Source organism: Musa acuminata, unplaced genomic scaffold (genome assembly GCF_036884655.1).
Source record: "Musa acuminata AAA Group cultivar baxijiao unplaced genomic scaffold, Cavendish_Baxijiao_AAA HiC_scaffold_1138, whole genome shotgun sequence".
In the NCBI taxonomy this organism is placed as follows: domain Eukaryota; kingdom Viridiplantae; phylum Streptophyta; class Magnoliopsida; order Zingiberales; family Musaceae; genus Musa; species Musa acuminata.
In genome coordinates, this window is record NW_027021350.1 from 2,084,599 (window position 1) to 2,156,687 (window position 72,089).

Consider the following 72,089-nt stretch of genomic DNA (forward strand, 5'->3'; position numbering starts at 1 on the left):
TTGGGCAATGATTCGAGGAGCGTCTTCACAACCCTACCGTATGGATTATTGCTGGAGAGGAGGGCGCTTGACCTCCTTCATCCTCTCCCACAGATTTGTAGGAATTCAGGGATATACGATCTCCCTAAGTAACACAATTATCTTACGTACAATTTTCAGTTCTGCGAGTTTTTGCATACCAATCTTCGTACAACGATGAAACATTTTTGTGAAAATCTGGAATTCTTTATTTATGTTCTTTCGCTATGCATGTGATATCACCCCTAGATTTCCCTACAATGGTATCAAAGCTAGATTATTCATGCGAAAGATTGGTTTTGAATTACATGTGTTGTGTTTTAGAAAAGCTTTTGATGTCAAAATTATTGACGGCAAAGGCGAGAGAGGGCAGCAATAGTTGTTGGACTTGTAGGTTGGCCAAAGGCTGCTTGTAGGTTGGCCAAAGGTTGCTTGCAGCCTTGGCCGAGAGCTTCCAAGGGAGCTCTTGACCTGGTCACTTGCGTGCAGGGGCCGCAGGCAGCCGGTGGGCACAACGCCCGCAGCAGCACTCGCTCGCAAAGGTGCGACACCGCTCGCACGGGCACTCTTGCTGGCACTATGCCTGCGAGCAAGGGCGACGACCACCCCCGTAGAGGCGACCGTCGGCGGGTGGCGGTGGCCGCAATGCAACAAGCATGGGGACAAGGGTTAGGGTTTTTTGGGTAAAAGAATAATTTAGGCCCTTGAAATTTTAGAAATTTTTAGGTTCGACCTTTCTATCCAAATTATCGAAATACCCTACATGTCTCAAATTTCAAAGTTCTCCAATGAGCACCTGCACTATATCGCTATCTGACAATAATGAATCATCTACCATCTAGCATTACGTGAGCGGATCAATCGGTGAACTCATTCTCCAATGAGCACATGCACTATATCCCTAGTGTTCATACACGAGCAGCTATGAGATAAGTTGTCTCCATCATATGGACGAATATATAGTACACCAGTCTGTCCGATTATCTCGATGTTCCTCTCGAGTAACCTATGATTGGGATTATTTAGGATATGCGTTTAAAGGTGAATCAGTCTTATTATCATGATCTCATCACGATCCGATTCTCATTACACAGATCCATGGACATCACAATATATATATTCATGCAACTAGTAATATAAAATGATAAAATATAAAATATAATAATAAGCAAAAAGATCGTGTGTCATATCGCATGTGTCATCACTCATATAATTGGCTTGCAGGGTACTTATGACTAGCAGATTACAAGTTATAGGTGCCCTACAAGGCAATCACATGAGTGATGGCACGTGTGACATGACATGCACTCTTTTTGCTTATCATTATTATGGTAATTTCTCTCTTTATGTTGTTTGTTGTATAAATATATTGTGAGTACTCCACTCTTTGATACCAAACTTATAGGTTTGAAATTTTTAGATCTAGCACAACCGGTCATCGGAAGTGGCAGCCAACCTTACGAGGGCTATTGAGTGTCGATAGAGGATCATCCACTTTCGGTATAATGAGAGGAATATCCAATGTCTTCTTGCTTAGACAAATCTTTAGCCAAGGTTATTCAAATTGAGAGAGAAATAGTTCTCCGGGAGAATCCAATTAGAGCGAGACTCGAGCAAAAATCGTATGGGCTTGATAGCACCGTGCTCGGTATACGATCTTTGGGATATTAGATAGATGAGGGACTATAGGAACACGATAACTAAGGACAGATAGGTCCAAAGGATTGGATACAAATGTATCATTTAGGGACTACGGCGTAGTATCCTAGTATGTCCATAGTCAATGAGTCGAGTGAATTATTATGAAAATAATAATTCATTGAGCCAGAAGGAGTTTTGATAAGTATGACTCACGGCCAGCTCGATATTGGGCCTAAAGGGTCACACATATATAGTAGGTACTGCGATGAGTAGAGGTTCGAATATGAGATATCTACTGGAGCCCCTATCTTATTGGATATCTATTAAGCTCGTGAATTATTAGATCGAGATATAATAAGAGCTAATAAGAGATTATTGAGTAGAGACCCACTAATTTAAGAGCTTGGGTAATTAGATAGAGATCCAATACCCAATATGGTAGGAGCCATAGGGTTAAGTTGATAGGAGGTCTCTATAAATATGAGAGAACCAAAGGGTCATAGGTTGGGTCTTCTTGGCTGCCACCTCCTATTCTCCTCTCCCCTTTTCCTCCTCAGCCAGTAGTGTGGAGATTTAGGCAATGATTTGAGGAGCATCTTCATAACCCATACCGTGTGGATCATTGCTAGAGAGGAGGGCTCTTGACCTCCTTCATACTATCCCACAGATCTATAGGAATTCAGAGATATACGATCTCCCTATGTAGCATAATTATCTTACATATAATTTTCAGTTTCGTGGGTTTTTGCATACCAATCTTCACACAACGATGAAATATTTTTGTGAAAATCTAAAAATTTTTTATTTTTGTTCTTTTTCTACGCATGTGATGTCACCCCTAGATTTCCCTATAGTGGTATCAAAGCTTGATTGTTCGTGTGAAAAATTGGTTTTGAATTGCGTGTGTTGTGTTTTAGAAAAGCTTTTGATGTCAAAATCATTGACGCCAACCATAAGAGAAGGCAGCAATAGTTGCTGGACTTGTAGGTTGGTCAAAGGCTGCTTACAAGTTGGCCAAAGGTTGCTTGCAGCCTTGGTTGAGAGCTCCCAAGGGAGCTCTTGACCTGGCCACTTACGTGCAAGGGTCGTAGGCAGTCGGTAGGCACAGTGCCCGCAACGGCACTCGCTCGCAAAGGTGCAACACCGCTCGTACTAGCACTCTTGCCCCTCGAAATTTTAGAAATTTCACGTTAGGGTTTTCTGGGCAAAAGGATAATTTTGCCTCTCGAAATTTTAGAAATGTCAAGGTTTGAGCTTTCTATCCAAATTACCTAAATACCCCTCATAATTTAGAAAATTGCTTACTTGTCTCGAATTTAAAAAAATAATTAATCAAAAAGTTTAATTAACTATTATTATTTATTTAGTAGTCCTATATAATGATATGTACATGTGTGATGTATGATGTGGATGGATGATCATAAACCGTGTGATGTGATATATGTGTGTGATGTGATCATTATTACTATTATTATTGAGGCCTATGAGTCTCTATTTTTCTTATTTATTATTAGGTCTGCATGCCTGTGATTCTGTTGTGATTACACGAGAAAGTACAACGGGAGCGTGGAAGCGAAAGTGGAACCCACGAGGTTGAGACAGATAATCACGATGCATGAAGATGCATTGAGATACCAACGAAACTGACGACGATGAGATGGACGATCGCAAGGCATAGAGATACGTTGCTACACAAATAGATCTTGATGTAAGTGATTAAGCCCACTAGCTCGGGCTTGATCACATTAGGATGTGGTTCATAATCATTTGGTGTGATTGCTCATATGATGTGCGATTACTAATACACCTACCAGATGATCACGAATCACATCCTAATGTGATCATGATCCTCTCTCAAGGTAAAATCTTGTGTTAGCCATTTATTTTTTTCTTATTTGAAGAGAAGAGAAAGTAATTGTGAGTGACTTATGGATAACTTAAATACATAATTATGTTATTGTAAAGATTTTAATGAGTGTGAATAACTTAATGATGTATGGCATTATCATCCATTCAACTATGTCTATTAATGCATAACATGAAACTTGTTGAAAAATAAATGAGGACATAAGCAACAAATTTTCTAGAACTAATTTGGTTCAAAAACTAATGCAAAAAAATATGAGCTTCGATATCTTTTATGTCTTTTCATACCTTTTGAAAAGAATTTTACGCTTTTCAACCTCATTATCAATTTATAATCAATAGTTACCCCCACAATCATCCAACATTCTTTGTCCACTATTATGAGTCCTTCGTTTTAGAATCTTTTATTAGATTAAAATTTTAGTAACTAAGCATATTACTAAAAAAATAATGATACTATTCTTTATTTTGAAGACACCAAAAGAGTAATTCAAGAAAAAAAATGAAAATTCATAACATAAGCCAAGTTGTACCTAGCAAAAATTACATTTACTATCCTATTGACAAACTAAGAATTAGTAACCAATATTTATATGTTCTTCAAAATAAGAAATAAATATTTTTGAAAAAATATTTATACTCTGCAACATCATTGCCCGCTTATAATCGGTAGTCGCTCCACAATCATCCAACAATCTTCTCTGTCTATTCTTTTAAATCTTTCCTCTTAAAATCTTTAGTTAAATTAAAATTTTATCAACTAAACATATTACTAAAAAAATAATTATACTGTTCCATATTTTTAAGACACTAAAATGATAATACAACATTAAATTATAAAAAAACAAAAAACACTTCATCTGACGTTAATAGTTAACTGAAACTAAAACTAAACACGAGAGCCATGTTGGGTCTATTAGAAGGCACAAGCAACGTCAAAACACATAATCTAATTGCTCTTAATGTGTGAGTCTGGATATGTTATTTCCAGAACAAATATGTTATTTCCTTGGAAGTATGTTCCGTCCAAGCGACTCTTCCATAATTCTTTGAGATGTCTACCCCTTAAAAGTAAGGTGTGTCCTCATTAAATTAGATCTCAATCATCTAAATAAGACAGCACAGTTAACAATATGCCTTCACACCAATTAACATGATCGAGGGCAAGTGGACACTGATCGATCGGTTGGCAGAATTAGCCAAATATGGTAGAAACAGAACACAAAAAGCTTGATAATTTGGTTACCTTTCCAAAGTAATCGACTTCCCCAACTCCTATTTCTGAGACATCAGCATAAAAGAATCAGTACCTTTTGTTGCAGAAAAAACAAAAAGAAGAAGAATCACCAAATCAACATGGAAGTCATACACCAAGAAACTCTTGGAGAATTTAAATTGTCACAAATGTAAAATGATTAATTTGCAGTCAGCACTTGCAATCCTAGTTTTCGGCAACAACATGGTTCTTTCCCTGCACAGCAACAACATAGGAATCATATTGAGCAATAAATTTCTCCGTGCGGAGCAGGAAAAGGAATTTCTTTCTGAACTTCTCTTCGGTTGGCAACATGACAGATAGCAGGTTATGTTCTCTATCCAGCAATTTATTCTGATTAAGAAACTTCAGAACGTCATATCGAGGTCTCAACCTCTTCTCCAAGCTATACTTCAGAAGCATGGGATAGCGACTGATACATGTCAGCTCACAACCAGCTTCCTTCGTCAGGAATGTCATCTTGTCACATATGTTCTTCTTTGAGAGTGTCCAAATTTTTGGGCACTTCCTGAATAAAGCATTGATGTCAGGCTGGGACCACCCAAAGCTCATCAGAGTTACCGACATAGCATCAAACTTGGACCTGCTCACATTAACGACCACATGAAGTGCATAAGTGTATACTCCAGAATCACGTGGGACACCCAATTCCTCAATATATTTGATAACTTCCTTTAATTTGTCTATTCTACCAAAATAGCCCGGCATAGTCACCACCATATGCGCGATGCGCTCGTCACTGATGCCATGTTCCCTCAAGAGAGATATACTGGGTTCTATATTCCGAGCCAAGCTAGAAGTAAGAATAAACAAGTTCCTCTTACAGGCTTTCAGAAACCTCTCATTAGAACCAAGAAGTGACCTCCAGAAGTTGATCGTTGGTTGGATATCACGGAAACAGAGCAGAGTCGGACATGATGAAACCAGCTGAAATATTTCAGTGTCAGAAAATCCCATGTCCTGCAAAGATCTCATCCTGGGCTTCAGGACAGTCTCTACGTTAGCAAATATCAACTTGGGTTGCCTCCGGGTAAGCTTCATGACTTGTGCATCACTCCAACCGCTCTGCTTAAAGAACTCGATGGAAGGACTTGAACTTGGAAGTTTTTTTTCACAGATGCGATCCTTGGCCATTTTCGCAGCCTCTTTTGAGGAAAGTTCACATAACTGAAGGGGGTCGACCAACATAAATTTGGATCTATGATTTGAACTGTGGTCTTCGGCAGTGGAAAAGCTAAACAGACTGCAGAGTTGATATGAGGAAAGATGGATGGTGGACTTGTTACATGAGAGAAGGCAAAAGAGCCTCTTCTGCACCAAAAACATTGTCTTTTGAGGCAGTATCCCGTACTGTTTGCAGAAAAATACAAGAAAAGTAGTCTTATTTCTGCCCTCTCCAATCCAAATTCCTCCTCTGCCTCAAATCAAGGATGGTGAAAACTTTCAACTAATCATCTGTCTCGGACAACATTCCTCTACCACTCATGTTAATCCACATGCATTCAATTCCAATCAGCCATTTCTTTCAGAGATAAGTCTCTAACTGGTGTTTGCGAGTTGATAAAGAGTACCTATGATTAGTTACTCATTCTCATGCTCGCATCCGAGCAATTCTCCACCACTGAAATAATGGCTTCAAATAACACCTGCACACTGACACTAAATTCCATTTATTTTTTTATTGTAGTTGGTGGGTTTAGAAACTACCAAGCGTCCTATATCCCAGTAGCAATTGAAAAACCATATCAAATGTATTTTCATCAAATATTCTGCATAAGAGTATACTCATGTTTATACTAATAGGTTGAACATCAATGACTTGCAAAGGGTACCACAGAATTCAGAATAACTGGAAGATGAATAATGTTTTCTCTAACATCAGATTCACTAATGTCCTACAACTAAAACCTGGAACATTTCAAATCAGCACTTCCAGAGTAACTGATCCATTTAATCAAGAATGCCCAAGAGATGATCTAGATTGACTAATGTCCTACAACTAAAACCTGAAACATTTCAAATCAGCACTTCCAGAGTAATTGATCCATTTCATCAAGAATGCCAAGATTTGATCTAGTTATAAGTCTAGCAAAACCGGTAAGTAGAAAAGACACATTTTAATTAATCAATAACAGTAATTTGTGAGGTTCAACATTCTAAAAAAGGCATTGCTGATGAAGATGTGCAACTTGACAAAAGAAAACAACATAGCTGGAAGACCAGAGAAAGGCAATAAATTTTCTGAAAAATGAATAAAGAGATAACAAAACTGCCTCAATCAAGAAATGCTACAGTTTATTTGGCTCTATGCTGACAAAGGAACTTAATTTATGAGAAAGATGCTCATGTAAACAACTTCAACTGCAGTAAAAAACATTATATGTAGCCTCAGCTACATATCATTAATGAAGAAAAAAAGCCTAGATCAGTGAGTTGCCAATAAAACCAGCAAGTGCAAACAACCACAATAATAACAAAAGCCATGATGTCCAAACTATTCACGATCAGCCATATGGATCTTTTGCATCATTGAACTCTGTGTAAGAAAATATCTGTAGTTAAATTAAGAGCATTCAAATCTCTTTCTATTGTTACCAGTAAAGTCCACTTCAAATCACCAACTAAACCTGCAAATACAAGATTTGACAATTCAAATGTAAGCAGGCCTCTGTGTTTTGAGGCACGAACAAGCCTCAAGTAGTGAAGATAGTTGCTTTCAGCACGACAGCAGAGAACACACTATGTTGACATAAAGGTGTAAGGTTATACCTAACCAAATACATTGAGATTTTGGGTCTATTTTGGGGTTTGGAGATCACATCAAAGTCTAGTTGTTTACTCAACTTGTACCTTAGTGTGAGTCAGGTCCTTTGGATCATTTCGGGTTTTGTGTTGAAATTGTCCGGTGTGGACTGTAAAAACAATGTAGTAGACATTATAAGAAAACTAAGAGGTTTGATGAACCAAACACTTCATCAAAACAAGCAGTTGCTGTTGAGAGAGCTTCTTTTGGGAAAACTGGTCAGATTAGTACTACTAAGATATATTTTGAATTATAATGCTTCACATGAGGAATAGTCAGACTAGTGCATGATTCTATTAACAAATAATTATAGTTTTCTTTGGCCAGTGACCCAATTATTGCCTCTGCTATCTCTTGTTCTATCTTTTCCATGCGTTTTATTTTTTTAAGACTTCCCCAGTTCTCTTTGCTCTATCTAAAAGCAGCACTTTTGCTGTCTAGCTTAACAACAGTATTTAACTTGCATTCTGCAACTTCTTATTTCTTTGAAGTAAATGCGCATATATGATATGCATGCATTTTTGCATCATTGAACATTTGAGATTGATAAAATTTACATTATTAGGTCAGTTCTAAACCAACTCATATCCGAGAGCTGGAAATTAATTGTCACTTGCCACTAAATACACTCATTGGAAATGTCGTAATATAACAAAAATTAGAATACCGAGTGTTGGTGTGAACAACTTTTGAGCCGTGGCCTCGGGGCCGTCGCAGCTCGATTCAGGTCCGAATGGCAGGGATCTTGCTCGGAGTCCCTCGGGGGTTGTCGATGCGGCCGGTTGCAAGGATCGACTTACATAGGAGCTCGTGGGGGCGTCCTGCGGGGAAGGGTTCCACTCTGCGGCGTTGGGATGAAACAGCTCTGTCTTCGTACCTACACACAGGTCGGGTCGGAAGCTCGACCCGACCCCTCCGACGATCAAGTCAATGATGTGGGGTGGTGCGGTGTTTTCCTCTGTGTCTCCCCTCTCCTTTAGAACGCGAGGGTATTTATAGGGAAGTTTAGTGTTACCTGATGTGCCTGCCCGCAGGGAGCAGGATCGTACCTCTAATGGCGTCTGACATCGCTGTTGGCGTGGCATGAGGGATCGAGCCTGAGCGATCGTTAATGGGCCTCGGCCTGTGTTCTGGTTCGTTTGACCAGGTCTAACCGGGTTGATCGAGGCGTGAGCTTCGTCTGGGTCAGCTGACGTCAGCCCGAGTCAGTCCGATGGGGAAGCGGCGCGGGCCCTTGAGGCCTTGATGTGGCCGCACGACCTGGACTCCACCGTGAGCGGGTCATCGCTGAGGGGACTCCGGGAACGCTATAGTATCCCGGAGGACTATATCCTCAACGCCCCTGAACCGGGACAACGGGCCTACGACCAGGTTCCGAAGGGTTTTGCGTTAACCCTAGACGCCCTGGAGGCGGGTCTGCGCTTTCCCCTTCACCGCCTCATTGTCTCTTGTATCTCTCTCTGGCGGATCTCGCCATCCCAGGTGGCGCCAAACTCTTGGCGTTCCTAGGGGAATGCCACTACGCCAACATCACCCCCACACTCAATCTGTTTCTGTCCTGCTACCGTCTTTCCAAAGGGCTAGGGGGTTACTTTCTGTCTGCCCGAGCGGGCTTTCGAGTCGGGGGGGCCCCTTCCAACAACAAAGGATGGAAGGGGAGGTTTTTCTATGTTAGTTGTGCAAGGGATTAGGGTTTTGGGGTCCGGTGGTCCGCGAGGGTGATTGATAACACCGGCCCGAGCCTGAGCGACGAAGAACGCCGGGATCTGGGGAGGCTCAGGGAGGTTCTCCCCAGGTCCCAGGCCATCTGGAATATAACCGAGCGGTGGCTGGTCTCAGTCCGACGCCTCGGGGTATGTTAATAGCGCCCTGTCCGGGTATTCCGTGGCTCGCCCCTAGTTCTAACTTTTGACCTACTTTTTGCAGAAATGGTGAATCTCCGATCCCTTCTGGGAGGTCGGGCGTCGCTCGCTTCTTCTCCACGTCCATCAGCCGACCCGAAGCCCGACTCGAAGGACGCCCCGTTTGAGGTCGAGCGTCCTCGAAAGAAGGCCAAGCTCTCTGTCTCTAGGGGAGCTAAGGCGGGTCCTCATCGAGGCGCGGCGGGACCCAGTCGGGAGGCGACAGGGAAGGACCCGCGCCCTCCCTCCGTGCGCGATCTATGTCGACTACCTACGAGCAACGACAAGCCATTTCTATCGCGGTTGGTGGGCGAGATCCCGACGGGGGAGGCAAGTGACCCCCTGGTCGCCCGCTAGGGGGGCCTGTCCCGGGGGGACAAGGTGTGGGCCGGAGGGGATTCCTCTGCGGCCTTCCTCCGGGGTGCGCTTCATCCCAACATGGCTCGGGACATATATACCCTGCCCTCGGAGGCTTTGCTTGGCAAGTCGGCCAAGTCCCTGACATTGGTAAGTATTGCGCCTGCTATTTCTAGCTATACATCCGACGGTGTCTCTCCTGACCTGTCCTCCTCGTTGCAGGGCCTTCACTACGCGACGGCCCTGATGGATCGAGTGCGTGACGCTGGCCGGATCATCGGGGGCCTAATCGGTCGCAATGCTGAATTGCGCTGCCAGGTGAAGGAGGTCTGTGCCGGGGCGAGCCCGGAAGCCGTGGCGACCGCTGAGAAGCGAGCGGCGGATTCGGAGGCAGAGGTTGCTCGCCTCAAGTCGGAGCTCCAAGCCTCCGAAACTTCGAATAAGGAGCCCCAGAAAACTGTAAGGGTAGAGCAGACCAAGCTCCGTCTGTTAAAGACGGAGGCGAGCACCCTCAGCAAGAAGTTGGAGGAGGCGAAGGCGGAGGCGAGAGCGGCTTCTGAAGCGCTTGCCGAGGAGGCTCGCCTCCGACCCGACAAGGACAAAGAGCTGATCGTGACGTACAAGAAGTCCGAGGGGTTCGAACTCGGGCTGACGCGGACGGGGCAAGTTTCCTTCGAATACGGATACCGGATCGCCACATCCCACTTCCGTGCGCCCACCCAGGCCTCGAGGTAGAGGAGGATCCCTTCACTCCCCACCCCGAAGATCTAGAGGTGGACATGCCCGAGGACGTCCCTTTTGACGATCGCCTGGAGGTCCCAAAGGAATAAGAGGGCCCTGTAATTTTGCAGTTTTTTATTTCTAAGGTGTCGGTCTGTCTGTAAGTCGGTGTCGAGTCCTGTAGTCCTGGTTTTCCTTAAATGAAAGAAAATTTTTTCTCTTGTATATTGCAAATCCTTCATTTTCTCACACGAAAAACTTTTTAAGGTTTTGGACGTTCCATGTCCTTGGCAAAGAATAGCCAGCCAATGTCGCGAGCCGATACGTACCCGGTCGGACAATCTCGACGACCCGATAAGGTCCTTCCCATTTGGGAGTGAGCTTACCGTGCGCTCGGGTCGGGTCGCTTACCTCGGCCCTGCGCAGCACTAGGTCGTCCAGCCTGATGGGCCGGGGGCGGACCCTTCTGTTGTAAATCCTGGCGACGGCTCTTTTGTACAAGAGGGCCTTTAGGTGCGCGTCGGCTCGCCTCTCCTCAAGCAGGTCCAATCCGGCTCGGGATCCTTCGACCGATATCCCTTCGTCGTAGGATTCCGTTCGTGGGGTGGAAATTTCCACCTCAACGGGGAGAACGGCCTCGGTACCGAACGCTAGGCTGTAGGGGGATTCCCACGTCGCGGTTTTGGGCGTGGTCCGCAAGGACCATAAGACGCTTGGGAGTTCGTCAACCCAAGCGGTTCGAGCCATGAGCGTCCTTCTTCGAAGTCCGCCCAGGATGGCTCGGTTGGTCACCTCAGCCAACCCGTTCGTTTGGGGATGTGCGACCGAGCTGAACCTCAGCTGGATGCCATGGGATGCGCAGAACTCTTTGAACCGAGCACTGGCAAATTGCGCCCCATTGTCAGTGATGATGACTCTGGGCAGACCAAACCAGGTAACAATGTTCCTCCACACGAATCTCTCCACCTGACGCTCCGTGATCGCTGCCAGCGGTTCGACCTCGACCCATTTGGTGAAGTAGTCTATCCCGACAATAATACATCTTCGTTGCCCCGAAGCAGGGGGGAAAGGGCCGAGAAGGTCCATTCCCCACTACGCCAAAGGCCACGCGCAATCCACGGGCGTCAGCGGTACCGTCGGTTGTCGAGGCGTCGGTGCGTGACACTGGCAGGCATCGCATCTTTGCACATATGCCCTCGCGTCTCGACACATAGTGGGCCAGTAGTACCCTTGACGAAGCGTCTTGAATGCCAGGGTACGCCCACCTATGTGCTCACCGCAAATCCCGTCGTGGACCTCGGCAAGAACTGACTGAGCCTCTTCGGGCTCCAGGCAGCGCAGGAGGGGGCGTGAATACGATCTCCTATATAACCGTCCGTCGATTTCTCGGTACCAGGCTTGGTTTCGACGCAGGCGCCGAGCCGCGGCTTCGTCGTCAGGAAGCGTCCTATGACGTTTGAAGTCTAACATCTCCTACACCCATGTCGTTGGGGAGCGAGCAGCGGCCACCGCTGCGACCGCGATGGCTCGGGTGGGGAGTTCCTCCACGTCGAGCTCACTCTCGGGACCTGACCTCGAGGCCAGCTTGGCCAGCGTGTCCGCCCGTTCGTTTTGGCGCCTCGGCACCCTAGACAATATGAAGCGGGAGAAATGGGCGGCAAGAGCCTTTACCTCCACCAGATACTTCGACATGGTTGGGTCCCGTGCCTCATACCCTCCGATGAGCTGTTCGGCAACCAGCTGCGAGTCGGTGAGGACGTGTATGTCACCCACCTGCATTTCCACGGCTAGTCTGAGCCCCGCCAGCAACGCTTCGTACTCCGCTTCGTTGTTGGTGGCCTTGAATCCGAAGCGGAGGGAGCGCTCGAACAAGCGCCCATCGGGGGCTTCTAACACCAGCCCGGCCCCCGCGCCTTTTCGGCCGGATGATCCGTCCACGCGGCGGAGCCATTCCGTCTTCACACGTCCTAGCTCCTCGCCCTCGGGCTGGGTTAGTTCTGAGATGAAGTCAGCCAACACCTGCGCCTTGATGGCGGTCCTCGGGACGTACCGAATATCGAACTCACCGAGCTCCACTGACCACTTGAGGAGGCAACCTGCTAGGTCAAATTTAGACAAAACCTGACGGAGCGGCTGGTCGGTGATTACCTCGATCGGATGAGCTTGGAAGTAGGGGCGCAGCTTCCGGGCGGTCAGTATGAGCGCCAACGCCAGCTTCTCGATCAGGGGGTATCGTTCCTCGGGCCCACTAAGGACATGGCTGGTATAGTAAACCGGTCGCTATTCTCTAGAGGCCTCCTTGACTAGGACAGAACTTACTGCATGTTGAGAGGCGGCCAGGTAGACACCCAGCTTTTCCTAAGGGGACACCGAAGCGAGGCGAGGAAGGGAGACCAGATGCTCCTTTACGAGGGCGAGACCCTTCTCGCATTCCGCCGTCCACGCAAAGTCCTTGGGATCCTTCAGAGCCCGGAAGAAGGGGAGCATCGGTCGCCCAATCGGGAAAGGAACCTTAACATGGCAGCGAGCCTTCCGTTCAGGCGCTGCACTTCCTTGATTGTCCGAGGGGCCTGCATGTCGATAATCGCCTGTATCTTTTCGGGGTTCACATCGATTCCCCTTTCATGTATGATGAACCCGAGGAACTTGCCCGAGTTAACACCGAAGGCGCACTTGGCGGGGTTGAGTCGCATGTTGTACCTTCGCAGTGTGTTGAAAGTCTCGGCCAAGTCGGACAAGTGAGTCGTCGCCGCGCGACTTTTTACAATCATATCGTCGACGTAAACCTCCATGTTTCCCCCTATCTGGTGAGCAAACATTTTGTTCACAGTCCTTTGATACGTAGCCCCGGCGTTCTTCAACCAGAATGGCATAACCTTGTATAAGTATACCCCTCGGTCGGTGAGGAAGGCGGTGTGCTGCTGGTCTTCGGGCGCCATCCTGATCTGGTTGTAGCCGGAGAAGGCGTCCATGAATGAAAGGCGGGCGTGACCGACTGTTGCGTCGACTAGCTGGTCGATCCGCGGGAGGAGGTAGCAATCCTTCGGACACGCACGATTAAGATCGGTGTAGTCAACACACATTCTCCAGCTTCCATTAGGTTTCTTCACGAGGACTACATTGGACAACCAGCGTGGGTATTTGGCTTCTTCAATGAAGTCTGCCACCAGAAGTCGTTCCACCTCTTCTCGGACGACCTGCTGGCGTTCGGGGGCGAGGCGCCGGGGCTTCTGCTTTACTGGTCGCACGTCGGGGGAGACGCACAAGCGGTGCTAAGATACCTCAAGGTCGACACCTGGCATGTCAGTGGGTGACCAGGCGAAGATATCGACATTCTCTTAGAGGAGATTGATAAGCTGGTCTCATTCCTGCTCGGGAAGCTCTTACCCGAGCTTGATCGTCCGATCGGGACGTCCCTCCAGTATTGGCACATCCACCGTAGGCTCCATCGGCTCGGGGTGCTGAGCCGGCTTTTTCGCTTCTCGGGGGTCTTTGAGGGGCAGTTCGACCGTCCTTTTGTACAGGGAGACCACGGTCAAGTAACACCTCCTTGACTCGCGAGGGCTCCCCCGGGCCACTCCAACCCTTGCTCGGGTCAGGAACTTCAAGGTTCGGTGGTAGGTGGAGATAACCGTCCTGAATTTGTTAAGGGTGGGGCGCCCCAGAATCACGTTGTAAGCGGTAGGGTGGTTGACCTCCAAGAAAGTTGCCATCACCGTCTTCGTCCTCGGCACTTCCTCGAGGGTTAAGGGTAAGGTGATCGCGCCCAGCGATGAAATTGATTCACCGGTGAACCCGGTGAGCGCTGAGTTCATAGGCTTCCGGGCGTCGTAGGAGAGCCCGAGTTTCTGGAAGGCGTCCAGATAAAGGATGTCGACCGAACTTCCAGTGTCGACCATGATCCTCCTTACTTGGGCGTTGGCGATTCTGGCGGCCACCACCAACGCGTCATCGTGCTCGAGCCGCATGTCCCTCTCGGGGGGGAAACGTGACCTCGGGCTCGGACCCGCGCCCAAGGTCTTCGGTTGCGACAACGCGGGCATATGCTTTTCGCCCGGACATGCTACTTCCCCCAGATGTCGGGCCGCCCATGATCACGTCAATCTGCCTTTCGACGGGGCCCTCGGGCCGGGGGGAATACTCTTTACCCTGTCGTAGATAGCGGCCGAGGTGACCTCTCCGAATCATCTCATCGATCTGTCGCTTCAGCTCGCGGCACTCTTCCGTGTCATGCCCGTTTTGCCGGTGAAAGCGGCAATACCGCGTCTTGTCCGCGAGCTCCCGTGGGCTCCTCATCGGACTGGGGGTCTGGAGCAGCCCCTTCTCCTTTATCTGGAGGAATATCTGCGTTCGGGACGCTCCCATAGTGGGGAGTGGCGACCTCGACGCTGAGGGGTCGAACCGGTCCGACCTTCGCCTCGACGGGCCGGGCAGCTACCCTCGCAGTGGCTCCGTCCAAGGCCTTTTATGTTCCTCGCGTCTCCCCAACATCCAGGCTTCCGCCGCGACATAGTGGTTGACTCGCTGGAGCATTTCTGAAACTGGTGGTGGGGGGTCGCTCCACGAGGGACCAGAAAAACCTGGACGGACGGAGACCCGCCATGAATGCCTGCATCAACAAAGAGGGGTGAGCTTCTGACAAGCCCCTGATTTCTGTGGCGAATCGGCTCACAAAACGAGAGAGGGGTTCGTCCTCCTTTTGGTTCAGTCCAAGGAGGAGGGCGACGGACAGCTTCGATCGGGCCACAGCCAGGAAGTTGAGTTCGAACTCCTTAGCGAGTTGGTCGAAGGAAGCGATTTCGCCAGTCTTCAAGCCGTTGTACCACGTGCGTGCTGGCCCCCTTAGGGTTGTGGGAAACGCCCTGCACATCAAAGCGTCAGCAGTTCCGTATAGCGCCATCTGAGCCCGAAAGGCGGCCACGTGGTCCGCGGGGTCGGTGGTGCCATCGTAGGCGTCCAGGGAGGGGAGTCGAAAGCTCGGGGGCACCGGTTGGTCGCGTATCTCAGCAGCGAACGGCGACCCCCGGTGTGCATCATCCCCTGGCTCTCCCTTTGAGGCATGGACCTCCTTCCGCACTTCTTTGAGTCGTTGACTGAGAAGGCGCAGCTGGGCCCGGAAGGAGTCCGCTGAGTCGGGAGATATCGCCTCATGCTCGGGTCGACCGGTTGGGTTTCCCCCTGCTTGATCTCCAAGGAGAAACACCCGGGTCTGAGGTGAAGCAGGGAGTATCGAGGTGGTCGCGTGAACCGGTGCAGAGGACTCCACTCGACGCGTAGGGCGGGCCGTAGACGTGTTCATTGATTGAGAAATGAGCGGGACGACGGTCTGCACCATTCCCGCCAAGGTTCGGACCTGGAGGGCAAGGTCCTGAAAGGCTTCGGATGACACGGGTGACGGCACGCTCGGAGCGACCTCGGGCGGAAGCAAACCAGGGTCATTGAACAAACGCCAGTAGCGTTCCGAGGTCGTGACGAGGTCCTCGGCCCATGGCCCGTCACGCGAGGGGCGCCCGACCTGCGCCCTTGTTAAGAACGATCCCTCGACGGGGAGTTCGTCGGGGTCTGTCTGAGGATCCCGCGGCATTCGGCCATCCTTCTAGGGCCAAACTGTTGGTGTGAACAACTTTTGAGCCGTGGCCTCGGGGCCGTCGCAGCTCGGTTCAAGTCCGAATGGCGGGGATCTTGCTCGGAGTCCCTCGAGGGTTGCCGATGCGGCCGGTTGCAGGAATCGACTTACATAGGAGCTCGTGGGGGCGTCCTGCGGGGAAGGGTTCCACTCTGTGGCATTGGGAAGAAACAGCACCGTCTTCGTACCTGCACACAGGTCGGGTCAGAAACTCGGCCCGACCCCTTCGACGATCAAGTCAATGATGTGGGGTGGTGCGGTGTTTTCCTCTGTGTCTCCCCTCTCCTTTAGAACGCGAGGGTATTTATAGGGAAGTTTAGTGTTACCTGATGTGCCTGCCCACAGGGAGCAGGATCGTACCTCTGATGGCGTCTGACATCGCTGTTGGCATGGCGTGAGGGATCGAGCCTGAGCGATCGTTACTGGGCCTCGGCCTGTGTTCTGGTTCGTTTGACCAGGTCCAGCCGGGTTGATCGAGGCGTGAGCTTCGTCTGGGTCAGCTGACGTCAGCCCGAGTCATGTCGTCATTTATTACCCTCATCACTGAGCACCATGTTTGACCACAGTATCTAGACTACGATCATGTTTGACCACAGTATACACTATATACATCCCAGATTTTACACCTATGCCTATTACAGATTTCGATTTGTAATTTTATGATTTATATTTTTATCTTATGTAAATTAGTCAGGCATTGTTATGTATAAGGATTTACTAAAAATAAATGGGAAAGAAATGTTGGAAACAGTTATGGAAACTACTTGCAATTTAAAAACTCATTTAATGTGCTGTAATGGTTCAAAAAGTCATAACTCTTTAGGATAACTGAAAGGATGTTTTAGCATCCTTTCAATGTCTAAATAAACTTCGCTATATTGAAGAGTAAAGCAATAAGAAAATTCTAGTGCAAACAAAGTACTGAATTCTGTCTTTCTCTTTATTTTCTAGTTGATTTTTTATTCTTCAAGTAATCAAGAAGTGCAATCTTGATTATTTCAGGTAATAGGCATTGTATCCTTAGAGATAGAATTTCTGTGAAGCCATCTGCATTGTAGTGGGAAAATTATCTTATCTTGAAGATAGTTTCCTAGAAATGCCTTGCCTAATTTTGTTTTGTTCAAGTTTTACTCAGATCTGTATTTCTACTACAACAACTGTACCAATGTTCAAGAACAAAAGAAGATAATTGATGTCATAGGGAATTTGAAATGTCAGATAAAATTATTTTGAATACCAAAATGACTAATGTTTCAACAATGTAAAAATGAAACCACAGTTTATTATGACTGCCAAGGCACATATCTACCATCTCATTGCAAAGAAATGAAAATGAGAAAAAATGGAAATAAAAATATAAGCACAGCAAAATATAAAATCACATCTATGGATGAAGAAATCCACAGCCATGCGCAACAAAAAAGAACTAAGAGCTTCGATGTAATGAGCAGAGCATGAAGATACAGTGACAGCTCCTAATAGCTTCTAGTACCAAAGTGCCCTCTCCAAATCCCATTAATGATGGCACCCCTTAGCCTCAAAATTGAATATATAATGCATTCTCTATGTGTAATTAGTAAATACGTGTGAAAAGAGGTCCAACGTTTCATTACTGTGGTTCAAAGCAAGACACCAGAACCAGCATGCATGTGATGAAGTTATCCCAAGGGCAAAAAATAGACAAGAAACATGAGCTACGCCCCCATGTGTGGTTCCATCTGATGACTAAAGTATGCATATTATTATGTCTAAGCAACAAATAGGTATCAATTCATATTACAATATGTATAGGCACGGCCAGATAATATGCATTAGGGACTCATTACAGATTAACCCATGTAGTTAGCTACCTTTAGCATCTCTGTCCCTACACTTTAAAATATAACATTTACGTCCTTATAATTACGAAAGTGAAACATTTAGACCAATTTACCATGATGAGGTCAGTTTTACTAACGGAAATACGAAAACAAAGGGAAAAAATATTATTTTAATGTTCCAGTTTGTGATGACGAACAGCGTTGGTGGTGCTAGACGACAACGCAGCTGGGTGTCACGGGTGATTGTTATGGATGAGGAGAATAGTAACGAGAGGTGAGGGCCGCTCTGCATCTGCATTTGCGTCGATGTAGTGTCGAGCGACGAGATGGCCACTGATGCAAATGTTGAGCGGCACCGCTCAGCATCAACATCAACGCAGTTGCCGAGAGGCACCCTTCGACATTTATATCGACAATCCTTTCATCGCTAGACAACTGCATCGACGTCGATATAGATACAAAGCGGCTTTCACCTCTCATTATCGCTCTCCTTATCCACAACAATCACCCACAGCCCTCGGTGACGCCGTCGTCCACAACCACCGACGTCATCCGCCACCACTAACTGAAATATTTAAATTACCTTTTAACCTTTTATTTTTGTATTTTCGTTGGTAAAACTGACAACGTTAGAGTAAATAAACATAGATATTATACTTTTGTAATTATAGGGATGGCAATGTAATTTTTTAAAATGTAAGGATCGAGATGCTAAACCTAGACATTGCACTTACACGCAATAGGGAGTAGGAATTGAGGTTGCCTAGGACTCTCCAATAGGAGGGGAAGAAACATTCCAAGGGAGATGAGTCACACGAGGGTGGGGATCAAATTGCTTGTCTTAATGGACCCAACGGAGGTTCAATTTAGGTGCAACACCACTCGAGCGTGCGACTAGACCGCCCAATGCCCAGTCGGTGCTCGCCTAAGCATCGCATGAGTGAAAACGCCTGCGTGATGTTCATGGCAAGGCACTCAGGCCTCGCCTCGTGTGATTAGGCGATCACCAAGCACCCAATGTTTAGGTTAGATAGAACTAAGATGATCTAACTTGAATCTCATGACGTTTAAAAAATAGATATACAACCAATGTAGCTCAAATTCAATAATCTTTCTGGACCTATGATGAATTTGGTTCAAATCAGTGAGAATATGCCAATAAAACCAACAAGTGCAAACGACAACAATAATAACAAAAGCCATGATGCCCAAACTATTTATCATCATCCATATGGATCTTTTGTATCTTTGAACTCTGTGTAAGAAAATATCTGTAGTTAAATTAAGAGCATTAAAATATCTCTGCATTGTTACCAGTAAAATCTACTTCAATCACCAACAAAACCACCAAATACAAGATTTGACAATCCAAATATAAGCAGGCCTGTGTGTTTTGAGGTATGAGCAAGCCTCAAGTAGCGAAGATAGTTGCTTTCAGCACTTGGCAGAGAACATACTATGCTGACATAAAAGTGTAAGTTTATACCTAACCAAATACATTGAGATTTTGGGTCTATTTTGGGGTTTGGAAATCAAGTCAAATTCTAGTTGTTTACTCAACTTGTACTTTAGGGTGAGTCGAGTCCTTTGTATCATTTGGGGTTTTGTGTTGTTCTGGTGTGCTGGAAAAGGAAACTACAATGCAGTAAACATAATAAGAAAACTAAGAGGTTTGATGAACCAAACACTTCATCAAAATAAATAGTTGCTGTTGAGATAGTTTCTTTTGGGAAACCTAGTTAGATTAGTATTATCTTAGGTATATTTTTAATTAAAATGCTTCACATGAGGAATAGTCAGACTTGTGCACGATTCTATTGACAAATGATTATGATTTTCTTTGCACAGTGACCCGATTATCGTCTCTGCTATCTCTTTTTCTAACTTTTCCATGCTTTTTTGTCTCTAAGACTTCCCCGATCCTCTTTGCTCTCTCCGAAAGCATCACTTCTCCTGCTGTCTATCTTAACAACAGTATTTAACTTGCATACAGTGACATGCTATTTCTTTAAAGTAAATGCTCATGACATGCTGCAGACTGCTTGTTGGGAGGGGTAGCGGGTAACTATCAGGGAGTAGGAAAGGGAAGGGGAAGATGTAAAGAGAGGGTGAAGAGAAGGAGAAGGGATTGTGCGACGGCGAAGGAGGAGTAAGAGAGAGATACCGGACGCCGTACCGTTCGCTGGCGGAGAGGAAGCCGCAGCATCCACCGTTCTCCGAGGAAAAAGCCGCAGCGATGAGAGCTCGACGGAGGAAGATGCCGCCGCCTTTCGCCAAGGAAAACGCCGCAGTCGCAGTAAGAGAAGGGAGACAGTTTCACCGCTTCATTTAGGGCATTTGAGGATGCCGTTCTCATCTGGTTCAATCGAAACGAAGATCCAAATTGACTTGACTCGGGCTCGACCCTGCCTGAATCAGGCGGCCGGCTGGGCTGCAGCCGGTTGAACACGCTCGCCCGGCCCACTTATCGGGCGCCCGCTGACATCAATGGCTTCAGCTTCGGCTACCTATCACTGATGAAGAAAATTTATTTTTATTTTTATTTTTTTTATTCAGAATCTTCACCGGAATAATCTAAATCAGCGAGAATTTACTAATAAAGCCAACAAGTGCAAACAATCGCAATAATAACAAAAGCCAAAAAAAATATCCCAACTATTTACGATGTGTGTAAGAAAACATATGTAGTCAATTCTCCTTCGATTCACAAACTAAACCAGCAAATATAAGATTTGATGATTTAAATATAAGTAGGGCAATGTGTTTTGAGTTATGATCGAGCCTCAAATTATCATTATCTAGAGAGTGGCTTTCATCTCCGTAAAGTTATATTTAAGCCTTAATCACCATTTCTGAATCATTGATTTCAAAAATTGTCAATTCAAAATTTGGAATCAAAATTCGAATTGGCAAGAATTGGTTTCGGTTTATTGTAGTTTGAACCGATAATTTTTCATTATTTTATTTAAAAATAATTTATAATCTAAATTTTTTTAATTTTATTTTTAATTTTTGGAGACAATGAATGTAGGACTATAATGAGTATGAGTGTAAATATGTAATGATATAATAAAATATTTGATATAAAATTATGTAAAAATTTATAAATATTTAATGTTTTCTGATGTTAGTTGTCCCGATCGTTCCTTCAATTAATATATTAAATAGGAGATCGTTATCCTCGTAGATGATCTCTAAGTTCTATTTCGTCGTCTTTGTCTATCAACTAATTCGAGGGTCATGCTCAATCTTACTTTCATCTAGGATCCATTCTCTTGTGTTGAAGTCTTGATCCATAGCTATCATCGATACTAAGATTGTTAGTATTAATCATCATCATTTAAAATATTATTGTATATCATATCCATCGTTCTAGAGTAAGAAACTCTATACCTATCGTACTATCACCAAACTGAAAAGAAGTTGTTAGATACATATTAAGTTTGAGCTTAATGATCGATTTGATTTTTTAACCTTTGTAATAATAGTTTTTCTCCCTTACAAATTTTATTATCTCTAATAACTTGATGGAGAAGTTTGAAAGAAACTATGTTTTCTACTATAATTAGCACTATAATAGTTATATAAGTTAATAATTAATTTTTTAATATCTCTAATTTTATGACCAATATCATTGACTCCTAAATTTTCATAATAAGTGGTTAAATAATTGAATAATTACTAAAGTCACTTAATCTAGAGCTAAAAACATATGTGATTAAATAAATTGAAAGAATTAAAAAAATTATATTTTTTTAATTTTATAGTCATTATTGTCATATTTAAATTGTTATCATATTGATATTCTTATAATTCACCAAGCATATTAATACAAACAACCAAAAAAAAATTATGCATAGTAAATGTATATATTACATTATTAAAAATTTTTAAAATTCTTTCGCATACATTCCAATGTTGTGAATATAAGCAAACTTTCATAATATTATTTGTAATAAAAATATATAATAATTTTTTATATTCATAATATTTTTTAAATAATTTATATATTGAATTCCATTAGGTAGAAATATCTTTAGGAAATCTTTTGATCCTTTTATTATTTAATTTATAAAATCTGATTTATTTTTTTCATTACTACTTATGGATGACTTCACATGAATGAAATAGCTTGCTTAATAGGAGAGATAAAAGTTTGACCATAAATTCAAAACATGACGAGCATATCTAACATGAAAAAAAAAAACCATCGATGTTTCGTATATTTTTGAAGTATAATTTAAATATGTCTAACTTGAGTTTAGTTATCATATCAATTTCTTTGACATCCATGCTAATGTGTTGGCTTTATTGAAATACCAATATCGGGTTTTCAAAAACCTCATTGGTGGTGAAGTTATAGCTTCTACTTATTATCATATTAAAAAAAAGAGAGAGCATTCAAACTTCAATTAGTGCTTAATCAATGATGTGATAGAAAATTAGAGATTCTAAGAGTATTTATAGGGTTTATTTTTATTTTTATTTTTAAATATCTCCAAAACTAACTATTATTTGGTTGTTGAAAGGATACATTTATTTTTTAAATTTTAATTATAAAATAATTAAAATACCCTTAAATATAGTCATTTATATCACTATCTAAAGGGGCAAACTAATCATTTTCCCCTCCTTCAATTGTTGGGCCAAGTAAGGACTATTGGGCTCGATCATTTGAGCCCAATAGTAAATAAATAACCTATTTGATCGAGGTTTTTAATATAAAAATGATCAAATTAACGATTCGAACTAGAATAGTAGATTTCAAGATCAAATTAAAATTTTAATTATAAAATAACTAAAATATCCTTAAATATAGTCATTTATATCACGGGTAAACTAATCATTTTTCCCTCCTTTGATTGTTGGGTCAAGTAAGGACTATTAGGCTCGATCATTTGAGCCCAATAGTCCATCGATAACCTATTTGATGGAGGGTTTTTTTATATAAAAATGATCAAATTAACGATTCGAACTAGAATCAGAAACGTAGATTTCGAGATTCGATGAGCCAAACACGTAGATTTCATGATTCGAGATTCGATGAGCCAAACACTTCATCAAAATAGAAATGATCAAATTTTATCAGTTATATGTTTACTTGTTGACGTTTTATACTTGTTGACGTTTTATCCTTTCGAAGCACGTAATCTCCAAAAAGCATCTTTAAGGGTAAGAGAAATCCCGCGGACTTATGAACCTTTGATTCTCATACTCCTCAACAAATGTGGAATTAAATGGACTTATTAGAATTGAACTCATTCGTCCAACTCACTTATATGTGATTTTGTTCGTCTTAATAAAAAAATTTATATGTAGCTTTAGCTATACACATATATATATATATATATATATATATATATATATATATATATATATATATATATATATCTTTTAATTAAGATGCTTCACTGTCATAATATTGATCAAGAATTTGTTGATGAAACCTGCAAGTGCAAACAATCATAATAATAACAAAAGTGATAGTTATGACTAGTAAATTAAAAGCATTAAAATCTCTTTGTATTGTGACTAATAAATTCTTCTTCTAATAACCAACTAAATCATCAGATACAAGATTTGATAATTAAAATATAAGCAATGCAACGTGTTTTAAGATACGAATAAGCCTTAAGGCATCAAGATGCCTCAAGGTATCAAGATAAAGGTATCAAGATAAGGTGTGTTTAAGGTTATGCTTAACCAAATGCATTAAGATTTTAGATTTATTTTTGAGATTAGAAATAAGTCACGTTATAGTTTTATTCAGCACCTTTGGATCGTTTAATATTTTGATGATTGTTAAAATTTTTGAAATTTTCTAGTGTGCTTGAACAGGATATTATAAAGCAATACACAAAATAAGGAAATGCTAACTTATTTTTTTATTTAATTTTTAAGTAGATTGTTTGAGATTATGTGGTAAGGATAGTCATTCACGAGCATACAGGTCAGGTCGCATCAATGACCTACCGACCAAATGATCCTTTATAACCCTTAAACTCTAATTTCTTTATATATATATATATATATATATATATATATATATATATATATATATATATATATATATATATATATATATATAAAAGAATCAGTATTATTTTTCTTGTAGAAAAAATAAATAGAATAAAAATCCTAAAATCAACATGGAAGTTCTACTCCAATAAACTCTTGGAGAATTTAAATTGTCACAAATGTTATAGGTTTACACTAGCAATCCAAGTTTTCGGCAACAACATGGTGCTTTCCCTGCACAGCAACAACATAGGAATCATATTGAGCAATAAATTTCTCCTTGCGGAGCAGAAAAAGGAATTTCTTTCTGAACTTCTCTTCGTTTGGCATCATGACAGATGGCAGGTTATGTTCTCTATCCAGCAATTTATTCTGATTAAGAAACTTCAGAACTTCATATCGAGGTCTCAACCTCTTCTCCAAGCTAAACTTAAGAAGTATGGGATGGCTACTGATACATGTCAGCTCACAACCAGCTTCCTTCATCAGGAATATCATCTTGTCACAAATCTTCTTCTTTGAGAGTGTCCAAATAGTTGGGCACTTCCTGAATAAAGCAATGATGTCAGGCTGGGACCACCCAAAGCTCATCAGAGTTACCGACGTAGCATCAAACTTGGACCTGCTCACAATAATGAGCACATTAAGTGCATAAGTGTATACTCTAGAATCACGTGGGACACCCAATTCCTCAATATATTTGATAACTTCCTTTAATTTGTCTATTCTACCAAAATAGCCACGCATTGTCACCACCATATGCGTGATGCGCTCGTCACTGATGCCATGTTCCCTCAAGAGAGATATACTGGGTTCAATATTCTGAGCCAAGCTAGAAGTAAGAATAAACATGTTCCTCTTGCAGGCTTTCAGAAACCTCTCATTAGAACCAAGAAGTGACCTCCAGAAGTTGATCCTTGGTAGGATATCATGGAAACTGAGCAGAGCCGGACAAGATGAAACCAGCTGAAATATTTCAGTGTTAGAAAATCCCATGTCCTGCAAAGATCTCATCCTGGGCTTCAGGACAGTCTCTACGTTAGCAAATATCAACTTGGGTTGCCTCTGGGTAAGCTTCATGACTTGTGCATCACTCCAACCGCTCTGCTTAAAGAACTCAATGGAAGGACTTGAACTTTGAAGTTTTTTTTCACAGATGCGTTCCTTGGCCATTTTCGCAGCCTCTTTTGAGGAAAGTTCACATGACTGAACGGGGTCGACCAACATAAATTTGGATCTATGATTTGAACTGTGGTCTTCGGCAGTGGAAAAGCTAAACAGACTGCAGAGTTGATATGAGGAAAGATGGACGGTGGACTTGTTACATGAGAGAAGGCAAAATAGCCTCTTCTGCACCAAAAACATTGTCTTTTGAGGCAGTATCACGTACTGTTTGCAGAAAAATACAAGAAAAGTAGTCTTATTTCTGCCCTCTCCAATCCAAATTCCTCCTCTGCCTCAAATCAAGGATGGTGAAAACTTTCAACTAATCATCTGTCTCAGACAACATTCCTCTGCCACTCATGTTAATCCACATGCATTCAATTCCAATCAGCCATTTCTTTCAGAGATAAGTCTCTAACTGGTGTTTGCGAGTTGATAAAGAGTACCAATGATTAGTTACTCATTCTCATGCTCACATCCAAGCAATTCTCCACCACTGAAATAATGGCTTCAAATAACACCTGCACACTGACACTAAATTCCATTTATTTTTTTATTGTAGTTGGTGGGTTTAGACACTACCAAGCGTCCTATATCCCAGTAGCAATTGAAAAACCATATCAAATGTATTTTCATCAAATATGCTGCATAAGAGTATACTCATGTTTATACTAATAGGTTGAACATCAATGACTTGCAAAGGGTACCACAGAATTCAGAATAACCGGAAGATGAATAATGTTTTCTCTAACATCAGATTCACTAATGTCCTACAACTAAAACCTGGAACATTTCAAATCAGCACTTCCATCGTAATTGATCCATTTAATCAAGAATGCCAAGAGATGATCTAGATTCACTAATGTCCTACAACTGAAACCTGAAACATTTCAAATCAGCACTTCCAGAGTAATTGATCCATTCCATCAAGAATGCCAAGAGATGATCTAGTTATAAGTCTAGCAAAACCGGTAAGTAGAAAAGACACTGTTTAATTAATCAATAACAGTAATTTGGGAGGTTCAACATGCTAAAAAAGGCATTGCTGATGAAGATGTGCAACTTGACAAAAGAAAACAACATAGCTGGAAGACCAGAGAAAGGTAATAAATTTTCTGAAAAATGAATAAAGAGCTAAGAAAACTGCCTCAATCAAGAAATGCTACAGTTTATTTGGCTCTATGCTGATAAAGGAACTTAATTTATGAGAAAGATGCTCATGTAAACAACTCCAACTACAGTAAAAACTTTATATGTAGCCTCAGCTACATATCATTAATGAAGAAAAAAAGCCTAGATCAGTGAGTTGCCAATAAAACCAGCAAGTGCAAACAACCACAATAATAACAAAAGCCATGATGTCCAAACTATTCACGATCAGCCATATGGATCTTTTGCATCATTGAACTCTGTGTAAGAAAATATCTGTAGTTAAATTAAGAGCATTCAAATCTCTTTCTATTGTTACCAGTAAAGTCCACTTCAAATCACCAACTAAACCAGCAAATACAAGATTTGACAATTCAAATGTAAGCAGGCCTCTGTGTTTTGAGGCACGAACAAGCCTCAAGTAGTGAAGATAGTTGCTTTCAGCACTACAGCAGAGAACACGCTATGTTGGCATAAAGGTGTAAGGTTATACCTAACCAAATACATTGAGATTTTGGGTCTATTTTGGGGTTTGGAGATCACATCAAATTCTAGTTGTTTACTCAACTTGTACCTTAGTGTGAGTCAGGTCCTTTGGATCATTTCGGGTTTTGTGTTGAAATTTTCCGGTGTGGGCTGTAAAGACAATGCAGTCGACATTATAAGAAAACTAAGAGGTTTGATGAACCAAACACTTCATCAAAATAAGCAGTTGCTGTTGAGAGAGCTTCTTTTGGGAAACCTGGTCAGATTAGTACTACTTAGATATATTTTGAATTATAATGCTTCACATGAGGAATAGTCAGACTAGTGCATGATTCTATTAACAAATAATTATAGTTTTCTTTGGCCAGTGACCCAATTATTGCCTCTGCTATCTCTTGTTCTATCTTTTCCATGCGTTTTATTTTTTTAAGACTTCCCCAGTTCTCTTTGCTCTATCTAAAAGTAGCACTTTTGCTGTCTAGCTTAACAACAGTATTTAACTTGCATTCTGCAACTTCTTATTTCTTTAAAGTAAATGCGCATACATGATATGCATGCATTTTTGCATCATTGAACATTTGAGATTGATAAAATTTACATTATTAGGTAAGTTCTAAACCAACTCATATCCGAGAGCTGGAAATTAATTGTCACTTGCCACTAAATACACTCATTGGAAATGTCATAATATAACAAAATTTAGAATACTGAGCACCATATTTGACCACAGTATCTAGACTACGATCAAGTTAAGCAAATTTAGATAAATATTAGTCAAGATTATTTTTTATGACCTCCAGTACAAGTTACTATGATTGTGGACACTCTTAATAAGTCTAACTTTGCCAATAGAGAAGTAAGAGGCTGCTTCTCACGGATCAGACCAGTAAGATCCTACAAGTACTGGGTAAGTCAGGATTCAGTGCAAAGTCCGAAAAAGGTTTGCCAAATTTAGAATTCAAAACTCGTATATTTTGTGAATATGGTTCCTTATATTTAGTCCAAAGTTTAAGGTTAGTCCACTTATGGATATACACTATATACATCCCAGATTTTACACTTATGCCTATTACAGATTTTGATTTGTAATTTTATGATTTATATTTTTCTCATATGTAAATTAGTCAGGGATTGTTATGTATAAGGATTTACTAAAAACAAATGGGAAAGAAATGTCGGGAACAGTTATGGAAACTACTTGCAGTTTAAAAACTCATTTAATGTGCTGTAATGGTTCAAAAAGTCATAACTCTTTAGGATAACTGAAAGGATGTTTTAGCATCCTTTCAATGTCTAAATAAACTCCGCTATATGGAAGAGTAAAGCAATAAGAAAATTCTATTGCAAACAAAGTACTGAATTCTGTCTTTCTCTTTATTTTCTAGTTGATTTTTTATTCTTCAAGTAATCAAGAAGTGCAATCTTGATTATTTCAGGTAATAGGCATTGTATCCTTAGAGATAGAATTTCTGTGAAGCCATCTGCATTGTAGTGGGAAAATTATCTATCTTGAAGATAGTTTCCTAGAAATGCCTTGCCTAATTTTGTTTTGTTCAAGTTTTACTCAGATCTGTATTTCTACTACAACAAATGTACCAATGTTCAAGAACAAAAGAAGATAATTGATGTCATAGGGAATTTGATTTGAAATGTCAGATAAAATTATTTTGAATACCAAAATGACTAATGTTTCAACAATGTAAAAATGAAACCACAGTTTATTATGACTGCCAAGGCACATATCTACCATCTCATTGCAAAGAAATGAAAATGAGAATAAATGGAAATAAAAATATAAGCACAGCAAAATATAAAATCACATCTATGGATGAAGAAATCCAGAGCCATGCGCAACAAAAAATAACTAAGAGCTTCGATGTAATAAGCAGAGCATGAAGATAGAGTGACAGCTCCTAATAGCTTCTAGTACCAAAGTGCCCTCTCCAAATCCCATTAATGATGGCACCCCTTAGCCTCAAAATTGAATATATACATGCATTCTCTATGTGTAATTAGTAAATACGTGTGAAAAGTGGTCCAACATTTCATTACTGTGGTTCAAAGAAAGACACCAGAACCAGCATGCATGTGATGAAGTTATCCCAAGGGCAAAAAATAGACAAGAAACATGAGCTACGCTCCCATGTGTGGTTCCATCTGATGACTAAAGTATGCATATTATTATGTCTAAGCAACAAATAGGTATCAATTCACATTACAAAATTATTTGATGTTCATAACCATTTGAGAACCGAATTATGCGGCAAGCAACAAGAAATTAATAAAGGATCAAAAGATTAAATAAAATAGCATGTATTCCAATATGTATAGGCACGGCCAGATATTATGCATTAGGGACTCATTACATATTAACCCATGCAGTTAGCTACCTTTAGCATCTCTGTCCCTACACTTTAAAAGATTATATTTGCATCCTTATAATTACGAAAGTGAAACATCTAGACCCATTTACCATGATAACGTCAGTTTTACTAACAGAAATACCTAAACAAAGGGAAAAAAGATTATTTTAACGTTCCAACTTGTGATAACTAACAGCGTTGGTGGTCCTAACCGACAACACAGTTGGGTGTCACGGGTGATTGTTATGGATGAGGAGAGTAGTAACGAGAGGTGAGGGCCGCTCTGCATCTGCATTTGCGTCGATATAGTGTCGAGCAACTAGAGGACCACTGATGCAAATGCTGAGCGGCAGCATCAACGCAGTTGCCGAGAGGCACCCTTCGATATTTATATCGACAGTCCTTTCATCGCTCGGCAACTACATCGATGTCGATATAGATACAAAGCGACTATCACCTCTCGTCGCCGCTCTCCTTATCCACAACAGTCAGCCACAGCCCTCAGTGACGCTGTCTTCCAGAACTACCGACGTCATCCGTCACCACTAACTGAAATATTAAAATTACCTTTTATTTTTATATTTTTGTTTGTAAAACCGATAACGTTAGAGTAAATAAAATTAGGTATCATACTTTTGTAACTATAGGGATGGCAATGTAATTTTTTAAAATGTAAGGATCGAGATGCTAAACCTAGACATTGCACTTACACGCAATAGGGAGTAGGAATTGAGGTTGCCTAGGGCTCTCCAATAGGAGGAGAAGAAACATTCCAAGGGAGGTGAGTCACACGAGGGTGGGGATCAAATTGCTTGTCTTAATGGACCCAACTGAGGTTCAATTTAGGTGCAACACCACTCGATCGTGTGACTAGACCGCCCAATGCCTAGTCGGTGCTCGCCTAAGCATCGCATGAGTGAAAACGCCTGCGTGATGTGCACGGAAAGGCGCTCAGGCCTCGTCTCGAGTGATTAGGCGAGCACCAAGCACCCAATGTTTAGGTTAGATAGAACTAAGATGATCTAACTTGAATCTCATGACATTTAAAAAATAGATATACAACCAATGTAGCTCAAATTCAATAATCTTTCTGGACCTATGATGAATTTGGTTCAAATCAGTGAGAATATGCCAATAAAACCAACAAGTGCAAACGACAACAATAATAACAAAAGCCATGATGTCCAAACTATTTATCATCATCCAGATGGATCTTTTGTATCTTTGAACTCTGTGTAAGAAAATATCTGTTGTGAAATTAAGAGCATTATAATATCTCTCTATTGATACCAGTAAAATCTCCTTCAATCACCAACAAAACCACCAAATACAATATTTGACAATCCAAATATAAGCAGGCCTGTGTGTTTTGAGGTATGAGCAAGCCTCAAGTAGCAAAGATAGTTGCTTTCAGCACTTCGGCAGAGAACATACTATGCTGACATAAAAGTGTAAGTTTATACCTAACCAAATACATTGAGATTTTGGGTCTATTTTGGGGTTTGGAAATCAAGTCAAATTCTAGTTGTTTACTCAACTTGTACTTTAGGGTGAGTCGAGTCCTTTGTATCATTTGGGGTTTTGTGTTGTTCTGGTGTGCTGGAAAAGGAAACTACAATGCAGTAAACATAATAAGAAAACTAAGAGGTTTGATGAATCAAACACTTCATCAAAATAAATAGTTGCTGTTGAGATAGTTTCTTTTGGGAAACCTAGTTAGATTAGTATTATCTTAGGTATATTTTTAATTAAAATGCTTCACATGAGGAATAGTCAGACTTGTGCATGATTCTATTGACAAATGATTATGATTTTCTTTGCACAGTGACCGGATTATTGTCTCTGCTATCTCTTTTTCTAACTTTTCCATGTTTTTTTGTCTCTAAGACTTCCCCGATCCTCTTTGCTCTCTCCGAAAGCATCACTTCTCCTGCTGTCTATCTTAACAACAGTATTTAACTTGCATACAGTGACATGCTATTTCTTTAAAGTAAATGCTCATGACATGCTGCAGACTGCTTGTTGGGAGGGGTAGCGGGTAACTATCAGGGAGTAGGAAAGGGAAAGGGAAGATGTAAAGAGAGGGTGAAGAGAAGGAGAAGGGATTGTGCGACGGCGAAGGAGGAGTAAGAGAGAGATACCGGACGCTGTACCGTTCGCTGGCGGAGAGGAAGCCGCAGCATCCACCGTTCTCCGAGGAAAAAGCCGCAGCGATGAGAGCTCGACGGAGGAAGATGCCGCCGCCTTTCGCCAAGGAAAACGCCGCAGTCGCAGTAAGAGAAGGGAGACAGTTTCACCGCTTCATTTAGGGCATTTGAGGATGCCGTTCTCATCTGGTTCAATCGAAACGAAGATCCAAATTGACTTGACTCGGGCTCGACCCTGCCTGAATCAGGCGGCCGGCTGGGCTGCACCCGGTTGAACACGCTCGCCCGGCCCACTTATCGGGCGCCCGCCGACATCAATGGCTTCAGCTTCGGCTACCTATCGTTGATGAAGAAAAATTATTTTTATTTTTATTTTTTTTTTATTGAGAATCTTCACTGGCATAATCTAAATCAGCGAGAATTTGCTAATAAAGCCAACAAGTGCAAACAATCACAATAATAACAAAAGCCAAAAAAAATATCCCAACTATTTACGATGTGTGTAAGAAAACATATGTAGTCAATTCTCCTTCGATTCACAAACTAAACCAGCAAATATAAGATTTGATGATTTAAATATAAGTAGGGCAATGTGATTTAAATATAAGTTATATTTTTTAAGCCTTAATCACCATTTCAGAATCATTGATTTCAAAAATTATCAATTCAAAATTTGGAATCAACATCGAATTGGCAAAAATTGGTTTCGGTTTATTCTAGTTTGAACCGATAATTTTTCATTATTTCATTTAAAAATAATTTATAATCTAAAAAAAATTATTTTTAATTTTTGGAGACAATGAATGTAGGATTATAATGAGTATGAGTGTAAATATGTAATGATATAATAAAATATTTGATATAAAATTATGTAAAAATTATAAATATTTAATCTTTTCTGATGTTATGTGTCCCGATCGTTCCTTCAATTGATATATTAAATAGTAGATCATTATCCTCATGTAATTTTGTCAGCAAAATCTCACCATATTCTTTGCTATAACACCATAAAAGCATCCTCAATATCAAGATAAGAAGACAACATTACAAAGTCTCGGATAACTTAATCAACTAAAAAAGGCTCAAATACATAAATTCCCAACACATCATATCATGTGTGTGTATATATATATACCTATGGTCAGTTCGAGAGTAGAATTACTATCCCAATATCCTTTGTTCGAAACAATGGTTTAGCACTTCGATATCTAAGTTCTATTTCATCATCTTTGTCTAATTAACTAATTCGAGGATCGTATTCAATCTACTTTTATCTAGAATTTGTTCTCTTAAGTTGTTATCATAAAATATGTAATCATGCTATCTGTAATGCGAAAAAACTTTTATACTAAGATTAAAATCAAATAAATTGGATCTAACAATATTACAATACGTACCTTTCTTGTTGTTCAAACGAATAAACCTTATCTGATCTACAAGCGATCCATCTTCGGATTTGAAATATCAATATGCAAGGATCTGAAAAAAGAACTAGATCATTCTCCTATCTTCCTATCTTTTCATAGGAGATTGAGAGATGCTACTCAGATGCACTCTGATACACATTGATGCACTCAGATACACACAGATAATACCCTTAGTCCCTAAAGGTCCTATCTATTTATAGACGAGAGCAGAGGGCTTAGGATAAGTTATTAGGATAGTTCCTCCCATCAAGGTTATCTCCTAAGGAATCCTACATTAATATGGACTTCTTTTCTATTGGCAAATAACCATAATCAGAATCCAATAATATCTATAATATATCTTACCTAATTAAATAGGGCCACATAATCTAACATTCTCCTACTTAGCCCAATAATTGGTAAGATACAAAAAAAACTTAAAAATTAAAAATAAATAAATAAAATTTATTTAAAAATAATTTAACTCAATTAGATTCTGAAATTTTTGAAAAAACTATATACATGCACGTGAATTTTAGAAAATAGGTCAATAAGTCCAATAATAATAATAATAATATATTAAGTTTGACTAACAATATGAGTTATAACGGTTGTATGCCATCAGTGTTACACTTCCTTCTTTGTACCACAATACTGTTAGCCTGTTCACAATTATGTACATACATAATTGTGAACAGGATAGCAGAAACAAATAACTTCAAGTACGTAAGCAATAATGTGAATTATAGTGTCCGCTCAAACATGCATCACCATATCCTTTATGGGTTGCTCACAAACCCAATCATAAGAACATATTTTTTCAAAATACTTTAGGCTGCAAGTCCTAAGTGAATGGATCAGCAATCAATATAGTGGAACTCAAGTAATTAATTGACATTAGATGTTTCTGGACTCATCTTCTCTAACCATCAAGTACTTTATACCATAATACATATAGATGCAATAATACTTGTCATTCTTAGAGAAGAAAACTACTACAATGTTATAAGATATCTTCAACAACTTGGTAATTGAGTCTGATTATACCAAGTCCTAAGATAAAAATTTTGCAGTAAAAAATTTGATTGGTGGCGTCCAAGCATGCCACAAAATCAACTTCTAATATTAATAATAATAAATTACCCCTCTAATTACATAGATATTAACCGTAAGGTGGACTTCCTATTATCGAGGTAATTTATATGATTAGCATTTGAAAAATACTATTATTTCAAGCTGATATAATTTCATACATGTGAGCATATAATCCTTTGTCCCTTCCGGATATCTTATTACTTTCTTTGTAGTCCTTTAGTGTTTTTACTTCTGAGTAACTCCAATATATACCCAATATTTTAATTATAAAAACTGATATCTTTTTCTAACAAAGACTTAAGCATAGACTTCCAATTGCACATATACAAAAAATATATTCTTTATCTGATTCTTTTCAAGTCATTTTCAAGCATTTACTATTGACTAAAATTTTGTTTTTATGATTTACTGAACAAAACTGTATATTAAAATCATTTCAAGACTCGGTTGATATATCATTTCTAAGACAATCTTCATAATCATTGAAGTCTATCCTTGAATTACTTAATGTTAATAATATAAGATGTCTCATTCATATCAACCATATTAAAACTTTTAGTGATAAATTCTTAATTTAGTATAATAAATCAAGATCATTATTGGTAAAGTAAAATATTATCCATATATAAGACCAATATAATAAACTTGCTCCCACTGATATAAATACTGATTAATAGTATTTACCTTAAATCTGAAATAATGATATCAAGAACCTTTATATATCATTACCTTGAAGCTTGTTTAAGGTCATAAATGAATTCCTGAATTTGCATACCAAACTTTATATTTCTTTCATTTTCTTTGTAAATCATTTAGAGTAACCCATATAAAGCTAGATCTTTTAAAAATATTTTTGTATCATTATGATATAACTTAAACTCATAATGAATCACTAATGTAATGATGATTCTTAACGAGTTCATTAAAAATCTCGTTATGGTCGATACATTCCTTATGAGTAAAACTTTTAACCACAAGTCTGGCCATTATTTCGTTCAATATTATCCTTTGAGCCACATTTATATAATAGACTCTTTTACAATTATTGGACAATTCGATAAATTTATCAAACACCATTCTGGTTATTGATTTTAACTCTTCTTTTATTGCATCATATTATTTTTCAGAATCATTACTTTTCATGACCCGTGACAAAAATAAGGGATCCATTCTGATTCCTATATCATAATATAGTTCTTGTAGATATACAAGATAATAACCATAAATGACATGATTCCTTCCCCTTTGAGATATTATCAAAGTTATCAATTATGGTTGTTCTACAAGACCATTAATAATGATATCAATATAATATGGGAGTTTAGTAATGTTATTTTGTTGTTTACTTTCATCAAATCATTTAATGATTTGAGTAATAACAATCTCTCGAATAATAAAGGAGTATTAACTTATATCTCCTATATATCAAAATTAAATTTCGAGATTTTCACTCCCACTTATTTGCTATTTTATAGGAATCTTATGTTACCAGATTAATTGTCCTCGTACTATGATTAGAGTAATAAAATATGTTCCCCTTTAAATTTTTCTGAATAGATAATAAAATATTCAAAAATAATTATTAAATCTAATTTTCTTTTATGTGAGTTGAAGATCCTTATCTCCATAAGACAATGTCAAATATATAAATATCTTAAGTTAGGTTTCCTATCATTTCATAACTTACAAGAAGTCATGTAATTTACTTACTAGGAACACCATTCAAGATATACATAGTTGTCCTTGGAGCTTCTTTTTACATTGATTTGGGTACAAAAGAATAATATATCATGCTCTTAACCATATCTATAAGGTACAATGATATCTTTCAGCAATCATATTCTACTGTAACACATCTGGTAAATCATATACCTTATTTTTCTAAGAATCTAGCAAAAGAATTATAATTGGATTCATCATAAATACCATAAAATTTATTACCCTTGTCATGATCTTGGCTTTTCTATCTAATTGTCTATCAACTTCATTTATATACACTTCAAAAGCATAAACAATCATAGACTTTATATGGATTAGATATATATAATCATATCTCAACAGATTATTTATATGATGATAAAATATCTCTCTTTAATGAGACAAAAACATAGAGTGATAAACATAACTCAAGGAGTTTATAAAACTATATTTCACTTCAATATTTAATTATAGGATCATTGTAAACTTATAATTCATATTAATTCTGCATAGACTATTATACAGAATTCAAAGGTTAATTTTATTGAATTACAGTAAGTTTACAACCGCCAAACGGGAAATAATATTTTAATAATTTTAGGTAAAGAACTCAAATTCCCAGAATTATAAGAACATAATATGGATTCTCAAGATTTATCAATTTAAATCATCTTTAGATATAAGCGATAAATACAAACTAATATCGCTTTCACTTTAAGATAATTCCCTACACTGATAAATATCTCATTCTCTTTTGGTTTTATCCCTCTTCATTTTTTCTTTTTATTTTAATGAATATCTATTATTGGTAACATATGATGAAACATCAAATTAATCCATCAATAATATCTGTAATATTTAATTTGAACCGTATAAATGTTATAATTATACCTTTTTTATTTCAAACCAAATCTTATAGTATATTTCATCTTCACATAACTTTATTTGCTACAAAAGTAACATTTTATTGTGAAGATATTCTTTTATGTGTTTATATAGTAATTATAAACTCAGGTGGAATTACGCTTTATCCTTATTTTAGTTTTATCTACTCCTTGAGTAGTACTCAAAATATTATGAGTCTTGAGCTTATAGCTTTATCATTTATTTTGATGATATAATTTTAAATTCATAGTAAGGTGTCAACTAATAGACTTATCAGATAATTTAAATTAATCCTTATATATTCTCATGCGCTAGTTGTAAACTGTACTGAAGTCTATGTATCATAAAATTAAGTCTTTCATACCTTTCTTAATCAGTCACCTCAATTATTTATTTCACAGAACTTTCAGTAATTAAGATTATGTTCTGTTCAATTAATATGATTAAGGTCTCACTCACTCATTACAACTTGTATATGCTCAAGCCATTTATTTCAGAAAGTATAGGGACATTTATAGAAATATAATAAAGGAAGTAACATTATAATAATATAACATTAATGCTTTGAGTTTCCTGAACTATTGATATCATCTATATTTCACCTTTGGGTGAAATATTAACATATCTAGTGTTCACTCAATATCACTTTATGGAGGACTAATACCATCCTTGTGGAATAGTGTTGTTACATTTGGATATACAACCCTAAACTACAAGAATATCCGAAATAGTATCATCCTACCCCATCATATAATTATTTAAAATAGATTCTCCTTTGGGACTATCTAAATCTCATAATTATATGTGCTATCGTGAATATTATTGTATTTAATATTATTTAGGATAATTCCATAATGTATTTTATAGATTATTGGTCCAGGTCACTTTGGTGGCTATAAGACTAATACAAAAAGCTAAAATACAATCTAAAATATCCCATGAATGACATGAACTTTATTGTAATTTATATCTGATAAGCTTATCATCCTAGGCTACCGGTCAGATAAAACTTAGGAAGATAAATTACAAATAATATTTACTAAATTTCTTTATCCTGATTCATGCTGCCATTATGAATATTATTTTATTTAATATCATTTAGGACTAAATTCATAATGTATTTTATAAATTATCGATCCAAGTCACTTTGGTGGCTACAAGACGAATACAAAAATATAAAATACAATCCAAAATGTCCTATAAATGATAAGACCTTTATTGTAATTCATATCACAAATGTTTATCATCCAAGGTCACTTTGCTAGTTACAAGTCAGATAAAACTTAAGGAGATGAATTACAAATAATATTTATCAAATTTCTTTAATTTATGCTAAATAGTTAAATAATAGAATAACAATCATAATAATTATTGAATATTAATACTAAATAATTTCAATAATAAAATAATCATAATAATTATTGAACATTAATGCTAAGCAGTTCAATAATAGAATAACCATAATAATTATTGAACATTAATGCTAAGCAATTCAATAATAGAATAATCATAATAATTATTGAACATTAATACTAAATAATTAAATAATAAATAACCATAATAATTATTGAACTTTAATCAACAAAAGAAAACTCATATGATAATCATGATAACATATAAATCATGCCTTCATGTGAAAAATAAATATTATTTCACAATTTCAATATATACATGTGAATAACTAAATAAATATCTAAGAATAATAATTGGATTTTATTTACCACATGTATAATCAATAATTCATATGAGAAAACTATAAAGTAAACCATAATTTATAGTTTATTAAATCAAAAATTAAATCCAATCAAATAATCAAAAATATAATTATGATTAAATTCAATCATAATTATAATAAATCATATTTATCAATTTTATAATTGAGAATATAAACCAATTTTCTCAATTTCATAATGATAAAACTGTAAATATTTGATAGGATATAAACTAAAATTAAGAAATTCACAAAGGGCAGAACTGTAATTTGGCAAAATAGACTCGAGGGTAAAACTGTAAATATGTTGATAGAACCTAAATTGGAATTATGAAATTTGCAAAGGTCAGAACTGTAATTTTACAAAACCCAATCCTCGAGGTCAAAATCATAATTATGCCAAAATCCTAATCTGCATTGCACGCGGCCGTTGCGACGCTACGTGCAGCGCTGAAGGGCTGGCCACGGTTGTTGCTAGCCCGCGTCCGCTGCGGCGGCACTTGCCCGTGTGCGACCGCTGCCGTTGCGGGGGCTGCCTCTGCCCACGAGCGGCTGCTGCGGCGGTTCCTGCCCACGCATGGCCACTGCCTGTACATGGCCTGCCCACGCACGACCGCTGCCACTATCTACTTTGATCCCAACAGTTATCATTTGAGCCCAACAGTCATCATTTGAGCCCAACAGTCCATATTTGATCGAGATTTTTTTATATAAAAATAATCAAATTAACGATTCGAACCAATAGTAGATTTCGGGATCAATATTTTCAAATTTCCAAATCCAAGAACTAAAATCAATTGTCCATGGTCAATTCTGATTCAATTTGTAAATTAATAGATTGTCGATTTGATTTAGTTATGATTGGAATCGAACTTAGATAAGAACTAGTTATACCTAACTAAATGCATTTAGATATTGGGTCTATTTTCGGGTTTGGAAATAAATTATGTTATAGTTGTTCAGCATATTTGGATCATTTGGGGTTTTGTTGATTATTGAAATTTTCTGATATGTTTGAAAAGAAAATTGTAGAAAGGTAGACAAGATAAGAAAACTAAGAGATTTGATGAACCAAAAACTTATATGTAGCTTTAGCTATACACATCATTGGTGAAAAAAAAAAATCTTTTAATTAAGATGCATAATATAGATCCAGAATTTGTTAATGAAACTAGTCACTATTCGTGAGCTATGCATCACTTGACTCTATATACGAAAACATATGTAGTCAAATTAAAAGTATAACATATGTAGTCAAATTAAAGTTATAACATATGTAGTCAAATTAAAAGTATTAAAATCTCTTTGTATTGTGACTAGTAAATTCTTCTTCAAATAACCAACTAAACCATCAAATACAAGATTTGATAATTAAAATATAAGCAGTGCAACGTGTTTTAAGATACGAATAAACCTCAAGGTATCAAGATAATGGCTTACAGTTCTGTAATAGATAAAGGTGTGTTCAAGGTTATACTTAACCAAATACATTAAGATTTTAGATTTATTTCTGAGTTTGGAAATAAGTCACGTTATAGTTTTATTCAACACCTTTGGATCAATTAATATTTTGATGATTGTTGAAATTTTCTATTGTGCTTGAACAGGATATTATAATAAAGCAATACACAAAATAAGGAAATACTAACTTATTTTCTTTTATTTAATTTTTAAATAGATTGTTTGAGTTTTGTGATAAGGATAGTCATTCAGGTCAGGTCACATCAATGACCGATCGATCAAATGATCCTTTATCACCCTCAAACTCTAATTTCTTAAACATATCAATAAATAAATAAATAAATAAATAAATAAATAAATAAATAAAATATATATATATATATATATATATATATATATATATATATATATATATATATATATATATATAAGAATCAGTATTCTTTTTGTTGTAGAAAAAATAAATAGAAGAAAAATCCTAAAATCAACATGGAAGTTCTACTCTAATAAACTCTTGGAGAATTTAAATTGTCACAAATGTTATAGGTTTACACTAGCAATCCAAGTTTTCGGCAACAACATGGTGCTTTCCCTGCACAGCAACAACATAGGAATCATATTGAGCAATAAATTTCTCCTTGCGGAGCAGGAAAAGGAATTTCTTTCTGAACTTCTCTTCGTTTGGCATCATGACAGATGGCAGGTTATGTTCTCTATCCAGCAATTTATTCTGATTAAGAAACTTCAGAACTTCATATCGAGGTCTCAACCTCTTCTCCAAGCTATACTTCAGAAGCATGGGATAGTGACTGATACATGTCAGCTCACAACCAGCTTCCTTCGTCAGGAATGTCATCTTGTCACATATGTTCTTCTTTGAGAGTGACCAAATGTTTGGGCACTTCCTGAATAAAGCATTGATGTCAGCCTGGGACCACCCAAAGCTCATCAGAGTTACCGACGTAGCATCAAACTTGGACCTGCTCACATTAACGACCACATGAAGTGCATAAGTGTATACTCCAGAATCACGTGGGACACCCAATTCCTCAATATATTTGATAACTTCCTTTAATTTGTCTATTCTACCAAAATTGCCCGGCATTGTCACCACCATATGCGCGATGCGCTCGTCACTGATGCCATGTTCCCTCAAGAGAGATATACTGGGTTCTATATTCCGAGCCAAGCTAGAAGTAAGAATAAACAAGTTCCTCTTGCAGGCTTTCAGAAACCTCTCATTAGAACCAAGAAGTGACCTCCAGAAGTTGACCGTTGGTTGGATATCACGTAAACAGAGCAGAGTCGGACATGATGAAACCAGCTGAAATATTTCAGTGTCAGAAAATCCCATGTCCTGCAAAGATCTCATCCTGGGCTTCAGGACAGTCTCTACGTTAGCAAATATCAACTTGGGTTGCCTCCGGGTAAGCTTCATGACTTGTGCATCACTCCAACCGCTCTGCTTAAAGAACTCAATGGAAGGACTTGAACTTGGAAGTTTTTTTTCACGGATGTGATCCTTGGCCATTTTCGCAGCCTCTTTTGACGAAAGTTCACATGACTGAAGGGGGTCGACCAACATAAATTTGGATCTATGATTTGAACTGTGGTCTTCGGCAGTGGAAAAGCTAAACAGACTGCAGAGTTGATATGAGGAAAGATGGATGGTGGACTTGTTACATGAAAGAAGGCAAAAGAGCCTCTTCTGCACCAAAAACATTGTCTTTTGAGGCAGTATCACGTACTGTTTGCAGAAAAATACAAGAAAAGTAGTCTTATTTCTGCCCTCTCCAATCCAAATTCCTCCTCTGCTTCAAATCAAGGATGGTGAAAACTTTCAACTAATCATCTGTCTCGGACAACATTCCTCTACCACTCATGTTAATCCACATGCATTCAATTCCAATCAGCCATTTCTTTCAGAGATAAGTCTCTAACTGGTGTTTGCGAGTTGATAAAGAGTACCAATGATTAGTTACTCATTCTCATGCTCACATCCAAGCAATTCTCCACCACTGAAATAATGGCTTCAAATAACACCTGCACACTGACACTAAATTCCATTTATTTTTTTATTGTAGTTGGTGGGTTTAGAAACTACCAAGCGTCCTATATCCCAGTAGCAATTGAAAAACCATATCAAATGTATTTTCATCAAATATTCTGCATAAGAGTATACTCATGTTTATACTAATAGGTTGAACATCAATGACTTGCAAAGGGTACCACAGAATTCAGAATAACTGGAAGATGAATAATGTTTTCTCTAACATCAGATTCACTAATGTCCTACAACTAAAACCTGGAACATTTCAAATCAGCACTTCCAGAGTAACTGATCCATTTAATCAAGAATGCCCAAGAGATGATCTAGATTGACTAATGTCCTACAACTAAAACCTGAAACATTTCAAATCAGCACTTCCAGAGTAATTGATCCATTTCATCAAGAATGCCAAGAGATGATCTAGTTATAAGTCTAGCAAAACCGGTAAGTAGAAAAGACACTGTTTAATTAATCAATAACAGTAATTTGTGAGGTTCAACATTCTAAAAAAGGCATTGCTGATGAAGATGTGCAACTTGACAAAAGAAAACAACATAGCTGGAAGACCAGAGAAAGGCAATAAATTTTCTGAAAAATGAATAAAGAGATAACAAAACTGCCTCAATCAAGAAATGCTACAGTTTATTTGGCTCTATGCTGATAAAGGAACTTAATTTATGAGAAAGATGCTCATGTAAACAACTTCAACTACAGTAAAAAACATTATATGTAGCCTCAGCTACATATCATTAATGAAGAAAAAAAGCCTAGATCAGTGAGTTGCCAATAAAACCAGCAAGTGCAAACAACCACAATAATAACAAAAGCCATGATGTCCAAACTATTCACGATCAGCCATATGGATCTTTTGCATCATTGAACTCTGTGTAAGAAAATATCTGTAGTTAAATTAAGAGCATTCAAATCTCTTTCTATTGTTACCAGTAAAGTCCACTTCAAATCACCAACTAAACCAGCAAATACAAGATTTGACAATTCAAATGTAAGCAGGCCTCTGTGTTTTGAGGCACGAACAAGCCTCAAGTAGTGAAGATAGTTGCTTTCAGCACGACAGCAGAGAACACGCTATGTTGACATAAAGGTGTAAGGTTATACCTAACCAAATACATTGAGATTTTGGGTCTATTTTGGGGTTTGGAGATCACATCAAATTCTAGTTGTTTACTCAACTTGTACCTTAGTGTGAGTCAGGTCCTTTGGATCATTTCGGGTTTTGTGTTGAAATTTTCCGGTGTGGACTGTAAAGACAATGTAGTAGACATTATAAGAAAACTAAGAGGTTTGATGAACCAAACACTTCATCAAAACAAGCAGTTGCTGTTGAGAGAGCTTCTTTTGGGAAACCTGGTCAGATTAGTACTACTTAGATATATTTCGAATTATAATGCTTCACATGAGGAATAGTCAGACTAGTGCATGATTCTATTAACAAATAATTATAGTTTTCTTTGGCCAGTGACCCAATTATTGCCTCTGCTATCTCTTGTTCTATCTTTTCCATGCGTTTTATTTTTTTAAGACTTCCCCAGTTCTCTTTGCTCTATCTAAAAGCAGCACTTTTGCTGTCTAGCTTAACAACAGTATTTAACTTGCATTCTGCAACTTCTTATTTCTTTAAAGTAAATGCGCATATATGATATGCATGCATTTTTGCATCATTGAACACTTGAGATTGATAAAATTTACATTATTAGGTCAGTTCTAAACCAACTCATATCCGAGAGCTGGAAATTAATTGTCACTTGCCACTAAATACACTCATTGGAAATGTCGTAATATAACAAAATTTAGAATACTGAGTGTTGGTGTGAACAACTTTTGAGCCGTGGCCTTGGGGCCGTCATAGCTCGGTTCAGGTCCGAATGGCGGGGATCTTGCTCGGAGTCCCTCGGGGGTTGCCGATGCGGCCGGTTGCAGGAATCGACTTACATAGGAGCTCGTGGGGGCGTCCTGCGGGGAAGGGTTCCACTCTGCGGCGTTGGGAAGAAACAGCTCCGTCTTCGTCCCTGCACACGGGTCGGGTCGGAAGCTCGGCCCAACCCCTCCGACGATCAAGTCAATGATGTGGGGTGGTGCGGTGTTTTCCTCGGTGTCTCCCCTCTCCTTTAGAACGCGAGGGTATTTATAGGGAAGTTTAGTGTTAACTGATGTGCCTGCCAGCAGGGAGCAAGATCGTACCTCTGATTCTGATGGCATCTGACATCGCTGTTGGCGTGGCGTGAGGGATCGAGCCTGAGCGGTCGTTAATGGGCCTCGGCCGGTGTTCTGGTTCGTTAGACCAGGTCCAGCCGGGTTGATCGAGACGTGAGCTTCGTCTGAGTCAGTTGACGTCAGCCCGAGTCACGTCGCCATTTATTACCCTCATCACTGAGCACCATGTTTAACCACAATATCTAGACTACGATCAACTTAAGCAAATTTAGATAAATATTAGTCAAGATTATTTTTTATGACCTCCGGTACCAGTTACAATGATTGTGGACACTCTTAATAAGTCTAACTTTGCCAATAGAGAAGTAAGAGGCTGCTTCTTACGGATCATACCAGTAAGATCCTACAAGTACTGGGTAAGTTAGGATTCAGTACAAAGTCCAAAAAAGGTTTGCCAAATTTAGAATTCAAAACTCGTATATTGTGTGAATATGGTTCCTTATATTTAGTCCAAAGTTTAAGGGTAGTCCACTTATGGATATACACTATATACATCCCAGATTTTACACTTATGCCTATTACAGATTTCGATTTGTAATTTTATGATTTATATTTTTCTCATATGTAAATTAGTCAGGGATTGTTATGTATGAGGATTTACTAAAAACAAATGGGAAAGAAATGTCGGGAACAGTTATGGAAACTACTTGCAGTTTAAAACCTCATTTAATGTGCTGTAATGGTTCAAAAAGTCATAACTCTTTAGGATAACTGAAAGGATGTTTTAGCATCCTTTCAATGTCTAAATAAACTCTGCTATATGGAAGAGTAAACCAATAAGAAAATTCTAGTGCAAACAAAGTACTGAATTCTGTCTTTCTCTTTATTTTCTAGTTGATTTTTTATTCTTCAAGTAATCAAGAAGTGCAATCTTGATTATTTCAGGTAATAGGCATTGTATCCTTAGAGATAGAATTTCTGTGAAGCCATCTGCATTGTAGTGGGAAAATTATCTATCTTGAAGATAGTTTCCTAGAAATGCCTTGCCTAATTTTGTTTTGTTCAAGTTTTACTCAGATCTGTATTTCTACTACAACAACTGTACCAATGTTCAAGAACAAAAGAAGATAATTGATGTCATAGGGAATTTGAAATGTCAGATAAAATTATTTTGAATACCAAAATGACTAATGTTTCAACAATGTAAAAATGAAACCACAGTTTTTTATGACTGCCAAGGCACATATCTACCATCTCATTGCAAAGAAATGAAAATGAGAAAAAATGAAAATAAAAATATAAGCACAGCAAAATATAAAATCACATCTATGGATGAAGAAATCCACAGCCATGCGCAACAAAAAAGAACTAAGAGCTTCGATGTAATGAGCAGAGCATGTTGATACAGTGACAGCTCCTAATAGCTTCTAGTACCAAAGTGCCCTCTCCAAATCCCATTAATGATGGCACCCCTTAGCCTCAAAATTGAATATATACATGCATTCTCTATGTGTAATTAGTAAATACGTGTGAAAAGAGGTCCAACATTTCATTACTGTGGTTCAAAGCAAGACACCAGAACCAGCATGCATGTGATGAAGTTATCCCAAGGGCAAAAAATAGACAAGAAAAATGAGCTACGCTCTCATGTGTGGTTCCATCTGATGACTAAAGTATGCATATTATTATGTCTAAGCAACAAATAGGTATCAATTCATATTGCAAAATTATTTGATGTTCATAACCATTTGAGAACCGACTTATGCGGCAAGCAACAAGAAATTAATAAAGGATCAAAAGATTAAATAAAATAGCATGTATTCCAATATGTATAGGCACGGCCAGATATTATGCAATAGGGACTCATTACAGATTAACTCATGTAGTTAGCTACCTTTAGCATCTCTGTCCCTACACTTTAAAAGGTTACATTTACATCTTTATAATTACGAAAGTGAAACATTTAGACCCATTTACCATGATGAGGTCAGTTTTACTAACGGAAATATGAAAACAAAGGGAAAAAATATTATTTTAACGTTCCAGTTTGTGATGATGAACAGCGTTGGTGGTGCTAGACGACAACGCAGCTGGGTGTCACGGGTGATTGTTATGGATGAGGAGAATAGTAACGAGAGGTGAGGGCCGCTCTGCATCTGCATTTGCGTCGATGTAGTGTCGAGCGACGAGATGGCCACTGATGCAAATGTTGAGCGGCACCGCTCAGCATCAACATCAACGCAGTTGCCGAGAGGCACCCTTCGACATTTATATCGACAATCCTTTCATCGCTCGACAACTGCATCGACGTCGATATAGATACAAAGCAGCTATCACCTCTCGTTATCGCTCTCCTTATCCACAACAGTCACGCACAACCCTCGGTGGCGCCGTCGTCCACAACCACCGACGTCATCCGCCACCACTAACTGAAATATTTAAATTACCTTTTAACCTTTTATTTTTGTATTTTCGTTGGTAAAACTGACAACGTTAGAGTAAATAAACTTAGATATCATACTTTTGTAACTATAGGGATGACAATGTAATTTTTTAAAATGTAAGGATCGGGATGCTAAACCTAGACATTGCACTTACACGCAATAGGGAGTAGGAATTGAGGTTGCCTAGGGCTCTCCAATAGGAGGGGAAGAAACATTCCAAGGGAGGTGAGTCACACGAGGGTGGGGATCAAATTGCTTGTCTTAATGGACCCAACTGAGGTTCAATTTAGGTGCAACACCACTCGAGCGTGTGACTAGACCGCCCAATGCCCAGTCGGTGCTCGCCTAAGCATCGCATGAGTGAAAACGCCTGCGTGATGTGCACGGCAAGGCGCTCAGGCCTCGCCTCGAGTGATTAGGCGAGCACCAAGCACCCAATGTTTAGGTTAGATAGAACTAAGATGATCTAACTTGAATCTCATGACATTTAAAAAATAGATATACAACCAATGTAGCTCAAATTCAATAATCTTTCTGGACCTATGATGAATTTGGTTCAAATCAGTGGGAATATGCCAATAAAACCAACAAGTGCAAACGACAACAATAATAACAAAAGCCATGATGTCCAAACTATTTATCATCATCCATATGGATCTTTTGTATCTTTGAACTCTGTGTAAGAAAATATCTGTAGTTAAATTAAGAGCATTAAAATATCTCTCTATTGTTACCAGTAAAATCTACTTCAATCACCAACAAAACCACCAAATACAAGATTTGACAATCCAAATATAAGCAGGCCTGTGTGTTTTGAGGTATGAGCAAGCCTCATGTAGCGAAGATAGTTGCTTTCAGCACTTGGCAGAGAACATACTATGCTGACATAAAAGTGTAAGTTTATACCTAACCAAATACATTGAGATTTTGGGTCTATTTTGGGGTTTGGAAATCAAGTCAAATTCTAGTTGTTTACTCAACTTGTACTTTAGGGTGAGTCGAGTCCTTTGTATCATTTGGGGTTTTGTGTTGTTCTGGTGTGCTGGAAAAGGAAACTACAATGCAGTAAACATAATAAGAAAACTAAGAGGTTTGATGAACCAAACACTTCATCAAAATAAATAGTTGCTGTTGAGATAGTTTCTTTTGGGAAACCTAGTTAGATTAGTATTATCTTAGGTATATTTTTAATTAAAATGCTTCACATGAGGAATAGTCAGATTTGTGCATGATTCTATTGACAAATGATTATGATTTTCTTTGCACAGTGACCGGATTATTGTCTCTGCTATCTCTTTTTCTAACTTTTCCATGCTTTTTTGTCTCTAAGACTTCTCCGATCCTCTTTGCTCTCTCCGAAAGCATCACTTCTCCTGCTGTCTATCTTAACAACAGTATTTAACTTGCATACAGTGACATGCTATTTCTTTAAAGTAAATGCTCGTGACATGCTGCAGACTGCTTGTTGGGAGGGGTAGCGGGTAACTATCAGGGAGTAGGAAAGGGAAGGGGAAGATGTAAAGAGAGGGTGAAGAGAAGCAGAAGGGATTGTGCGACGGCGAAGGATGGGTTAGAGAGAGATACCGGACGCTGTACCGTTCGCTGGCGGAGAGGAAGCCGCAGCATCCACCGTTCTCCGGGGAAAAAGCCGCAGCTATGAGAGCTCGACGGAGGAAGATGCCGCCGCCTTTGGCCAAGGAAAACGCCGCAGTCGCAGTAAGAGAAGGGAGACAGTTTCACCGCTGCATTTAGGGCATTTGATGATGCCGTTCTCATCTGGTTCAATCGAAACGAAGATCCAAATTGACTTGACTCGGGCTCGACCCTGCCTGAATCAGGCGGCCGGCTGGCCTGCACCCGGTTGAACACGCTCGCCCGGCCCACTTATCGGGCGCCCGCTGACGTCAATTCTCCTTCGATTCACAAACTAAACCAGCAAATATAAGATTTGATGATTTAAATATAAGTAGGGCAATGTGATTTAAATATAAGTTATATTTTTTAAGCCTTAGCCACCATTTCAGAATCATCGATTTCAAAAATTGTCAATTCAAAATTTGGAATCAAAATCGAATTGGCAAGAATTGGTTTCGGTTTATTCTAGTTTGAACGTATAATTTTTCATTATTTCATTTAAAAATAATTTATAATTAATTTGTTTTTAATTTTTGAAGATAATGAATGTACAACTATGTTGAGTATGAGTGTAAATATGTAATGATATAATAAAATATTTGATATAAAATTATGTAAAAATTATAAATATTTAATCGCTTCTGATGTTAGATGTCTCAATCGTTTTTTCAATTGATATATTAAATAGGAGATCGTTATCCTCCTAGATGATCTCTAAGTTCTATTTCATAGTCTTTGTCTAATTAACTAATTCGAGGGACGTGTTCAATCTTCTTTTAACTAGAATTCAGTTGAAGTCTTGATCCATAGTTATCATCGACACTAGGGTTACTAGTATTCATCATCAACATTGAAAATGTCATTATATATCATATCCAATAAGAAACTCTATTATTGTCACATACTAAGTTGCTAGATACATATTAAGTTTTAGCTTGATGATCAATTTGATTTTTTATCTTTATAATAATAGTTTTTCTCTCTTACAAAATTTATTTTCTCTAATAACCTGATCCATGGATGGAGACGTTTGGAAGGAACTATGTTGTCTCCTATAATTAGCACTATAATAGTTATATACATTAATAATTAATTTTTTAATATCTCTAATTTTATGACCAATATCATTGACTCCTAAACTTTCATAATAAGTGGTTAAATAATTGAATAATTACTAAAGTCACTTAATCTAATACGAGAGTTAAAAACATATGTAATTAAATAAATCAATAGAATTAAAAAAATTATATTTTTTAAATTTTATAGTCATTATTGTCATATTTAAATTATTATCATATTGATATTCTTATAATTCACCAAGCATATTAATACAAACAACCAAAAAAAATATGCATAGTAAATGTATATATTACATTATTAAAAAGTTTTAAAATTCTTTCGCATACATTCCAATGTTGCGAATATAAGCAAACTTTCATAATATTATTTGTAATAAAAATATATAATAATTTTTAATATTCAAAAGATTTTTTAAATAATTTATATATTGAATTCCATTAGGTAGAAATATCTTTAGGAAATCTTTTGATCCTTTTATTATTTAATTTATAAAATCTGACTTATTTTTTTCATTACTTATGGATGACTTCACATGAATGAAATAGCTTGCTTAATAGGAGAGATAAAAGTTTGAACATAAATTCAAAACATGACGAGCACATCTAACATGAAAAAAAAAAACCATGGAAACCAAGTTGGCAAGCTTTTTGTAATTTCAAAATAAAAGCGGTATTTATCATTGTTTTATTAAAACCAATGGAAAAAAATTTTAAGAATCAAATAATATATTATAAAATTTATCATTCCCTAAATATTATTGATTTTATGTCATTTGACAAAAACTCTAAAAGCAATAAGTTTTTTTACATGGTCCAATCACTATCAATCTAATGATAAGTGATTCCTAGTGTATATTTGCTAGTGATCACTCTAAATATTAAAATAAATAAAAATATAACTTTTTTTTTATAAAAAATGTATAATGTGCAAGCTAATGTGGTACACGGAATTTGTCATGTGGTAGGATTTAAAGCCTTGACAATAATTGATAAATCTAATTTTTTTCATCAAAACTAAAAGATAAATATTTAACAAAAATTAATATAGCTAATGTTTCATAGTTTTTAATTAAAAATTAAAAATGAGATTAGTAGGGTACTCAAAAATTTAAGTTTGACTTTTCTCCACGTCAACTTGTTTATTGGATGTTTCTTTACAATATACTTTAATAATATTCATATTTTTTGTAAAGTGGCCATAGATGTGTTCATACTATTACCTACCTGGTAATTATTCTCTTAATAAATTTCTCCTCGCTTAGCAGGAAAAGAAATTTCTTTCAGGACTTCTCTTCAGAGAGCATCACGACAGATAGAGAAAGGTTATGCCCTCTTATGATAGAGCAATTTATTCTGCTTAAGAAAATTCGGAACTTCATATCGAGGTCTCGACCTCTTCTCCAAGCTATATGTAAGACGGAAAATGATATATGTCAGCTCACAACCAGCTTCCTTCAGAAGTTGGGCTTGGAGACAAGCTAGCACTAAGGAGAGTCATTCATCTCTTGGAGGCTCCGATGATCCGGATATTGTTATGATTTTTTTTCTGAGATTTTGAATAATATTTGTTGAGTCGGTTTAGTTCAGTTATTTATTGAGTCTATTTAATTCAGTTAAAATCAGGTAAAGATTTATTTAATATTTATTTATTATTAAGAGTCCAAGTTCTGATGGACCATAGATGGAACTTTATAAATAATGATGTAACTCTTTCTTTTAAGGAATCAATCAATGAATTCCAATCTATGGACAAACCTTAGGAGGTAGATCCCCTCGAAGTGATTAAGGAGACCGACCCTCTCAAAGCGATCAAGGAGACCGATCCCCTCGAAGTGATCAAGGAGGCCGATCCCCTCGAAGCGATCATTCTCTTTTCTTCCTTTTCTTCCACGATAAGACCTTAGAGTTTTAGCAATTGGAATTAGGGCAACGATCCTCGGCGTTCTCGCTGTAGCATTGTCATAGCTATAAAAAAAAATGTTTGTAAGAAGGTGAAGCCGACAGCCACCGAGAAGAAGACGGCCAGCAGCCTTTAAAAAAATAAAGTGAGAGAGAAAAGAAGAAGCAACAACTGCAGCCACGCACCCATGCTTTTGGCCAGCCCACCCGTCGCCCGTCGATCGACTCTGCCCCACTTCCAGCCAGAGTCCATCGCCGCCTCCCATTCGAGCCACCACCGCTGCTAGGAGATGACGCTGCTAACGTCCCACTCCGTTGTAGCCCCGCTCCTCTTCTCCACCGCCGTTGTAGGGCAACTCCTTCTCCACCGTCGGCGTTGTTTCCCGGCCGATCGATTGGGCCGGAGGAACATGTCAGAAGATTAGACGTCGGGCCAATGGATCAATCGACATATCGATAGAAGGCTTCAGGTCATGGATTCGGGCATCGGGCCAAGAAGAGCGGGTATTGCGCTAAGGATATTGGAGTTGTGGAGTCAACTGGCCGATTGGGTAATAGGCCGTAGGAGAGGACGATGCGCCAAAGAATCAGACGAAGCATCAAGGGACCAATGACATACCAGACAACTTGATTAATGCTTAGTATTAATTGTCTAGATCGAAGTTTGTTTTACATGTGTAAGATTAACTACGATGACAGTAAGATATGCAGCAGGTGTTGCGCTAGAGTTAAGACCAAGATCACGTTGGGGGTTCGAGAGTTCGACGGAAGTCCGGATGGTCATCGAAGGTTCTACAGGAACAAATCCGAGAAGTCCAGGAGCTTGCCAAAGAAGCTCGTCAGAACTTGCCAAGTGGATCGTCGCAAGTCCAGGAGTTTGCCGGAAGTCCGCTGAAGCATCGCCGAGGGTTCGTTGAATGTTCACCGAAAGTTCGCCGGAAGCTCGCTGAAAGAAGCGATTGATGCACCAGAGCAAGTTGCAGTATTAATGTCTTAAATATCATAGTTAGCATGTAGATTAAGTTAGGAATGGGAGGTGATCCCATTAACTTAATCTGGGGGCAATTGGGCCCTTGACAGACCCAAATTGGGCCGAATGGATCAGCCCATTTGGACCTAGAATTCTTGATCGACGGTTACACTGCCTAGGAGCTCAGTCTCCTAGGAATGTCAGGCGGTGGTACTGCTTGAGCTCCGTCTCCGAGAAAAGCTGAGCAGTGGTACCGCCCCTATTAGGCGATGGTACCGCCTGAGCTTGGTCTCTGAGCAATGCCAAGCGGTAGTACCGCTAGGATCCTGAAAATCCAGGAGATGATATTTTTGAGCTCCAAATTCGAACTAGTTTGGGTCTATATAAACCCCACCCTTTCTTGCACTTCGCTTAATCTAAAGTTGAATTTTCCGAAACGATTTTTCATCGAAAGTGTTTTTATCATACGAACATCATTTTAAATCGTCGAAAGTTATTCGGTGCACTAATTTAACCAACCCACACACCCCACCCCCCCCCCCCCCCCCCCCTAGCAAAAGCCTAACAATTGGTATAAAAGCCTCATTTTTCATATTTGGTTTAATACCCAAATTAAAATGGCTCTTTTCGGCAACTAAGAGGATCACTCTCTTATTCGTCCTCCCTTTTTCAATGGGACGGACTACACTTATTAAAAAACTCGAATGAGAGTTTTCTTGTTTTCATTGGATTTGAATTTATGGCACATTGTCGAATCTGATTTTAAAAGGTCTTTTCTTCCAATAAAAGATTGGAATAATTTGGAGAAGACATTTTCTTTAAATGCTAGAGCTATGAACGCTCTATTTTGCGCCTTAGACAAAATCGAGTTTAATCGGGTTTCTACTTGCGAATCGACTTTCGACATATGGCACACTCTTGAAATCACATACGAAGGCATAAGTAGTATTAAGGATTCTAAAGTTAAGTTTTTAATGCATGATTTCAAGCTCTTTCGAATGAAGCCGAGCGAAACCATTGTTGACATTTACACTCGTTTTACGGATGTCGTCAATAGTTTAAAAGCTCTTAGCAAATGTTTTTCAGATTTTAAACTTGTAAACAAGATTTTGTATTCTCTTAATAAAACTTAGGATTCAAAAGTAAACGCTATTCAAGAATCAAAAGATTTGAACCATTTCCCTCTCGAAGAACTAATAGGGTCTTTGATGACCTATGAATTAACGTGCAATGCACGTGAAGAACTTGAGAACCACCTTCCAAAGAACATGAAGGATTTGGGACATAGAACATTTGAAGACCACTCGAGCATAAGCTCAAGTGATGGTGAATATGAACTCCTCACTAAGAAATTTAAAAAGTCAATGAAACAAAAACTTAAGAACAAAAAGAACGGAACTACTTGCCTTGAATGCAAGAAGAAAAACAAAAATCGAAACCCCCTTAATTTATTTTGAAATTACTTGATGTTTTTTATGATGTATTTTTTTTTAATAATTATTCTTGAAAATTACATGTTTAAAAAAAATTTAAAAATGCAAGAATATAATCATATTCATAATTTTAAAAATAATAATGAAAAATATATGTTTTATGTTAATGGAATAAAATGTTAGATTTAAATCTAATGATCATATGTATATTTCTCTTAAGAAGAAAAAATGTGTATCTTGATGAGTTCTGATTTTGATTGAAACCATGCTTGATGTCTTAATGAAAATATTAAGAAGTTTAATATCATGCTTAATGATAATGCATGGCTTTTGTATGGAAAACTAAGCATGAAAAGATAGATTCACCTAAAAAAAAAAATACATGACTAGCTCAATGAAACTATGATTGATGAATATGCTTTATGTTTAATGATTTATGTGCCTTGTATATCCTATCATGATGAATATTTTGAAAATAAATGAAATCATGTTTGATTTGAAGTAATGCATAATGATCATGCTTAATGAATTTTCTTTCGAAATGATGCATAATGATTTTTGTGATTTATGGATTATCGATTTTCATGATAATAAAAGTGGCTTTTTCGGTTTAAAAAATGATACATGTTTTGATTTAACAAAAATAAAATTATGAAATAGTGTAAGTGTCATGCTTGACAATTGTACACTTAATGATGCATAAAGTTGTAATGAAAATATTAAAATTTTGATACCATGATTTGACGATTTTATGCATGAGATTTTAAAGTTATACATGATGATTTTTGTGGTTTATTAATCTTGATAGTTTTTATGATGAAATTTATTTTTCGATCCTAAACGATTGATGATATATACATATATATATATATATAAAATAAAATAAAATAAAATATAATATAATATAATATAATATTATATTATATTATATATTTTTTTGGCATAAAAAGGACAAAGGCTTGTATGAAACAACTAAATAGAGAAAAACATTTTTCTTAAAAATTCTGTTTCTCTATCTTATTGACTTTGACGAAGCTATTTTATCATCTTTTTATGAATCTCTTGAAAATGATTTTGATTTGATGATTTGAATTTGAATGAGCTTTATCTTGATTTTTTGAGATTTATAACTTGAGATTTACTCTATAAAAATCGAGATCTTTTATCCTCAATGTTTTTTTTTGCCATCTACCATTCAAATGAATCATGATTGGTATCATTGCTATATTTCTTATTGTCATGTACTAAAGAGAAAATTTTCTTAAATAAATCATGATTTTTCGGAACCACAATTTTTTTATGATTCATAATGAATTGAGAAATTTTATATGCTTGAATTAATATCTTGTTCTCCTACCGGATTGAATGAATTTTATCTATATCATGATCTCCTAAGAATTCTTTTCATTTTTTAAAAAGGAGATGTATCAAAATGAATCATGTCTTTGGGTATTCACATGATTTTATCTTTTCATGATATGATTTTTAAGCAATTTCTTGTGTTCATGAAATATTTATCTCATCATCCAATAATTCTTTTTGATATTCCTTATGTGATGATATGAATACATGAAATATTCATTAATTTGTTTTGATGTATACAAATAAGAAGTTTTGATCATACATGGTAGGATGTAATTTGACAAAATTGGTACCATCATGATGTGAAATAAATGATGATTTGGAATCATGCATGTAATGATAATTTTATATACATGATGATTTGGAATTATGCATGCAATACTTTAACTTATGATAATGATGCATGTAATGATGAAATATTCATGATAAAATAATTGTTTTGATATTCATCACTTGAATTTTCATCTATGTTATTTACCTTTGTCATAATTTAGAAATTAACGTAAAAGGTCTTCCTTTCTATTTGACAATGACAAAGGGGGAGCAAAACATGCTAGAAAGCTAATTTGCTAGCTCACATAATTCAAGAAGAAAGCAAAAGTTACACTTCTCAAAAGAGAAGAAAGAAATTGCTATCTTGAACATCACCAAGAATTGCTAGCTTGAAATTTCAAGAAGAGGCAAAATTAGCTATCTTTAACATCACTAAAAATTTGCTACCTTACATTATGTAAAATTTGCTAGAATTGCTAACTTGTGATCTAAAGAGAAGCAAAGAATTGCTATCTCAAAAGAAGAAAAAGTACTATCTTGTATGTTGTAAAACTTGCATATCTAAATCTTGATAGCTTGAATATTCTAAGCATTATGTAACACTTGCTAAATTTTCTAACTTCAAAATTACATGATGATAAAAATGGAGATTATGTTTATCATGCAAATGATTAGAACTTATATTACAAACACTTGATTGTGGTACTTCTCCTTTTTGTTGATGACAAAGGGGGAGAATTATGTTGATGACATGCATGATTTGATCATGACATGTTGTTTGGATTTTTGAATCCAAGGGTTTCTATCAATAAGCCATATTGATAGGGGGAGTTTATTTAAACTCCGGGAGTTAAGTTTAACTCCGTCATCAATTAGTTGTCATCATCAAAAAGGGGGAGATTGTGGAATCTCATATTTGATGATGAAACCAATTGATAATTATATTTTAATCTGTGTTTTAAGTGATGCAGGATGCTTCGATCAGGATGACACAATTAAAGTAGAAAAAATCATGTTGGGCCGGAGGAACATGTCAAAAGATTGGACATCGGACTGGTGGATCGATCGACGTATCGACAGAAGGCTTCGGGCCGTGGATTCGGGCATCGGGCCAAGAAGAGCTGGCATTGCGCCAAGGATATCGGAGTTGCAGAATCAACTGGCCAATTATGCAATAGGCCGCAGGAGAGGACGATGCGCCAAAGAATCGGATGAAGCATCGAGGGACCAATGACATGCCAGACAACTTGATTAATGCTTAGTATTAATTGTCTAGATCGAAGTTTGTTTTACATGTGCAGGATTAACTACAATGGCAGTAAGACATGCAGTAGGTGTTGCGTTGGAGTCAAGACCAAGATCACGTTGGGGGTTCGAGAGTTCGACGGAAGTTCGGACGGTCATCGGAGGTTATGCGGGAACAAATCCGAGAAGTTCAGGAGCTTGCTAAAGAAGCTCGTCGGAACTTGCCAAGTGGATCGTCGCAAGTCCAGGAGTTTACCGGAAGTCCACCAGAGCATCGCCGAGGGTTCGTCGGATGTTTGCCGGAAGCTCGTCAGAAGAAGCGATTGACGCACTGGAGCAAGTTGAAGTATTAATGTCTTAAATATCGTAGTTAGCATGTAGATTAAGTTAGGAATGGGAGGTGATCCCATTAACCTAATTTGGGGGCAATTGGGCCCTTGAAAGACCCAAATTGGGCCGAATGGATCAACCCATTTGGACCCAGAATTCTTGGCCGGCGGTGGCATCGCTTGGGTCGATGGTGGCACCGCCTAGGAGCTCAGTCTCCCAGGAATGCCAGGCAGTGGTACCGCCTGAGCTCAATCTCTGAGCAAAGCTGAGTGGTGGTACCACCCCTGTCAGGTGATGGTACCACCTGAGCTTGGTCTCCGAGCAATACCAGGCGGTAGTATCGCCCAGTTATGGCGATAGTACTGCCAGGACCCCGAAAATCTAGGAGATGACATTTTTGAGCTCCAAATTCAAACTAGTCGGGGCCTATATAAACTCCACCCTTTCCTTCATAAAAGGGCACCGAAATCTTGATCTTATTTTGAGAATTTGAGAGCTCAAAAGTGTTGTAAAAGACTAAAAGTTCTTCTCCCTCTTTTCATCTAAGTTTTGATCATTCAAGAGAGGAGTGAAAATCTGTAAGGGTTGTCTCCTAAGCCCGTCAAAAGGAGTAAAGCTGTAAAAGGGTAGTTGGCCTTCGCCTATTGAAGGAATGCCTTTAGTGGACGTCGGTGATCTCATCGGAGGAGGAAGCCAAAAGTGGATGTAGGTCAAGATTGACCGAACCACTCTAAATCTCAGTTTACATTTACATTCTGCTCTCTATCTTAACTGCAAACTGCCTCTATTTCTTTTCTTCAATTGTACTTCGCTTAATCTTAAGTTCAAGAACTTTCCGAAATGATTTTTCATCGAAACTATTTTTATTGTATGAACGTCATTTTAAATCATCGAAAGTTATCTGCTGCACTAATTCACCCCCCCTCTTAGTGCTTTTGATCCTAATAGCTGCCTCCTTCTCCACCACCGTTGTGCGCTCGGGCCAGCGACCACCGCTGTTGCCAGCCACCGCAGCCTTCTCCTCAACTGCTCGTGATCCTTCCGGCCAACTTTTGGTGCGACAAAAATAACGCACGCAGCAACCACCGCCGCACTTAGCAACAAAAATAGTGGCACCCTCTACTGTCGCAGTCGTCGATTGTAACCACCGCCGCCGCTGCTCCCGGCCAATGACCAACCCCTCGTTCTGCAGCAGTTGCCCTCTAGAAATGCATGCAGCAACCGCAGAAAGTACGCTGCCCTGCCTCAACCCCAGCAGCGCACTGTCATGGCCTTAGTTGAAATTGCCTAAGGCGTGAGGCACCCTTGTGGTAAAGACGCGAACTTAGCTTGTGTTGCCTAAGTCGCGAGGCACCCTTGCAGAAAAGATGTGAACTTAGCTTGCATTGGCTAAGTTGCGCTTCACCCTTGCGATTTGCGTCTGCAAAGATTAACCTACTTGCAACCTCTCGCAGGTCCTGAAGGACCTGTAAAAGAGAAAGTTGATTAGTTCGAAGAATGAGAGACGGACAAGTCCCGACGTCTCGCGAAAAGGGGAAGCTTTACAAGCAATTCAGCGAGCACCTTACATGCATAAGAGAAAAGAGGGAGAGAGGGAAAACAAGGACTTTAGAAGGTTGAACAAACAGCTACAAGTCCACAAACAGCTGCTCACCGGGTGCCGGGCGCGACAACAAGTTCCCATCAAGGTAACGTGCGAACTTGCGAAAGATTGTTCAACGCCCGACACTATATCGAAGCCCTATCTAGCCCTATGCCACCGGGTGGTTCTAGGGTGCTGAGATGGCTGACATTCCGTGTGTAGCAGCGGGCTACAGAAATCAGTCCATGGCACGCAAAAATGGAGTTGTTTTGGGATTGTTTTGCTCGGTTCGGTGAGCAGTCGCACTGTAGCACTGTAACTTGTTCAAACTTACATTTTTACAAGCAAAAGGACCTAAAACCAAGCCAAAACATGCTGCCAAGTAGCTGTACATGTAGATTAGAGCGACGAATGGTTCATTGAATGGAGTTGTTGCGGGTGCGCGACGACCGTTCGTGACCTTCTCCCCTACTCAACCTGTTGACGCTCTCGTCGACACTTGTTGGTAGTTGTTGATAATTGTTTCTTCATGTCGCAAGGTATCTTCGGGTTCCCAACTGGCTTCAGTTTGGGGAAGCTTTCGCCTCTTCACCAAGTACTCGGTCTGCTCAGCTCTATTGGGTAGCTTTTTCTTGCGATCCGCTAAAATAGTTTCAACTCGCTTCTCGTAGGAGACTTTGGTGGGGGATAGCCGAGTTGGAACACTTCGAGAAGCATCTTGCAGATTCGAGTGGTAGGCTTTTAGGTTGCTGGTGTGAAGAACATTGTGAATTTTGAACCACGCCAGTAGCTGGAACTTGTAAGAGACATTGCCCACCCTGTTGATAATTAGCTAGGGTTCTTCATACTTGTGCACCAATCCTTTATGTACTTTGTTCCTAAAGAATTGGAGTAATGCTGGTTGGAGCTTTACCAACACCAAATCGTCGACCTTGAACTCTTGCGGTCGCCTTCCCAAGTCTGCCTACTTCTTCATCCTTTTTGCCGCATTCTCTAAGTAAACCCATGCAATATTTGCATTTCGGTGCCACTTCTTTACGAAGTGGTAGACTGATGGACTACTCCCAGTATACCCGATTGCCATAGTGTGAGGAGTTGACGGTTGTTGTCCTGTAATGATCTCGAAGGGGCTCTTGTTGGACGTAGAGCTCTGCTACAAGTTGTAGCAGAATTGGGCAATGTCCAACAACTTTACCCAATCTCGTTGGTTGGCACTCACATAGTGCCTAAGATATTGATCTAGGAGCGAGTTTATCCTTTCGGTTTGGCCATCCGTCCGGGGGTGGAGGCTTGTGAAGAAGTATAACTTGGACCCTAACAATTTAAAAAGCTCGGTCCAGAATCATCCTAGGAACCGAGTGTCTTGATCACTGATGATATTGTGTGGGACTCCCCAATACTTCACTACATCCTTCATCATCAACTTGGCTGCCTCCTCCACTGAAAAGTGTAGGGGAGCAGCAATGAAAGTTGCATACTTTGAAAATTGATCAACCACCACGAGTATCGATCCGAGTCTCCCTATTGCAGGCAAGCTTAATATGAAGTCCAAAGAAATGATCTCCCACGGCCTTTCTGGTACGGGCAACGACTCCAAAAGTCCCACCGGCTTTCGTTGCTCCACCTTATCTTGCTGGTAAGTGAGGCATGTTCGAACATATTCCTCCACATCAGTCCCCATCTTCGGCCAATAGAAGGCCCTCTCCATGAGAGCCAAGGTTCTGTGAATGCCGGGGTGTCCAGCCCAAAGGGAATCATGACACTTTCTTAAGAGTTTACGCCTTAGATTGTCCACTCAAGGAACATAAACCCTATTCCCTTTGGTGTAAACGAGTCTCTCCTGGACCCAAAACAGTGGTGCCTTGCCTTCTTTAATGAGTTGTATCGGGGCTTCTTCTTGGGGATCACTGTACAGTCCATCTCTGATCGTGGAAAGGAAGTTGGAGTGCAACTGACTTGCTTGGCCTCTGTCCTCTAATTGTACGACATTCACATGCTCCACTTTCCGACTCAATACATCGGCCATGACATTCGCCTTTCCGGGCTTATACTCCATTGCCATATCAAACTCAGCCAGGAAGTCCTGCCATCGTGCTTGCTTTAGGGAGAGTTTCTTCTAAGTTTGGAAATAGCTTAAAGCAATGTTGTATGTCCTTAGTACAAATCACGATCCAAGAAGGTAGTCTCACCAAACTTGTAGACAGTGGATCACCGCTGTCATCTCCTTCTCGTGCACCGAATACCGCCGCTCAGTCTCGTTGAGTTTGCGGCACTTGTAGGCCACCGGATGACCCTCTTACATGAGTACTCTCCCAATATCGAAGTCTGAAGCATCTGTATAGACTTCGAAGGGCTCCCCATAGTCCGACAATTTAAGCACTGGTTCTTCCAATATAGCAGCCTTTAGATCTTGGAAAGCAATCTCACATTTATCCGACCACCTCCAAGGCAGCTCCTTCTTCAACAACTCTATTAATGGAGTTGCACGCTTCGAATACCCCGCTATGAAGCATCGATAGTAGTTGACAAAGCCAAGGAAGGATCTCAACTCTAGCACCTTCTTTGGAGTTCGCCATTCCGCAATCACTTGCACCTTCGATTTGTCCATCCGAATGGATCCATTACTGATTCGATGCCCCAAGAATAAGATCTCTGTTTGAGCAAAGTAGCATTTCTCCCTTTTCACGAATAAAGTATTCTCCTTGAGAACCTTGAAAATTGTTCGAAGATACTTGACATGCTCCTCGAGCATTTGATTGTAAACGAGGATATCATCCAAGTAGACGACCATGAACTTATCCAAATACTCTTTGAATAGCTAGTTCATGAGAGTGTAGAACGTGACCGGAGCGTTGGTTAAGCCAAAAGGCATCACTAAGAACTCAAACGCTCCATACCTGGTCACACAAGTCGTCTTCGCTTCGTCACCTTCAGCAATGCACACCTGCCAATACCCCGACCGAAGGTTGAGTTTTGAGAAATACTTGGCTTTGCCCATTTGGTCGAATAAGTCCGCGATGAGCGGGATGGGAGACTTGTTCTTCACCATCACTTTGTTGAGGGCTCGGTAATCAACGCATACTCGGAGGCTCACATCTTGTTTCTTTTGAAAGAGAATTGGAGCTCCGAATGGTGCTTTGGAACTGTGGATGAGACCATTGCCTAGCAGTTCACCTAATTGCTTTCAGAGTTATGCCAACTCTAGAGGGGGCATGCGGTAGGGTGGTCTCGCTAGAGGCTTCACTCCTGGCTCCAGCTCGATATTATGGTCCACGCTTCTACGTGGCAGAAGAGTCTTTGGCAACTTGAGTAGCATAACATCAGTGAACTCTTTCAGGATATTCTCCACCACAGTAGGTTCATGAATGGCCTTCTCGTCGAGTGGCTCTAGCTTCATAGCAGCCACGAATATTAGTTCGCCTTTTTGTATCCCCTTCTTCAGTTATAATGCTGATATCTGTTGGGGGTCTTTGGTTCCTCTCCAAGAGACGAAAACCACACAGGGGTCGTCACCCCCCATCATGCATAGGGTGTTTAGGAATGGCATTGGCACCAACTTCGTCGCATTCATAAACTCCATTCCAATGATCACTTGTAAGTCGTCCAATGGCACCGCCATCATGTTCGTGCTCCCACTCCATGTTCCAATCTTGATTGGGGACTCCCTTTGCCAACCTGAAGATTCGCTTGGCCTTCGAGTTCATCGCCTTCATTCGACTTGGGCTCTTCTCCAAGATCAGCCCAAGTTACTTTGCTTCTCGATCGGCAATAAAGTTGTGGGTAGCACCCGTGTCCACTATTGCATAGGTCGTTTGGCTATTTAGCTTGATGTCTATGTACATCAGCTCACCACTTATTGCTTTTTGTAGCTTTGTCTTCGTGTTCTCCCCTACTTGACCCCACATGGCATTCAACAAATGCATTGCTCCCATCCGGGGTTCTTGTGACTCCTCGCCGTCGTTGTTGGATTCAGAACTACTCGAACTAAGAGCGACAGCCTTGCCCTTGTCTGATTTAGGGGGATGGATGAAAGCTGTTAAAGCATTGAGTACCTGTTTTTGTGGGCACTCACTCACCATATGCGGCCCTTCGCACAAGAAGCATCTGCTAGGTTTCGAGGCCTTGCCTTTCGGGCTTGGCCCTTTGTGGGAACTCTTCTTCTTTTGTTCTCCCCTAGCTCCTTCCCTCGAGAATATTTTAGAGGGCGATTGCTTGAAGATTGTTTCTTTCTTCCTGGGTCTTCAGAGGAAATAAAGTTGGTGAGCCTTTTTGCGGTAGTAATTACCCCGATCAAATCGGCAACATTCCTTGATGTTGTTCTTATTGCGCCCATGGCTTCAAACTATCGAGGAAGCGGAACAGCTTATCCTTCTCAGACATGTCTTGGATGTCCTACATTATGCAGAAAATTGCTTCACGTAGTCTTAGATGGAAGCATTTTGGCGGAGTTGTCTCAATTTCCTTCTTGCGACGAACTCGGTGTTCTCCAGTAGGAACTGAGTTCTCAACTCCTGTTTCAAGTCCTCCCATGTGTTAACTCGACATCGACCTTGTTGGATCTCCTCCCAACGTGTTCACCACCAAAGTTTTGCATCTCCCTTTAGATACATGGTCGCAATAGAAGCTTTGGTTTCTTCAGAATCAGGCCTCATACTCGAAAGTATTGTTCCATATCGAACAGGAAATTCTCGAGCTCTTTTGCATCTTTGGCCCCTCCATAACCATGAGGCTCGAGTGTCCTCAAGTTTTGTGGTGGCGCAATGCGGCTGTTGCTTCCTCCCGCATTTAGTGCTCTTGTGAGCATGGTCACCCTCAAAGTGAGTTCCGCCATAACTTCCTGCAAGTGTTGCACGGAGTCTTTGGTGTCATCTGATAATCGGTTGACTAGGACCTCAACCTTGTCGATCCTAGACTCTGCTTCTTCTTACGAGCTCTCTACCCCAACAAGCCTTTGTTGGCCATGGTAGAGTTCCTCCAAGCTCGCTTCGAGAACATCCAAGCGGGTTTCCGCTATTGTGAGTCTCTCTTTATGACTCTTTTTCCCGATTGGCACTCCAGATTGCGCCTCCTCCACTCGCGGAGAGTAGCCAACTTCTTGCTCATCATATTTACTGCCGCACTCCTCCTGAGTAGCTCCAACAATATACGAGCAAATGTGCACTTGCAGCCCACCTACGGCTGCTTGGGGCAAGGGTCCGGCTTGCCCCGTCTTGCTTGATTCGCCACGATGCTTTGCCATGGCGAAGTTGCAAAGTTCCTTCATTGCTCGCTCGAAGTGCTTGCCCGCTCTGATACCATAATGTCACGTCCTTAGCTGGAATTGCTTAAGGCGTGAGGCACCCTTGTGGCAAAAACGTGAACTTAGCTTGCATTGCCTAAGTCGCGCTTCACCCTTGTGATTTGCATCTACAAAGATCAACCCACTTGCAACCTCTTGCAGGTCCCGAAGGACCTGTAAAAAAGAAAGTTGATTAGTTCGAAGAACGAGCGATGGACAAGCCCCGATGTCTTGCGAAAAGGGGAAGCTTTACAAGCAATTCAACGAGCACCTTGCGTGCACAAGAGAAAAGAGGGAGAGGGAGAAAACAAAGATTTTAGAAGGTTGAACGAACAGCTGCAAGTCCACAAACAGCTGCTTACCGGGTGCCGGGCGCAACAACAAGTTCCCGTCAAGGTAACGTACGAACTTGCAAAAGATTGTTCAACGCCCGACACTATATCGAAGCCCCATCCAGCCTTGTGCCACCCGGGTGGTTCCAGGGTGCTGAGATGGCTGGCATTTTGTGTGTAGCAGCGGGCTATAGAAATCAACCCATGGCACGTAAAAACGGAGCTGTTTTGGGGCTGTTTTTCTCGGTTCGGTGAGCAGTAGCACTGTAGCGCTACAACTTATTCAAACTTACATTTTTACAAGCAAAAGGACTTAAAACCAAGCCAAAACATGCTGCCAAGCAGCTGTACATGTAGATTAGAGCGATTAATGGTTTATTGAACGAAGTTGTTACAGGTGTGCAATGACCGTTTGTGATAGCACGCACCACCGATTAGAGTGATGCAGTCGCCTTCCAACCCCGGCGCTCTCACCCCACGTAGCGACAGAAACAGGGCAGCAACTCTTCCTCCAACGTAGCAACCACAACACTGCCCGTAGTGTCCACTTCCTCGGCAACTTCGCATCGACAGTGCTAATGCCCTTGACCGACATCAAAAATAGGAGTTGAGATTACAGATTTACAATCGTACGTAATGGCTGCCGATAACTCAGTGAAAGCACAAATGGAAGCATTGGAAACCAGAATTGAGAATCAGCTAATGGAAACATTGGAAACCATAATTGAGAATCAGCAACGAGAAACCCTTCATGATTTCAAAAAGAGCTTGTTGGAGCACTTTAGCGGGTTTTAACAAGATAAGAGCTTAAGTTCTATATTGCATAGATATAGAAATACAGGAAAAGGGCCCCAAGACTGTGACACAAACTACTCACACATGAAGGTGGAATTTCTGAGATGGGAAGATGGGGATTCGACTAGTTGGATCTCTAGGGCAAAATTTTTTTTCGCTTTCACAGAACCCCAGAAGAATCCAAGGTAGAAGTGGCCTTAATCCAGCTCGATGAAGATGCAATCCAGTGGTACGATTGGCATAAAACTTTCCACGGAGTTCCTTCATGGGAGCAGTTCAAAAGAGGGCTTCTTATTTGCTTCGGCCTATCAGAATATGAGAATGTTGATGGACAGCTCGTCAAAATTCGTCAGACTTTTACAGTATTGGAATATCAGAGTAGGTTTGAAAGATTATAAAATCAAGCTAGAGATTGGTCAGAACGATAACTTTTGGGTACATTTATTGAAGGGCTTAATCCAGAGATTCAGTGTGAAGTTAAGGCTCATCAACCCCATATCATGATAGCTGCGATTTCATTTGCATGCTTGCATGAGGAAAAAATCAGCTTGGAATACTGTCGAAATAGATGCGTCAATAAACAAGTGATCAGCAAGCCACCCGCCTTATCTATTCCCAACCAAGGGCAACTTCTGATGATTGAGCCAGTTGGAGAGGAACTAGAAGTAGAAGAGTTGGATTTCGATCATGAAGGTATGGGAACTGATGAAGATATTGAAGCCAGCCCACATACAATGCATGCATTGGCTAGCTACGCTAACCCACAAACTATAAAAATCGGAGAAACTTTGAAGCATCAGCCTGTCACTGTTTTGATTGATACGGGTTGCACTAATAATTTTATGGACAAGAAAGTTGTAGGCCAATTAGCCCACTACATTGAAGGCTATGACAGATTCGAAGTAAAGATCGCTGAAGGACGGATTTTACCTTATGATAGTAAATGTTCAAAGATAAAATTGATTATACAGGGCCAGGAGTTTTTTTGCAACAATTACTACACAGAAAAACCGACCTGTTGCTTACACTATCAAAAAGTGGAGACCATACTTACTTGATCAATGTATTATGATGCGTTGTAGATAGCCTATGACTGAAGTACTGAAAGAGAAGCTCCTCGAGTTGATGCTGCTCAACCTTGAGGACAAGGCTGATTTGAAGAGGGAGGAATTGTTAGGACCCTTTTTTCTGAGCTTTTGAATAATGTTTATTGAGTCTATTTAGTCCAGTTATTTATTGAGTCTGTTTAGTTCAGTTAGAGTCAGGTAGAGATTTATTTAATATTTATTTATTATTAAGAGACCAAGTCCTAGTGGACCCTAGGTGGAACTCTATAAATAGTGATGTAACCTTTTCTTTTAAGGAATCAATTAATGAATTCCAGTCTATGGATAAACCCTAGGAGGCAGATCCCCTCGAAGTGATCAAGGAGGCCGATCCCCTCAAAGCGATCATTCCCTTTTCTTTCTTTTCTTCCACGTTAAGACCTTAAGGTCTTATCAGATATCACGTAAATCGAGCAAACCCAGACATGATGAAACCAACTGAATTATTTTAGTGTCAGAAAATCCCATGTCCTACAAATATCTCATCCTGCTTGGGCTTTAGGACAGTCTTTATAACCCTTACGGATTTTAAATTTGGGGTTGATCTCTTTAGGGGATCGGTTTTATTGGAACTCTATAGGGGTTCCTTAATCTAGGTTGCTTCTCAAAGACTGCTAAAAAAATTGATCTATTCCTTGTAAAAGAGGATGAGTACATAACTATTTATAGGGTTTCTAAACCCCAACTCCTAATAGGACTCCTACTTAAGACTCATACTTCTAATCAACTCCTTATAGGACTCCTACTCAAGACTCCTACTTCTAATCAACTCCTAATGCTTCTCTAAAAAGTAACCTCCAAACTAATCCTAACCTTAGTTAGCCTCTTCACCTCTTTAATAAGGGTTGGCTAAGTAGATTTTACATGAATGTCCCTTTCAATAAAACTCAATTAGGACTCTCATAGCTAGAGTCTTAATAGACCTGCCCTCTTCATATCATCCTTGTCCTCAAGGCTAATGATTCATGAATTCTAAAAATTTGATCTTCATGTCGTCATATTTCTCCCAAGTGGCATCTTCTGCTAGTAGGTTCACCCACTGTATTAGCACTTTAGTAGTGGGTCGTCGTAATCGAGTCACAATCTGTCAATTAATAATGGTACTCGATTGGGTCTAGAGTTCTCTTTGGGTAGTCATATTTGGTAGATGACTTTGGGTTATCTCGTTTTGTCCCAACTTAAGCTTTAAACATGACACATAGAAGACTGAATGGATTCAGGAGTTGGCGGGTAAGTCCAATCTGTATGCTACCGCTATGATGTACTCTAAAATTTGGTAGGGTCCATAGAACCGAGATGAAAGCTTCATAGATGCTCTAGTCTGGATTGTATTTGCTTATATGGTTGGAGCCATAAGAAGATCCAATCTCCTACTGAAAATTCTCTTTCGCCTTTGTGTTGAACATATTGTTGTTTCATCCTTGCTGGAGCTACAGTGAGATTATCTTTAAGTAACTTCAGCATTTTGTTTTTGTCCTATAGATCCCTGTCTACTTGTTCTACTTTAAAGGTGCCCAACACATATTTTGGGATCACAAGGGGAGGTTGGCCATACATAGCCTCATAAGAAGTACATTTTATAGACGAATGATAAGTTGTATTATACCACCACTCGGCTTAGGGAAGCCACTTTGTCCACTCTTTTGGTTGGTCACTAGTGAAGTATATAAGATATGTCTCCAAGCACCTATTCACCACTTCAGTCTGGTCGTCGGTTTGTGGGTGATACACTGTACTCATTTTCAATTTAGTGCCCTGCATCTAGAATAACTCTGTCCAAAATCTACTTGTGAAGACCCTATCACGATCACTTACAATAGATCTCGACATCCCATGTAATTTTATAATATTCGCCATAAAGATTTGAGCAATACGAATAGCATAAAAGTGAGCATACTTTGTAAGGCGATCAACCACGATAAGAATTATACCTTTTCCTTGTGATGAGGGAAGCCCTTTGATGAAGTTCATTGATATATCAATCCATATTGAGTCTGGGATGGGTAAAGATTGCAGTTTTCCGGGACTTGCCATTATCTTGCCTTTATGTCGTTGACATACATCATATTGTGCCACAAATGATAAGTTATATTTTAGCAATACAACTTATAAGAATGATAAGTTGTATTTTAGCAATAATATTTTTTATCCCTACCCAATAAAAATTTTACTTAATTCTCTTATAGGTTCCAAGGAACCTGGAGTGCCTAGCCATAGGTATGAAATTCATTTCTTGAAGGATGGTCTTTATGCAAGTAGAATTTGGTACAAGCATAATGCGTCCCTTATAGCATAATTCTTTTGAGTCCCAACTATAATGAGCCACAAAGCTTGTGTTTCCTCCAATTTTTTTATGATCTTATTGGTCTCCGGATCTTCCTACCATTCCCTCTTAATATCTTCAAGGAAGTCGTTGGTCAGAAGTGAAACGCCCAAAAATTCAGCTTGCTCGGGTAGCCGCGAAAGCGTATCTACAACAACATTCTTTTTCCTCTTTTTGTAAGTTATTTCATAATCATATCCAAGAAGCTTTGTTACCCATTTTTGCTGTTCAGGGGAAGATATCTTTATTAGGATCGGAGTCGGCACTAAGAGGGGGGGTGAATTAGTGCAGCGGAAAACTTACGTCTCGAATAAAACTTCATTCGATAAAAATCGTATCCGACGAAAACCTTTTCGTAAAGATCTTAACTTGAAACCCATTTGTAAATGTATTGAAGTCAGTGAGCTATTAAAGAGGTTTGTAGTAAAGATAAATTGTTCAAAGTAAAATGCAAACCAGATTTTTAGAGTGGTTCTGTCAATGTGACCTACATCCACTTTATGCTTCCTCCTCTAACGAGGTCACCGATATCCACTAGAGGCATTCCTTCAATAGGCGAAGGTCAATTACCTTTTACACCCCTCTTCTCCTTTTACCGAGTTTAGGAGACAACCCTTACAAGCACTCACTCTCCTCTCTAAACAAAAATCTAAGTTTAAGCTAGAGAAGGGAATACACTTATGATCGCAGTAGCGTTTTCTCTCTTTTAATCTCTCTATGCTTATGTGCTTTAATCAGGGATAAGAGGGGTATTTATAGGCTTTAGGTTGATTCAAACTTGGAGCCTAAAACTTTTCCATCTCGGGTTCCTCGGGCACGGGCGGTACCACCGCCCAATGTCAGTCTGGCTGATACTACCTTGGGCGGTACCTACTAGTCATAGGTGCCCAACAAGCCAATCACGTGAGTGATGGCACATGTGACTTGATACAGAATCTTTTTGCTTATTATATTTTGGCATATATCACTTTATAACTATTGCATATATATATATATATATATATATATATATATATATATATATATATATATATATATATATATATATATAGTGATGTCCTTGGATTTGTGCAATGAGAATCGGATCGTGATGAGATCACGATAATGAGATCGATTCACCTTTAAACACAGATCCTAAATAATCCCGATCACAGGTTACTCGAGAGGGACATCGTGATAACCAGACAAACTAGCATGTTGTATACCCGTCCATATGATGGATGTAGCTGGTCTCATAACTACTTGTGTAGGGACACTAAGGATACAGTACAGGTGCTCATTGGAGAATGAGTTCACTGATTGATCCGCTTATGGAATGCTGGATGGTTAATGATGCCTTATTGTTAGACAGCGATTCCGTAGTCCTAGTGGTGTATCTGGTCCTTAGACTTAAGACACCAAGGATATCCTGTATGAGTGCTCCACTCTTTGATACCAGACTTATAGGTTTGGCTGTCCCAGATTTAGTACAGCTGGTCATTGAGAGTGGTAGTCGACCTTACGAGGGCTATTAAGTGTCAATAGAGGATCATCCACTCTTGGCGTCATGAGAGGAATATCCCATGTGTTCTTGCTCAGACAAATCCCTAGCCAGGGTCATTCGGGTTGAGAGAAAAAGAGTTCTCCGGGAGATTTCAATTAGAGCGAGACTCGAGTAAAAACCGTATGGGTCTGACAACACCATACTCGATATATGGTTTCTGGGATATTAGATGGATGAGGGACTATAGATACACGGTAACTATGGATAGATAGGTCCAATGGATTGAATTCCCCTGTATCGTCTGGGGACTACAGCATAGTGGCCTAGTACGTCCGTAGTCGATGAGTCGAGTGAATTATTACAGAGATAATAATTCACTGAGTTAGAAGGAGTTCTGACAGGTATGACTCATGGCTAGCTCGATATTGGGCCTAGAGGGTTACACACATATAGTAGGCATTATGATGAGTAAAGGTTCGAATATGAGATATCCGACGGAGCCCTTGTCTTATTGGATATCCAATAAGCCCCTGAATTATTTGATCCCATGGACGAGATCCAATAAGAGCCCATGAGAGATTATTGGATAGAGATCCACTAATCTAAAAGGCTTGGGTTATTGGATGCAGATCCAATATCCACTAGGGGAGGATCCATTAGGTTTTGATAGGGAACCTCTATAAATAGGAGGGATTCAGAGCCTTATAGGCTAGAGCCTTTGCTTGCCTCTCATATTCTCCTTCCCCTCTCTACCTTAGAGCAGGCTTAGAGTTTTGAGGAGCATCGTCGCAGCCCTGCTGTGTGGATCACTGCTAGAAAGGAGGACGCTTAACCTCCTTCACCCTCTCCTAAAGATCTGCAAGGAAACAGGGATATACGATCTCCCTAGGTAACACAATATACTCTATACGTAATTTTTTTAGTTTCGCAGATTTTGGGCACCAATCTTCGCACGACGAACATCTCTTTGAGAATCAGGGATTGTGTTTTCTTGTTCTTCCGCTGCGCATGTGATGTCACCCCCAAGATTTCCCAACAGTGGTATCAAAGCTAGGTTGTTCGTGCGATAGATTGGTTTTGAACTGCGTGTGTTGTGTTTTAAAGAAACTTTTGACATCAAAATCGTTGACACAAAAGCGCGAAAGGGCAGCAACAGTTGCTGCCCTTGATCTGCGTGCGTGTAGTGCAGCCGCAGGCAGGCAACACAGGGGTTGCATCTACCGTAGCCGGCCGGCGGCCTGCTTGCAGCAGGCTTGCATCCGGCGGGGTTGGCAGCCCGCGGGTAGAGGCGCCTGCGGTCGCTTCTCCCACGGGGTGAGGCGCCGTTGGGCAGTGGCGCTTGCCGCCACTGCTCCCACGGGCGAAACCCCCCTACAAGAGTGGCCGCCTGGCGGGACAGCACCGCCTGCGGGCGTTGCCCCGCTGGTAGAACCGCCCGCAGAGGTGGCGATGCCCGCAGGGCCACCCACCTGCAGGGGCAGCACCGCCTGCGGGCATTGCCCCGCCGGCAGAACCGCCCGCGGGGGTGCCCACCTACAGCGGCAGCGCCGCCAGCGGGCGTGCCGCCTGCAAGCGAGGGCAGCGCCCTCGCCCCGCCGCACAGGCCGCCGCCAACAGGGTGGCGGCGACGACGGTAGCAGGGGAGTAGGGCATTCTTGGGCAAAAAGATAGTTTTACCCCTGGTAATTTCAGAAATTCAAATTATATCCTTTTCTCTAAATTATGAAAATACCCCTATGAATTTAAAAATTTCCTATATGTCCTTGCATTCATAAAATACTAATTAATTAAAAGGTTTAGTTGATTATTATTTTTTTATCATTATCTAGTAGTCCTACATTATGATTGTTTATACATGTGATGTATGATGTGTGGACGGATGATCATGGACCGTGTGATGTGTATACTTGTGATTATTATTATCGAGGTCTGCGAGCCTCTATTATATTTCTCATTTATTGTTGAGCCTGCGTGCCTATGATTAAGTTGTAATCACATGAGGAGGCGCAGCGGGAGCGTGGATGCGATAGCGGGACCCACGAGACGGACGATCGCGATGCATGAAGATGCATCAAGATGTCGACGGAACCAACGAGGACTAGATGGACGATCACAGGGCATGGAGATGCATCGTTGCACACATAGATCTTGATGTGAGTGATTAGGCCTACTGGCTCGGACCTAATCACATTAGGTTATGGTCCATGATCATCTAGTGTGATTGCTTATACACATACTAGATATGTATATATATTTGCATGCGATGTAAATATATATTAAATATGTATATGTGTGACATGTCATATTAGGAGACCAAATCATAGAAACATCTCTCTCGATAATATTAAGTCGGTAAACGTGAGGCAATTAGATTGACCCACGTGGCCTTCCATCGTTATAAGTAGGAAACGATTCCCGGTGTAGGTTGAGTTGGTCGAGTCCCTCGAGACTCACTTATATCGCGATTCACTATCTTGCTTACATCATAGAGATGTCACCGGTGACATGAGGACATGGTATGCTTGGTCGAGTCCCTTGAGGGTATATCATCAAATCAGGCTCATCTTGTAACGAAGGTGTTGACTTAACCGAGCATCATGGTTGGTCGAGTCCCTCGAGACCATGGTGATTCGGAGGCCAAACAGGACGGGAATCACAAGGAGTTGTGATCGGCAAGAGTTGCCTAC

The 72,089-nt window shown here is 39.7% G+C and overlaps 3 protein-coding genes across 16 annotated transcripts; all 3 read right to left on the bottom strand.

The window, feature by feature from the left end:
• Nucleotides 1-4,891: 4,891 nt before the first annotated feature.
• Nucleotides 4,892-20,362, bottom strand: LOC135671245 (transcription termination factor MTERF9, chloroplastic-like). 6 transcript variants are annotated; one of them, XM_065179251.1, is made up of 2 exons: nt 20,205-20,362; nt 4,892-6,454 (listed from the first exon to the last, which is right to left on the bottom strand). In XM_065179251.1, exon 2 carries the CDS (start codon nt 6,125-6,127, stop codon nt 4,967-4,969), a length of 1,161 nt encoding a protein of 386 aa, XP_065035323.1. In that variant the 5' UTR covers nt 6,128-6,454; nt 20,205-20,362; the 3' UTR covers nt 4,892-4,966. The 6 variants fall into 6 exon arrangements, with proteins under 6 accessions (XP_065035323.1, XP_065035327.1, XP_065035326.1 ...); XM_065179255.1 differs by having other exon boundaries at nt 4,892-6,447; nt 20,205-20,359; XM_065179254.1 differs by having other exon boundaries at nt 4,892-6,460; nt 20,205-20,355.
• Nucleotides 20,363-24,172: 3,810 nt separating this feature from the next.
• Nucleotides 24,173-31,516, bottom strand: LOC103975186 (uncharacterized). 6 transcript variants are annotated; one of them, XM_065179328.1, is made up of 2 exons: nt 31,362-31,516; nt 24,173-25,738 (listed from the first exon to the last, which is right to left on the bottom strand). In XM_065179328.1, the coding sequence occupies exon 2, from the start codon at nt 25,409-25,411 to the stop codon at nt 24,242-24,244; it is 1,170 nt and encodes a 389-aa protein (XP_065035400.1). In that variant the 5' UTR covers nt 25,412-25,738; nt 31,362-31,516; the 3' UTR covers nt 24,173-24,241. The 6 variants fall into 6 exon arrangements, with proteins under 6 accessions (XP_065035400.1, XP_065035401.1, XP_065035399.1 ...); XM_065179329.1 differs by having other exon boundaries at nt 24,173-25,744; nt 31,362-31,507; XM_065179327.1 differs by having other exon boundaries at nt 24,173-25,731; nt 31,350-31,507.
• An 8,574-nt stretch (nt 31,517-40,090) lies between these two features.
• LOC135671289 (transcription termination factor MTERF9, chloroplastic-like) lies at nt 40,091-48,024 on the bottom strand. 4 transcript variants are annotated; one of them, XM_065179350.1, is made up of 2 exons: nt 47,862-48,024; nt 40,091-41,654 (listed from the first exon to the last, which is right to left on the bottom strand). In XM_065179350.1, exon 2 carries the CDS (start codon nt 41,332-41,334, stop codon nt 40,165-40,167), a length of 1,170 nt encoding a protein of 389 aa, XP_065035422.1. In that variant the 5' UTR covers nt 41,335-41,654; nt 47,862-48,024; the 3' UTR covers nt 40,091-40,164. The 4 variants fall into 4 exon arrangements, with proteins under 4 accessions (XP_065035422.1, XP_065035421.1, XP_065035423.1 ...); XM_065179349.1 differs by having other exon boundaries at nt 40,091-41,661; XM_065179351.1 differs by having other exon boundaries at nt 40,091-41,667.
• Nucleotides 48,025-72,089: the final 24,065 nt, after the last annotated feature.

Coding starts and splice junctions, on each gene's coding strand:
- LOC135671245 (XM_065179251.1), bottom strand. CDS start 6,127: ATGTTTTTGGTGCAGAAGAGGCTCTTTTGCCTTCTCTCATGTAACAAG.
- LOC103975186 (XM_065179328.1), bottom strand. CDS start 25,411: ATGTTTTTGGTGCAGAAGAGGCTATTTTGCCTTCTCTCATGTAACAAG.
- LOC135671289 (XM_065179350.1), bottom strand. CDS start 41,334: ATGTTTTTGGTGCAGAAGAGGCTCTTTTGCCTTCTTTCATGTAACAAG.